The sequence below is a fragment of the Malaclemys terrapin genome, chromosome 11, assembly GCF_027887155.1.
Source record: "Malaclemys terrapin pileata isolate rMalTer1 chromosome 11, rMalTer1.hap1, whole genome shotgun sequence".
Lineage (NCBI taxonomy): Eukaryota > Metazoa > Chordata > Testudines > Emydidae > Malaclemys > Malaclemys terrapin.
This window is the reverse complement of record NC_071515.1, coordinates 644,116-714,317: the sequence shown is the minus strand read 5'-3', so window position 1 is coordinate 714,317 and position 70,202 is coordinate 644,116. Positions and strand designations below refer to the sequence as shown.

Sequence of the window (70,202 nt, the reverse complement as noted above, 5' to 3'; positions counted from 1 at the left end):
AGTGACAGCGATGGACGGACGCTGCTCTCTTGACATTGGACGTTAGGGATGGACTTCTATGCTGGACACAGGAACGGGCGAGTATAGACCTAACTAAAACCCCTCCCTATCCCTCTTTGCGTCGTCTCTGCCTGGATGTTAGACCCTATCTACGCAGATTCAATCCGTGCGTGGGAGTGTGCTTCCCAACCCAAAATAATATAGCAAATGGCAAAAGGTCACAACATTTTTTCCGAAGTCCAAGATGGCCACCTTATAGATAACCCAAAAGGTTCATGCCTTTCGTCCCTTCTTTTACTAAAATTTGGCAAAGGCAACCAGCATTTTACACACCCGGAGACTGGATTTGACCAATCGGGGGATGTTCCGGGACAGGGTGAGCCATCCAGAAGGGGGTTGTATATCTCCTCTGATAACTCCTCCCTCTACCAGTTGAAGTGGGCGTCAGCCCTGTAGGACCACCCCGAGAGGGGATTTGACCAAACAAGGAAGTGCTGTAGTGGAGTGACCTGCCCGCAAAAGGATCCCGTGATCCCTCTAAGAAGTCCCCTCACCACCCTCTACCAATTGGTGAGGGTTTCACTCCCACCTTAGGCCATCTCAGAAGGGAAACATGTACCAATCAGAACAGGTATAGCCCAAAGGTCTAGGCCGTGATTTCTGCTAAAGACACCCTTGGAACGAGACGGCCTCTTCCACGCAGCGTTGTGTTGCGACTTCCAGGGTGATGCTGCCAGCCATGCAAACATGGAGCTCCAGAGATCGGCGGCTTCTTGCCTAGATCTTCGGGCACTACCTATTCTGATCGATACATTTCCCTTCTGGGATGGCCTAAAGGGTGTGTGTGAAACCCTGACCGATTAGTAGAGAACAGTGGGGGGATTTCATGGAGGGGTGATGGGCCCCTCTCGCGGGCAGGTCTCCCCACCACGGCACTAACCCTATTGGGGGAAATCCCCTCTCTGGTTGGTCCTAAGGGGATGAGGCCCACCCCAACTGGGAAGAGTTCTCGGAGGGGTCACATGACCCACTTCTGGATGAGTCACTCTGCCCCAGAACTTTCCCCCATTGTTCAAATCCATTCCTGAGGCAGAGCGATGGAGATAAAACACCCCCAGATTGGTAGAGGAGTGGGAGGAGCTCTTAGAGGGCTCTGGGACTGTTCTTACTGTGGTCTGTGAATGCTGACAGGGGAGTGTGGCTAGGATAGTCTGCATTGGGGGATGGTAGACTGCCCGAAGGAGAATACCTGAGCGTGTAACATGAGAACCCAGGAAGGGGTTGGAGGCCAGGTGACACCTTGGCCCGGGAAACTGAACAAAGGCTGTGGGAGGGGTCGCTGAAGGCAGAGTGTTGGAAGCGGGCTGGACAGATGGCTGGGAGGCAGAGATGGCTCTGACCTCCCAAGGGGGGGCTGGGATGCCCTGGGACCCCAAGCTGGACCTAACTGAGGGGGGGGGCCTGTTGTCTGTGCCTGCAAGACCTGTCTTGGACTGTATTCCTGTCATCCAAATAAACCTTCTGCTTTACTGGCTGGCTGAGAGTCATGGTGAATCGCAGGAAACCGGGGGTGCAGGGCCCTGAGTCCCCCAATACTCCGTGACAACTGGTGGCAGCAGCGGGATCTACTGCACCCCGTGGACTGCGCTTCCTGCAGTAAGTGACTGGGGAGCAGTAAAACGAAGGGGGATTGACGGGGACCAGGCATGCTGAAGAGTGAGAGAGAGACGCTTATTACCCCTGGGAGTGTGTGACCAGCGAGAAGGACTTTTGCGGTAACAGGGTCCCCCGGGGGGATCGCAGCGAGTGGTCCCAGGGGCGGAGGAGTCTGCAGCTCGACCCTGGCAAAGAGGTGGTGACCTCGAGAAGGGCTGGCACTCTAGGGGTCCCCCTGGGAACTGTGGGGAGCTGTGAGCACACAGGCCGGTGAGTGGCCAGCAGGAAGATGTATGCCAAGCGGCTTAAGAGCGACCTGGTGGAGCTGTGCAAGCAGAGGGGGCTGCGCAGTGGGAGGCTCACCAAAGAACAGCTCATTGCCCAGCTGGAGGCGGGAGATCGCGCGAATGAACTGATCCCTGTGTCTCAGGGAAGCAGCCTGGCAAATGCAGCGCAGGCACCAGTGTCTGTCCCAGCTGGGAGTGGTCAGCCGGCTGCTGAGGGCTTCCCGAGACCCCTCCTTCCTATGCCTAGGGGAAGGGTGGGGAGGAGCCCAGCAAATACCGAGGGCGCCGTGACCCCCCCGGCCAGCAGGGGATCCTCCCAGCGAAGCTCGCCGGCCAGCAGAGGATCCTCCCGGCGACATTCGGCATCCGTGGAGCGGAATTGGCTGGAATATGAGAAAGAGCTAAAACTGAGAGAGCTGGAGGATCGTGAACAACAGAGACAGCATGAACGGGAGGAGAAAGAGAAACGGAGGCAGCATGAACGGGAGGAGAATGAGAGACAGAGACAGCATGAAGAGAGACAGCGTCAGCATGAACTGGAACTGGCGAGACTGAAGGGCAGCGAACCCCCGGCTGCGGTGAGTGAGGGGGGACCCAGGACTGCACAGAGCTTTGATAAGTGCATCCTGGCCCCATGCAAGGAGGGGGAGGACATGGATGACTTCCTGGATGCCTTTGAGACGGCCTGTGAGCTGCACCGGGTTGATCCCGCGGACAGACTCCGGGTCCTTACCCCCTTACTGGACCCCAAAGTCGTGGCATTGTACCGCCAACTGGAAGAGGCAGAGAAAGGGGACTATGAACTATTCAAAAAGGCCCTGCTACGTGAGTTTGGGCTGACTCCTGAGATGTACTGGGAAAGGTTCCAGAGTCAGGATAAAACCCCTGAGATCTCATATCTGCAACTAGCCATCCGCATGGAAGGATACGCCAGCAAGTGGGCTGATGGGGCCCAGACGAAGGAGGACCTGGTCAAACTGCTGGTACTGGAGCAACTGTATGAGCGGTGCCCATCCGACCTGAGGCTGTGGTTGGTGGACAGAAAGCCAGAGAACCCGCGACATGCAGGCCGGCTGGCTGATGAGTTTGTAAAGAGCCGGTCAGGAGATAACAGGGAGGAGTCCCAAAGGAACAGTCCCACCACAACGCAGAGAGAGAGTCACCATGGGACCTCCCCGTGGGAAAATACAGAAAAACCCCATCAAAGGGGAACATCCGGCGTCAGGACCATCCGACCCACTCAAGGGGACCCATGGGACATGGGCTGCTACCACTGTGGCCAGAAAGGCCACATACGGGCCCAGTGCCCCAGGCTCAGGGACAGACTGAGCAGACCGAACCCACAGAGGGTTGACTGGGTAGAGACCCAGCCCGGCGAGAGGCAGCATTCCCAGGGAAGGGGGGCTGGCAGAGTACCACCTGCTAAGGAGGGAGGAGAGCTCCAGGCCAGCTCCTCTGGGGGGCTGGATGCTCCAGACTCAGGGTTTTTGGTTTATACGGTAGGCGCGGGGCTGTCCCTCCAGAGAGAGTACCTTGTTCCCCTGGAGATGGATGGGAGGAAGGTCAATGGATACTGGGATACGGGCGCAGAGGTGACGCTGGCCCGGCCCGAGGTGGTGGCCCCAGATCAGGTGGTGCCCAAGACCTATCTGACCCTGACGGGGGTGGGCGGGACACCAGTCAAAGTGCCCGTGGCAAGGGTACACCTGAAGTGGGGGGCCAAGGAGGGCCCCAAGGATGTGGGGGTACACCTGTATTTGCCCACTGAGGTGTTGATGGGGGGGGACCTGGAGAACTGGCCAAGCAACCCCCAAAGGGCACTGGTTGTGACCCGCAGTCAGAGCCGGCGAGGGGCACTGCGCCCTGGCCTTGGGGAGGGTGCCTTGCTCGAGGCACAGGACCCTAACCTGGTGGGGAGGGAACGCCCAGGGACACGGCTCAGGGAGGCTGCAGCTTCAGACCCAGCCGGCGAGAAAGAGCAGGTGGCCATCCCTGTCCCAGCTGCTGAGTTCCAGGCCGAGTTGCAGAGAGATCCCTCCTTGCGGAAGATAAGGGACCTGGCCGACCTCGATGCGGTACAGACCATGGGACGAGGTGGCCGGAAAAGGTTCCTGTGGGAGAAGGGGTTCCTGTACCGAGAATGGGCTCCCCCAGGGAAAATGGAGTCAGGGGGGATCAGGAGGCAGCTGGTGGTACCCCAGAAGTATCGCCGCCAGCTGCTGTGCCGGGCCCATGACATTCCCCTCTCAGGGCACCAGGGAACCTGGCGTATCCAGCAGAGGCTGCTACGGAGCTTTTACTGGCCTGGGGTCTTTGTTACTGTCCGACAGTACTGCCGATCCTGTGACCCCTGTCAGAGGGGGAGGAAGGCCCGGGACAAGGGGAAAACAGCTTTAGGACCCTTGCCCAGCATAAAGGATCCTTTCCGGAGGGTGGCCAAGGTTAAAAGGGCGGCTCTAAACCAAGAGAGCCCAAAGCACAGACCTCCAGACTGGAGCGCTGGGAGAAGACCACAGCCCAGTTGGAACCCCAGGGGTATTGGGGTGGGAAAAGGGCACAGGCCGCATAAACCTTCCCACATGCGAACTGCGAGTGCCATCAAGCACCCCCGACCTAAGGGGGGGCGTGAAACTGGAGGGGCCTGGTGTAATTCTCACCAAGGAATGGGAGGGATGCGGGGGCATCCATGGGAACGGGGGTAGGTTCGAACTTCCCCGGGTCACTGGCTAAAGTGACCCTGCTCAGTTCGGTCTCGAAGGGGGGAGAGATGTGACGAACTGGGACTGTTCTTACTGTGGTCTGTGAATGCTGACAGGGGAGTGTGGCTAGGATAGTCTGCATTGGGGGATGGGAGATTGCCCGAAGGAGAATACCTCAGCGTGTAACATGAGAACCCAGGAAGGGGTTGGAGGCCAGGTGACACCTTGGCCCGGGAAACTGAACAAAGGCTGTGGGGGGGTCGCTGAAGGCAGAGTGTTGGAAGCGGGCTGGACAGATGGCTGGGAGGCAGAGATGGCTCTGACCTCCCAAGGGGGGGCTGGGATGCCCTGGGACCCCAAGCTGGACCTAACTGAGGGGGGGGGCCCTGTTGTCTGTGCCTGCAAGACCTGTCTTGGACTGTATTCCTGTCATCCAAATAAACCTTCTGCTTTACTGGCTGGCTGAGAGTCATGGTGAATCGCAGGAAACCGGGGGTGCAGGGCCCTGAGTCCCCCAATACTCCATGACAGATGGCCTAAAGGGTGTGTGTGAAACCCTGACCGATTAGTAGAGAACAGTGGGGGGATTTCATGGAGGGGTGATGGGCCCCTCTCGCGGGCAGGTCTCCCCACCACGGCACTAACCCTATTGGGGGAAATCCCCTCTCTGGTTGGTCCTAAGGGGATGAGGCCCACCCCAACTGGGAGGAGTTCTCGGAGGGGTCACATGACCCACTTCCGGATGGGTCACTCTGCCCCAGAACTTCCCCCATTGTTCAAATCCATTCCTGAGGCAGAGCGATGGAGATAAAACACCCCCAGATTGGTAGAGGAGTGGGAGGAGCTCTTAGAGGGCTCACATGCCACTCCTTGCTTCCGCTCATGTTTGCATCTTGACCCCAAAAGTCTTATGTCATGGGGTCAGTCTCATGGTGACAGATGAGCGATGCCTTAGGGGCGACGGAGCGAGGTCCCATGGCTGAAACCAAATAACTGCCATTAGCCTCAGGGTGGTTTGGCCTAATGGCCAGAGTCAAAATGGCTGCCCTGCCACTCAGGGCCGTGCGGCCCAACGACTAGAGTCCGTGCGGCCGCCCTCTCAGTCGGGGCTGTGTGGCCCAATGACCAGAGTCCGTGCGGCCGCCCTCTCCGTCGGGGCTGTGTGGCCCAGAGACCAGAGTCCGTGCGGCCGCCCTCTCTGTTGGGGCTGTGTGGCCCAGAAACCAGAGTCCATGCGTCCGACCTCTCCGTCGGGGCTGTGTGGCCCAGAAACCAGAGTCCGTGCAGCCGCCCTCTCCATCGGGGCTCTGTGGCCCAATGACCAGAGTCCGTGCGGCCGCCCTCTCCGTCGTAGCTGTGTGGCCCAGAGACCAGAGTCCGTGCGGCCGCCCTCTCAGTCGGGGCTGTGTGGCCCAATGACCAGAGTCCGTGCGTCCGCCCTCTCCGTCGGGGCTGTGTGGCCCAGAGACCAGAGTCCGTGCGGCCGCCCTCTCCGTCGGGGCTGTGTGGCCCAATGACCAGAGTCCGTGCGGCCGCCCTCTCCGTCGGGGCTGTGTGGCCCAATGACCAGAGTCCGTGCCGCTATCCTGTCTCTCATGCCTGTGTGGCTCGATGGCTCCAGACAATATGGCTGCTCTCTCCCTCAGTGCTGTGTGGCCCAGAGACCAGAGTCAATATCGCTGCCTTTCAGCGCAGGGCTGTTTGGCTGAGAGTTCAGAGACGAGATGGCTGCCCCTCCTCTTGGGGATGTGCAGTCTAGTGGCACACTGGGGAGGTGGGCTGCCACCCAAGGATGGATGGCGGCCAGGGAAGGGGGACCTGGGCCCTATTACTCCACCGGGTCCTAGCCCGAGGCCTTGTCCATGGCCAATGTGTTTGCCATTGATTCAGTGGGGATCCAACCAGAACATCTGATGTCACCCAGCATGACAATGGCTAGTTCACCCAGGTTACTTCCTACGAGATGTCTCTAGGCCTTGGGCTGGGTGTCTCTGTGTTCCCGGCCTGGGAAACTCCCAGAGACTCTGATCTCCCCTGCACATCTGCAGGCCCCTGGGGATGCGGCTGGGTCTCGGCTCCTCGGGGCGCTGCAGTCAGGGGCTTCAGCTGCTTCTGGACTGGAGCCCACAATGTGCATCCTCCATTTTCGGCGTTCTGTCTAGACTGAGGGTGCTGTGGCACCTTTGAGACTAACAGAAGTATTGGGAGCATAAGCTTTCGTGGGTAAGAACCTCACTTCTTCAGATGCATAGAGTGAAAGTTACAGATGCAGGCATTATATACTGACACATGGAGAGCAGGGAGTTACTTCGCAAGTGGAGAACCAGTGTTGACAGGGCCAATTCAATCAGGGTGGTGTAGTCCACTCCCAATAATAGATGAGGAGGTGTCAATTCCAGGAGAGGAAAAGCTGCTTCTGTAATAGCCAGCCACTCCCAGTCCCTATTCAAGCCCAGATTAGTGGTGTTAAATTTGCAAATGAATTTTAGTTCTGCTATTTCTCTTTGAAGTCTGTTTCTGAAGTTTTTTTGTTCAGTGATAGTGACTTTTAAATCTGTAATAGAAAGACTAGGGAGATTGAAGTGTTCACTTACTGGCTTGTGTATGTTACCATTCCTGATGTCTTCACTTCTCTGCAGAGGAAAAAGGACAGTAAGCTATCTAAGCTCCTACCTGCCACAGGGGGCTACAACAGCGGTAGCATTTTACACACCCGGAGACTGGATTTGACCAATCGGGGGATGTTCCGGGACAGGGTGAGCCATCCAGAAGGGGGTTGTATATCTCCTCTGATAACTGCTCCCTCTGTCCTCTACCAGTTGAAGTGGGCGTCAGCCGTATAGGACCACCCTGAGAGGGGATTTGACCAAACAAGGAAGTGCTGTAGTGGAGTGACCTGCTGACAAAAGGATCCCGTGATCCCTCTAAGAAGTCCCGCACCACCCTCTACCAATTGGTGAGGGTTTCACTCCCACCTTAGGCCATCTCAGAAGGGTAACATGTACCAATCAGAACAGGTATAGCCCGAAGGTCTAGGCCGTGATTTCTGCTAAAGTCACCCTTGGAACGATACGGCCTCTTCCACGCAGCGTTGTGTTGCGACTTCCAGGGTGATGCTGCCAGCCATGCAAACATGGAGCTCCAGAGATCGGCGGCTTCTTGCCTAGATCTTCGGGCACTACCTATTCTGATCGATACATTTCCCTTCTGGGATGGCCTAAAGGGTGTGTGTGAAACCCTGACCGATTAGTAGAGAACAGTGGGGGGATTTCATGGAGGGGTGATGGGCCCCTCTCGTGGGCATGTCTCCCCACCACGGCACTAACCCTATTGGGGGAAATCCCCTCTCTGGTTGGTCCTAAGGGGACGAGGCCCACCCCAACTGGGAGGAGTTCTCGGAGGGGTCACATAACCCACTTCCGGTTGGGTCACTCTGCCCCAGAACTTTCCCCCATTGTTCAAATCCATTCCTGAGGCAGAGCGATGGAGATAAAACACCCCCAGATTGGTAGAGGAGTGGGAGGAGCTCTTAGAGGGCTCACATGCCACTCCTTGCTTCCGCTCATGTTTCCATCTTGACCCCAAAAGTCTTATGTCATGGGGTCAGTCTCATGGTGACAGATGAGCGATGCCTTCGGGGTGACGGGGCGAGGTCCCATGGCTGAAACCAAATAACTGCCATTAGCCTCAGGGTGGTTTGGCCTAATGGCCAGAGTCAAAATGGCTGCCCTGCTACTCAGGGCCGTGCAGCCCAACGACCAGAGTCCATGCGGCCGCCCTCTCCGTCGGGGCTGTGTGGCCCAGAGACCAGAGTCCGTGCATACGCCCTCTCCGTCGGGGCTGTTTGGCCCAATGACCAGAGTCCGTGCGGCCGCCCTCTCCGTCGGGGCTGTGTGGCCCAGAGACCAGAGTCCGTGCGGCCGCCCTCTCCGTCGGGGCTGTGTGGCCCAGAGAACAGAGTCCGTGCGTCCGCCCTCTCCGTCGGGGCTGTGTGGCCCAGAGACCAGAGTCCGTGCAGCCGCCCTCTCCGTCGGGGTTGTGTAGCCCAACGACCAGAGTCCGTGCGGCCGCCCTCTCCATCAGGGCTGTGTGGCCCAGAGACCAGAGTCCGTGCTGCCGCCCTCTCCGTCGGGACTGTGTGGCCCAGAGAACAGAGTCCGTGCGGCCGCCCTCTCCGTCGGGGTTGTGTAGCCCAACGACCAGAGTCTGTGCATCCGCCCTCTCCGTCGGGGCTGTGTGGCCCAATGACCAGAGTCCGTGCGGCCGCCCTCTCCGTCGGGGCTGTGTGGCCCAGAGAACAGAGTCCGTGCGGCCGCCCTCTCCGTCGGGGCTGTGTGGCCCAGAGACCAGAGTCCGTGCGGCCGCCCTCTCCGTCGGGGCTGTGTGGCCCAATGACCAGAGTCCGTGCGGCCGCCCTCTCCGTCGGGGCTGTGTGGCCCAGAGAACAGAGTCCGTGCGTCCGCCCTCTCCGTCGGGGCTGTGTGGCCCAATGACCAGAGTCCATGCATCCGCCCTCTCCGTCGGGGCTGTGTGGCCCAGAGACCAGAGTCCGTGCGGCCGCCCTCTCCGTCGGGGCTGTGTGGCCCAGAGACCAGAGTCCGTGCGGCCGCCCCCTCTGTCGGGGCTTTGTGGCCCAGAAACCAGAGTCCGTGCGTCCGCCCTCTCCGTCGGGACTGTGTGGCCCAGAGACCAGAGTCTGTGCCTCTATCCTGTCTCTCATGCCTGTGTGGCCCAATGGCTCCAGACAATATGGCTGCTCTCTCCCTCAGTGTTGTGTGGCCCAGAGACCAGAGTCAATATCACTGCCCTTTAGCGCAGGGCTGTTTGGCTGAGAGTTCAGAGACAAGATGGTTGCCCCTCTTCTTGCGGCTGTGCAGTCTAGTGGCACACTGGGGACGTGGGCTGCCACCCAAGGATGGATGGCGGCCAGGGCAGGGGGACCCGGGCCCTCGTTACTCCACCGGGTCCTAGACCGAGGCCTTGTCCATGGCCAATGTGTTTGCCATTGATTCAGTGGGGATCCAACCAGGACATCTGACGTCACTCAGCATGAGAATGGCTCGTTCACCCAGGTTACTTCCTACGAGATGTCTCTAGGCCTTGGGCTGGGGGTCTTTGTGTTCCCGGCCTGGGAAACTCCCAGAGACTCCGATCTCCCCTGCACATCTGCAGGCCCCTGGGGATGCGGCTGGGTCTCGGCTCCTCGCGGCTCTGCAGTCAGGGGCTTCAGCTGCTTCTGGACTGGAGCCCACAATGTGCATCCTCCATTTTCGGCGCTCTGTCTAGACAGAGCTGAGCTGCTCCCTTTCACACGGTGCTCCAGCTGTAGCATGTCCGGCAGGGCTGGGGAGGGGCTTGGCTTCCTCCGCCTAGACTATGGGGTTCTGTGTGGCTGGTGCACCCGGCACATCCTGCTCTGCCTCTTCTGTCTCCTCCTTCCCAGGCAACAGCTGCTTTGGCGTCTCACAAGAGATGTGATCAGCGGTGGGCTCGGTTGGCTCCTGTTAGCCTGTAGATGTCTGTAGGAGGGAGAAAGGGCAGGAACACAAATCAGAAGAACAAAACCTTCGAGCAGGGGAGTTTTCCATGGCACAAACCCCCCCCACTTTGCTAAAGCTCATTTGCAACTTCCCTGAGAGCTGGCATTTTTGCTTAAACACAGCCCCCCGCCCCCGCAAGCTCCGCTGCCCTGTGGGCTGGCAATGGTTGAAGGGAGTCTGGGAGAATGTCTCCTCTCCCCGCCTGGCTCCGATGACTGAGGGAATCACATGCGAGAAGCTCTGGGAATGTCGGGCTCGGTGCAGTGGGGTGAGATGTCAGACATGGAGCCCAAAGGTGGGGTTGTCCTGACTCTGCAGTAACTTCATTCCAGTCAGAGAGATTTCAGAGCTCAGCTACGGGGCTCTGCCTGCGTGCTGCGTTCCGGCCGGGCCGGCTCTGCCTGGCTGGCGTGGGGGCGAGGCGGCTCCGTGCGCTGCCGTTCCTCTCCCCCCAGCCGCATCGCCGCGACGACCACCGCACCAGGAACCTCTGTCCCGGGTGCTGGTCTGGTCTGTAGGCTCCGCCCCCCGCAGCTCCCATTGGCCAGGAATCCTTAATCCTGCCTTGGCCATACTCCCCAGCCCGGTCCAATCCTACTCTTGATTCCTGACTCCGGCTCCAACCCTTGGCTCCCCTCGGCTCGACCTCCACCACTCTGACCACTAGGCCCCACTGCCACTGCTCAACCACTGGGCCCAACCAACCGTGCTTTGGTGTCCGACACCAGCGATATGTAGGAGTCGTTCACCGCACTGCTTTCCATGAGTATGGCTTTGTCAGCACTGGTTTTCATCTGCCATTGTGCTGCCCAGTCACATGGCTTCATTAGATCCTTTTCAACTGCTTCAAAGTCTTCTCTACGCCTGACTAACCTACATAATTTTGTGTCATCTGCCAATATCCACCTTGTTCAGTCCCGGTTCCAAATATAAGAACATAAGAAAGGCCATAGTGGGTCAGACCAAAGGTCCATCTAGCCCAATATCCTGTCTTCTGACAGTGGCCAATGCCAGGTGCCCCAGAGGGAATGAACAGACAGGTAATCATGTAGTGATCAATCCCCTGTCACCCATTCCCAGCTTCTGGCAAACAGAGACTCGGGACACCAAAAAGTTGATAAGCGTCTGTTGTACGTACCATAGCACGACAAATGGATCTTCTGTGTCGGTCCCGGTTCCCTAGTCGAATGCAGAACCCGACACAAGATTTCCAAGCTTCTGCAGCCATTTGTAATGTCTCTTGAGGATGCACCCTGTGGTCCTGTCAGATGTCAAAGGCTCTTCCTGAAAAGCTGAAAAAAAGAGGAAACGGGTTGAAAGCCCCATGGTGCTGATGTGACTGGTGCCTAGGAAACCTCCCCTTCAGATGGCCATAGCCAAAGGCTACTAGCTACCCAAGAGTCTGGGGGCACAGAAACAATAACTCTGCTACTCCCAAAATAGCCCTGGACAGAGAGGAGACCCCATTCTGTGTGTAACTTCCCCTTCCCCCAGGATACACCCGGTCGCACACACGTCCACACACACGTCCACACACTAAAACACAGGCAGGTGGGAGCAATTGTTCTTGGCATGTAACAAAAAAGTGACAACAGCAGAGGTGTTAAATCATCAAACATTTATGCACAGATCCGCAAAGGATTTAGACTGAAATTCTTTGTGGCCCTGTGCCTTCATTCCTTAAGAGATCACAGGGAAAAGTGTTTTCCATCTGCACTGATGGGATTTCCTATGAGCTGATAACCAGTCTCTGAGTGGTTCCCTGGCCTGCAATCACTCCATTACAGGGAGGGCAGGTGATGAATCTTTCCCTGCAGAGGGTAATTGTCATCATCATCATCATGCTTAATAACAACAGCCCTTTTCAATTCTGTCCGGCCTTCCTTTAGAGACTTTCTGATCTTTCTGAAGACAGTCTCCCCACACAGCTCTAAGGCTACCTCTATCCTAGGAGCTAGGGATGGTTATCCCCTGCTCCCGTACACATATTGTGGGACCTCGATGAAAGCTCGCGTCACCATCCTTCTTCCTTAAACGCTGTCCTTAGCCAGAGAGGGACACATTCAAACCTGTGTTCAGGCCTTGTGCTGCACCCCTGTACTTCCCACAGAGGCACAAACACACAGAGCTATTTCCTTACCTTCATACAGGCGGGAGATGCCATCTTCAGTCACGGTTTCAGACAACAGGTCGCAGTAATGGCGGATAGTATTTCCTAGACATACAATGGATCTCATTACTTTTCAAATCCTTCGCTGAAAACTGCGAAAGGTGCAGCCATTCCCCCAAGACAGCCCTTGGGAAATTCAATACATTCCTTACATCTGCTCACAAAGCACATCAAAGCATCTGATGCACAGAAGTTACTGAGAGGCTGATTTCCAAAGGAGATTGAATTCACATCATGCGGGTTTCCACTAGGTGCAGCCAAAGAGTTGTTGTGGGCAGGGGAAGTTGGTGCAATCAATAGAGCTAAATTGCTCCCTTAATCTTGGATACATGTTAATTCTGTCTCTCTCTCTCTCACACACACACCAGAAGTCTAGAAAAGGGCTTTGAAGGAAGCAGTTCAAAAAAGATCAAGTGAATTTCTCTGCTTACCGATGAACAGGGCTGCAGAATGTCTGATTGTTGTCTGTGAGCTTTCCAGGTACTCTAAGGCCTGGAACAGGAATTTGGGGATGTGGCTCTCGTTGTTCTGCATCTAGGAGGGAAGAAGGAAGAAATGCACAATATACAAATGACATGTTCTTCCCACAGCGAAGGGGCCAGGAAAGCCAAAGCACACAGCCAGGGCAAAGCAACAGCCAGTATGAGCCCATACACCATAGCAGCACCTCTCTGGAGTTACTAGTGTGTTCTCCAGAACCTCAGCTTTCATTTTAAAAGACACAAGTTTGGGGGTCTGACAGTTGTAGAGAAAATTTTCAAAAATGTGAAGGGATTGTAACTCATGCAGAATTGAACCAGCAGAGAGCCTGGACTAGAGTCCTGCCGCCCGACCGAAGCGGATGGGTACTCAGGGTGTGAGGTTAGAAAGGTCTCCCTCAAGTCACCATTCACCACTCTCAAGGCACAAGGAATCCACCTACCAAGCACTTCCAGACACACTTCAGGAGCTGTGAGGAGCCATCCCAGGCCATGCTGCGGAACAGCCTCTTCAAATGAGCCCACCTGAGAAACACTGCGCAGCGGAAGAGCGTCAGTTTACATCTCTGCAAGAGAAGGTGAGACCAAGAGGGTTCTCACTGAGAGAGGGATTGTCTGGGGGACATCGAACCTTCCCCTGTCCCTTTTCTCTCGCTTTTCCTGCTAGTGGAGATTCCTGTCATTTGTTCTACACAGGACTGTGCTCAGGAGAGGGAACTGAGACTTGGCTGGAGAGAGCCAGAGCCGTCCTGTCTTTGGATGGTTTGGGATGGTTGCCCAGAGCCCTGTGCTTTGGGGGGCCCTGCACTTCAGGGGGACGCAGGACCTGGGCTGTGCCGGGGCCAGCAGCAGTACTCCCGACCCCGCTAAGCTATACCCCACCTCGCCGGCTTCCAGCGTCGCTCGGGAGAGGAGGGGCGGGGGCGTGGGAGGAGGGGAGGAATGGGGTGGGGTGAGGGAGGAGCAGGGGTGGGAAAAGGTGGGGTGGGGACTTGGGGGAAGGGGTGGAGTGGGGGTGGGAGGTGGACGGGGGGGAGGGTTTGTCCCAGGCCCAGTGCCCCCCTATGGATGGCCCTGGAAAGAGTTATAAGAGATCTCCACAACTCAGTCCTTCTATGCAAAGAACCTGTATGAGAGCGTGAGTCAGCTTTGGGATCCCAAAAAGTCGGACCAAAGAGGCACAGGGATCAGGCTTCCCTCCACATCCCAGTTGGCCCAACGAAAGAAGGCAACGTCCGGTGAATGTTGGGAAGCGAGGACCTGCTGGAGAAGGTCTCTCAGGAGCTCCAGGGAAGAAGGCAGGGCAGCTGCACCCACTTTCCAGAAGGCTGTGGGCAGATATCAGCTCCCTGAACCAAAGGGCACTTACAGATCTATGCTCCCTTTTCTTTTGCTGCCTCTTGTTGGGAACCTTTGGATGCAGCAGCCCAAAGGCCTGAGGCCTGTCTTTGCAGTAGAGGGTCAGGACTCTTTCCCAGAAGAAGGCTTTTCTTCCAAATTGTGCTATGTGCTGTGAGGATGGATGAGGCACTAGGCTCCAGCATGGAGTGAAGCAGGGAGGAGAAGACTCTGCTTGGGCAAGGGGCTCTGGCCATTAATGGAGTGGGGGCCCCAGGGGATTCTGGCTCTTTGCTCTTAAGGAAATAACGACCGTGGCACTTACCAGGAGCAAGCAGTTGATCATTTCCTGCTGCACCATGCCTTTGTCCGGGTCCTTCACCCTGCTCACCACGTTGCCAATCAGTAAAAAGGCAGCGGAGCGCACACTGCCCCTCTCCTGGCAATGACACACAGGGAGTGGGGAAGCCCGGTCAAAGCCAGGCAGTATCAGAGCATAACGCGACAGAGTCATAATCCGCCCACTGCTCCGGTTCCCTCTGCGTTAACTGACTTGGCTCATGGGAGCAGTGAGGCCACCAGGCCAGCGCCATAGACATCTTGTGCAGAGCAGGGCCTGAGATACTGTGCAGGGCAGTGCAGCCCCATGGTGTCCCAGACGCAATTTCTGTCTGGAGAGCACCGAACCCTGGAAGATTAGGGGACAGGGAGGGAAGGCTGCTGGAGACTGGTCTGGGGAAGGGGAGAAGCAGCTGCTGGAGCCTTGCAGGGACGTGCTTCTACAAAACACAGCAGTTCTTTTGCTCTTCAGTTCCCCTGAGAGCCGGGCCATTCCCGACCCACCTCTTTCCTGCTGGGAATCTCCACCTCTTTGGGGGCTGGTGTTCTCCAGACAGCTGGTCATCTGCCCAGTGCCAGCCCCTCTCCCCCAGGCCAGGCTGCAGCAGGGGCTGGGAGCAGGGCGCTGAGGCTGAGGTTTGCTGAGAAGAGCTCTGACAGGGAGGTGGCGGAGCAGGAGATTCCCCACCCATGGTGGGGGCACTCCTAGGAGGCTCCATGGCAGGGCTGAGGAGCGGGAGGCAAGGGGATGGGGAGAGAGAGACAAGGGCATCAGAGGCAGGCGGAGGGGGGGGAATGGGCTTCTCCTGCGGTTCCAAGCCTTACGTCATCAATGAAGGGGCGAAGGCTGACTGCAATGTCCTGGGAGATGGAGCCAAGCCCCTCCCCGTCGAGGAGGTAGATGATGTCTGCAGCTTTATGCATGGCCCCCATGACACACCCTCCATCCCTGTCACCGAACGTGTCCATGATCGCTGGCAGCTGGGCCCGTAACAATTGCACCTGCAGGAATGAAGAAGGCAGCTCATTACTATCCTGGATGACAGCCTGGAGCACATGCTGGACGATCCCACTCCCACCTATGAGAAACCACGGCTGGCACAGCCCCCCAACGGGGCAGAAAGTCATTCTCCTCTCACTCTGTGCCAGCTGCTCACTGTAACCTTTGTCTTTGCTCACCCCGCCTCCCCCATTGCATCACATCTGCAATCAGGGGTCAGCTCACGGGAGCAGGGACCACGTCATGCCTTGATTCGCTCAGTAAAGCACCTCCAACATTTGAGTGCCGTGCGTTAAACAACAAGGCTTGTGTGGGGATCTCGCTCTCATTTCTGAGCTATTCGATAGACATCGGCTTCCTCAGTCCCCCGGGCAATCCACGCCTCTCACCTTTGCTGGCTGGAGCAGAACACTGCCAAGGCCTCGCAGACTGAGCCTACGTATGATGGGATTTTTGTCCTGGGTCCATTCCATGAGCTGCGCCTCGAGCTCTGATTTTGTCAGTATCGTCTCAATGGAAGGACTCTGGAGAAACTGGAAAGAGCCAAATCAACATCCGGTTGAGGAGCAGAGGTCTTCCTGTGGGGTCTGTTCCCTGGACAGTCATCTTTACCAAATGGCCACTTACTCCCATACAAAGTCTCTGGTGTGTAGGGAGCCAGTTGCTGCTCTTTCAGTTGGTTCATTCCCAGAAGTTAGACTAATGTACAAGTCACAAATAAACCCCCAGGGAAAGGGGAATCTCCAGGCCCCATTGAGTGCCATGGAACAACCCCTGGGGCAGAAGAAAAGCAGAGCCCCAAGAAAAGGTGAGGAGAGAAACATGGCCTTGGGGCAGTGGTGAAACATCTCCTCGTGTCACATGATCCCATCTAGGCACATCCAGCCAGGGGCGATCTCACCCTGTCTCTCCCTCCCTCTCTCTGCCGTGCCCCACAGCCATCCATGTGTGGAGAGGAGCTAGCTGGCTGTAGGCTGCTGAGCTCCTGACAATGTGCCCCAGAGCTTACTGGCCTGAGCTGCTCTGCAGAAAGCCCACTTGTGCCTGTCAATTAATGCATCTCACCTCAGTGCAGAAAGTCATGGCGATATTTCTCTGCTCATCCTCCTTCTGACTCTGGACAATGGTGACGGCCTCTCTGAAAACTGCAGGGAGCTGAGGGTTCTCAAACTCGATCATGGCTCTGGAACATGGAACAGAAAGTCCCTTGTGGTTATCAAGGAGGAGAGAGAGTTCCTCTCTAGTTGCTGGGCTGAGATGGCAGCTGGAACAGAGGAATATTTCACACGGAAATCCCATTCCCAAGAGAGACCCAATGAAGAGGAAACTTTGGGCTCCTACCTTGCAATCAGGCCAACACCCTGCGAGTGGTAATATCGGGAGGATATCATGTCCCAACCCTGCTGTAACTGGATGCCGGCAAATTCCTTCCAGTATCCGGGCATGGAGAAAAGAGTCTTCACAGCCTCCACTGACGTGCTAAAGACAAAAAAATCCCAGTGCCAGGCAACGAGATCAGCTCCAAGCATGGCAAATCGGCACAAGCCCTGGGACACACAGCATGGTCAGCAGTAGCTAGCGTCCCCGAGGATAGATCCAGTGTGATATCATGGTGCTTCCCTGCCCAATGGGCCCTGTCTACACTGCAGATTCATTGAGTTTGTAACCAGTTAGTGCCACTGTAGCTTCTTAAGCTGGTTGGTGTCATCACTCAATACGGTTGAATACTTGATTCTTTACTGTGGCAGGTAACAGGACTCAAGTGGGCATGTGGGGCCAGTTCCTTAGCTGGTGTAAGTGAGCAAAGCTGTGTCAGTTTACACCATCTGAGGTGGTGTCTGGTGCTCTGGTTTTCCCTGCAGATGGAGGCCCCTAACTGTGCCCACAGAACCAGTTGAACTGGTCCCTCTTCCTCCTGTCTGCCTGTGACGCTGACATCCTGCGGTGCCTGGCCCCATGTGCTGCTGGTGTGGCTCTGTCTGCGTTCTGGGACGGAGGTCCACAGATTTGCTCAGCAGGCCCTGATAAAAGCACTGATGCTTTGGCAGGTGGCACATGGGGATGGATGCACAAACATGACTGCTGCCTGACTGAGTAGTGAAAGCAGCTGGCCTGGGGACGGAGTCAGATGAGCGAGTGTGACTCACAAGAACACATGGCTCTCAACCCTTTCCCCTCAAGAGAGACCTGCACCGAACTGAGCCTGGGCGAACTACAGCACCCGAACAAATGATGGCCATGAACAGACCATGTGTTTAGCAGAACAAATCTGTTCCTCCTTTTCCTTTCAGTCATTACCTCAGGGGGCTGAGGCAGCTGGATCCCTCCTCGGGGCTGGATGTCTCGCTGGCCCTGTAGGTCCCTGGCAAGCGCAGATCCATCACATACTGCACTTGCCTGACACAGAGGATGAGCATCTGGGGATACATTTCCAGGATGGCTTCTCGGTATCCCCACAGGAAAAGGACCTCATAAATGGTCCTCATTGCCTGGAGGGGGGAAAGAATTTCAGTCAACTATCCCAATCTACCACCTGCCCCCATTGCCATTCGCTATTGTCCTTTTGTCGTGTCTCAGTTCCTCCCCAGGGTATTAGAAAAGAGGAGGGGAGGAGACATTTGGAGGATCCTGAACCTTCACCCATTCCTGGAACGGAAGCAGGATGGAGCCCTATGGAAAGATCAGAAGAGTCTGGATGACGTTATTCCCCATTATTTCTCTTACTGGTGCTGACCCTGTGCTTTGGCTTTCCAGCCGTGACTGGACGGGCTGAAACCATCCTGAGGAGATCCGTTCGCATAGCCCAGTGTTTCTGGCCCAGTCAAAAGTACTGGACATCTCATGATCCCATGCTGGGATGCTCTCTAGTCAAGGTTTACAGAGCCAGAAACCTGGATACTTCCAAGAGACACCGGAACTGCACCTGCTCACTAAAGGGCCACCTAGAGCAGAAGACAACTGAGACAGGGTACCAGCAGATAAACCACTTCAGATCTGTAACTTTTACCTGGAGGAAACTTTATTTACACCTCTTTGGTTTGCTAGGAGGTGTCCAGGACACACTAAGGCCTGGTCTGCACTACAGAGTTAGGTCAACGCAAGGCCGCTCACCCAGCATCACCCTAACTATGGAATTTCCTTCCCGTTGGCAGAACTGCCCCTTGGTGCCAAATTAATAACTCCACCTCCACGAGTGGCAGAGAGTCCAGGTCGATGCAGTTAGGTGTAGACACCACGTTGCTTACGTCAACTGGCTTTCAGGAGCCTTCCCACAATGCCCCACCCTGACCGTATGATCGAGACGAGCGCTTCTGGTGAGGACGTGCACTGCCGACACAAGCAGCAAAGTGCAGACACACACAAGGGATGGAATTGCTGTGGCGGCTGTATGCCGAGGTAAGTTAGGTCGGCTTCATTGTGTATTGGAGCCGGGGCCTGAAGCTAAGAAGGGGTGAAGCTCCCGCACACACAGATGCACCATTCTCCCTGCGGTGGCGGGTTGGCAAAGTGACATCTCAAATCTCACTTACAGCCAGAGACACATTGCCGCTCTTCTCCTCCCGGCGTCTCTGCTGGAGCTTGTCCAGCAGCTGCTGCAGCACCTCCCTGGTGAGCTGTGGTTCTTCATCCAAGGCCTTCCACAGCTCAATGGCACATCTGCAAATTCAGAAACAGAAGTCAGACCTTCCCTGCTTGGCCACCTCTTGCCCTCCCCAGGGCTTGGAGCGTAGGCAGGAAAAGCGTCTCTCAGAGGACACACCGGCTGGTGCAGAGAGGCTGAGGCAGGGCAAGTCTCTTCAGAGAATGTTCTATTTATTCCTTTCCCCTAATGGGCTATTGTTCCTGAAGCTAGCACCGCTGTTTCCAAGACAGTGACCATGTACTGACCACAGAGTGACCACCAAACTGTGACCCCCAGACTGTGCAAAATTCTGCTCTGTTCAGTCCCGAGGAACTTGCCTGACCTCACTGGAGTTACTCTGGCTATTTGGGGGTGTAACTGAGACCCAGCGTTTGGCCAAGTGTCTCTTAGCAGCTCAATCCTACTGCAGTGTGGTGGGCGGGGTCAGACACTGAATCAGAACATGCCCTGATAGGAGAGGATTCAGGAGTTTGGAAGGGGAGATTGTACTGCCCAGTGGGACAGAGATGGAAGGAAACGAGTACTGAAATCCCCCTCCTCTCTTCTCTCCATTCTTGCTGATCTAAGCACTGCTGGTCCTCACAGGCATCTGCAGAGGAAGACTGCAGATGGATCCAAAGGACTCCAGTCATTGGATTTCCAAGTTTGGTGAGGAAGGTCGGATATGGTGGTCAAGCCCTGGGGACATTGAGAATTAGGTTGGACAAATCAAGAGTAAATGGCCTGGATTTAAGGTCTTCAGGAAGCTTGGCTGAAATTCTGTGCCAACGCTGCCGAGTTTCTATAGCTTCTGAGCACAGACCCTGGAAAGCCCTGTGGCTGTTTCAAGGAATTAAAACCTGAAAGGTTTACAAATCAAACACTCAAATCAATATGAAAAGCAGCACTGTATCCCTCTGGTAACTGCATTGAGTAAGAAAGTCAATTTCTTTCATGCTGCTCTTCAATTTGCTCTCCCATGTGACACAGATTTGTCTGTGGTCAGTGCAGAACTGCATTGCAGAGGATGCTGAGGAAAGCCGGAGTTTTGACCTCTGGCGAGGGACCAGTTGGGTTTCACGGCCCCTAGGCACATGGGGATTGTGTTATAAACACCTCAGCTGGATGTCGCTGCAAAGTGATCGGCAATAACCAGCAGGACTCAGAGTTCACAACATATTGAGATGAAAAGAGGCACTCGCCCCTCTCAGAGCCGTTATTCCCGGCTGTCTGCAGACTCAGGCAGGCTGCACTGCATTTACGCTCAGGTCATGTGTGGATGATTTTTTTTTTTTTTTTTTTTTTTTGCAACAATAAAGGCTGGAAATTTCTGTCTTAAGAGATTTTTCACTAGGAGGGCGGTGAAGTACTGGAATGAGTTACCTAGGGAGGTGGTGAAATCTCCTTCCTTAGAGGTTTTTAAGGTCAGGCTTGACAAAGCCCTGGCTGGGATGATTTAGTTGGGAATTGGTCCTGGTTTGAGCAGGGGGTTGGAGTCGATGACCTCCTGAGGTCCCTTCCAACCCTGATATTCTATGATTCTATGATTTATCTCTGCTGCACAGCTCCAGAAGGATGAGTGCATTTTTTCAGCACTTCCTCAGCCACGGAATAACAAGGGATCTGACTACAGGTAACAATCCTGCACTGGTCCCCAGGGGATAGATAGATGGGCCTTTTCCATCTCCGCCTTCTCTCACGCAATAGGGAGCAGCCAGCCCTCATGACCCAGGGATGTGGAGTGAGCCCCAAAGTCATTTATTGGCCCTGTACTGGATCAGAGAGGAAGTGGGGTGACCCATAGAAATCAGCACAATGCTGGAATTCTCCAGAAAACTGGCACGTCTCCATCCCGGGGAGTGCAGGAGGAGGGGTTGGCTCCTCAGTGGCTGGGCCTGGGCATCCCCTCTTAGTGAGCATGGTCAGCTCTCTGCATCGCAGGAAACTCCCTGTCAGTGACGGGCAACAGGCCTCATTGGCACTTAACCCCCCAAAAAGTAATGGCTCAGCTCTGGTACTGTTCCCAGCTGTGACCTGCTGAGACCTCTGGAGCATTTTACTGATGAAACGAACCCGATCCAGGAGACAAGAAATGATTTCCTACAATGTCCAGCCTCTCTGTTCTCCTTACAGCCTGGAGCAATGTTAGTACTCCCCACCCCACAGTGCCAGACCCCCAGAGGGGGGTGACCTGACACTGGCAGCTCTCCCCACCTCAGCGATGGACCTCGGCCACCCTCTCCAAGAGGATCCGACACTAAATGGATTCCAAAGTCTGAGGTTCCCATCACTGTCCCATGAGAAGCCCTGATGTGTAAGGCTTGTAGAGTGACTGGTGTGAGTAGTCCTCACATGCTCCTCGCTAACCATGTGGATTGAATCCTCACCTGTAAGATCCAGTTCGACTTTTTCTGTGTTCTCCTGCAGCTTCACCTCCTCTGACTCCACGTGGGTCTCAGCTGCTCTCTTCTTCAGGGACAAGTGCGTCCACCTTCGTGGTGAGGAAACTGTTCTCTCCTCATCGCTATCTGCCATCGAGGTGTCAGATTGGCTGCAGACACAGAGTGTTTTCATGCCTGATAGGATGGTCCATGAGCATTTGCTTCTCTGGGGCTTCTCTGGCAAGGCCTGTTCTTGCTGGCTGAGGACAGAGCATGCCTCGATTGCTGCAGGTTGGACGAACACTTTGTGCACGTGGATCTCTCTGTGCTCCCTAGAGGCGAGTCTTTGGAAAAAGGAACGAAGCCTGGAGTAGAAAGAAGGAGGAAATGGGGTTTTCTGTCATTCTCTAAAGGAAGGGAATTAGTTTGCCCAGGATTCACAGATCCAAGAGACTGGTCTTTTGAACCCATCTGCTCCTCTAATAGCCAGGACTTGATCATACAACTGAGAACATAAGCAACACAAGACCGCCCAGACTGGGTCAAACCAAAGGTCCATCTAGCCCAGTATCCTGTCTTCCGACAGTAGCCAGTGCCCCAGAGGGAATGAACAGGGACTGATCAAGTGATCCATTCCTGTCGCTCATTTCCGGCTCCTGGCAAACAGAGGTTAGGGACACCATCCCTGTGCATCCTGGCTAATAGCCATTAATGGACCTCACCTGCCTGAATTTAGCTAGTTCATTTTTGAACTCTGTTATAGTTTTGGCCTTCACAACATCCTCCGGCAAAGAGTTCCACAGGTTAACTGTGCGTTGTGTGAAAAATACTTCCTTTTGTTTGTGTGAAACCTGCTGCTTTATTAACAAAGTCTTCAAAGGGGGCACTAGGGTGTGAACCAAGGACCATTTGATCTGCAGTCAAACACTCTACTCCTGAACTCTACCCCCATGATTAAACCCAGCTGAAGGTGAAGACACATGGGACCATGGTGAAACAGGAATTCTTCTGGGGAAGTTCTAGGGCCTGTGTTATGCAGGAGGTCAGACTAGATGATCAGGGCTGGCCTTAGAGCCTTTGAAACTATGAATTTCTGAACATCACAGGTTCTCCCCTTTTGTTCTCTAACAGGAAACCTCCATCCACCAGATCTGTAATTCCTCCCATCCTAGCACAGTCGCTGGCTACATTTCCTAGCCTGACTCTCACCCCATGGATCTCACGCTTCCTCTGCCATTGGGCAGACATGGAAACCGCAAAGGTCAATTTCTATTTTCCTTGGTCACTGCCTGGGCCTAGTTGCAAAACTGCTTCATTATTAACCCCACTCCTTTGTGCACAGAATGTTGGGACTCTGGGAACAGATGGGGCCAAGCTGAAAACCAATAAACCTCTGTTCCAAGAGAACCCAGGAAAAGGAACAAAAGATTGTCATCGAGAAGGATTAAGGGTCTGGAAGGATGGATTAGCAGCTGCAAATATGTTGACTTATTCTCAACTATTTGAAAATCTGGAATTTATTAGCATGGGGAAAATAATCAGGAAACTTTCAATGAAGAATTTCCCACACTATTTATAACATCCAGTCAGAAGTTGGGCCACCAGCACAATAACAAAGAAATCACACCGAGACCCATGACAAATGTAGGCTACAGTTTATTTAAACCCCGTTCCTGGAAAGGAACTGCAGGGGGGAATTTACACATCTATTGTATATAGCCCAATGGGGGCATAGGAGAATTTGTAGAGAGTTTTGAAGTCTATCTCCATGAGATTATTTCTGAGAGAACTGCCAAGATGACAGCCAGGGGATGGGAGTGGAGCTGTATCACTTTCAATAGCTTAAGATTTATTTCTTCTGCATTATTTGAGCTCATTTATGTGTGTTTCAATCATGTAAAGTCTGAGATAGATATTGTCTCAAGACACATACAAAAGACAATCATTACATGAGACAAGAAGTTTAGATTCACAACTTGAAGGCAAGGAGTGCATTGGGGCAACTCCAAGGGAAATACTGTTTATGGATATCAATCTAAATTCTACACGAGTTTTGTTATCTTCCCTTTAGGTTATACCCATGGAAATTGACCCATACTCGTCTGCTGAAAGATCAAATCATGGAAATCTGCCTCCAGAGAGCGTGGAAGGCTGACGCAGACGGGGAACTGAAAGATGCCCACATTCAACTCAAAACGGGATGTTGAGAACTGACTGTTGCAACGCTGGCCCCACCAGTCCCTGCGACAGGGGTGGCCAACCTGAGCCTGGGAAGGAGCCAGAATTTACCAATGAACATTGCCAAAGAGCCACAGGAATATGCCAGCAGCCCCCATTCGCTCTCCCCCTCCAGCCCCCAGCACCTCCCGCCCACGGCCAGCCCCACCAATCACCGCCTCCCCCTCCCTCCCCACTCCTCCCGCCCGCCGCAATCAGCTGTTTTGCAGTGCGCTGGAGGCTCTGGTGGGGAGGGGGGAGGAGCGAGGGCATGGCAGGCTCGGGGGAAGGGGCAGGGGCCTTGGGGGAAGGGGTGGGGTGGTGGCAGGACCTGGGGCAGAGCAGGGGGTTGAGCAGTGAGCACCCCACAGCATATTGGCAAGTTAGCATCCGTAGCTCCAGCCTCGGAGTCAGTGCCTATGAAAGGAGCTGAATATTAACCTCTGAAGAGCCAAATGCGGCTCCGGAGCCACAGGTTGGCCACCCCTGCCCTAGGAGAAGGAGGCACCAAGCTGTCATGTGCGATCTAAGGAGCAGGAAAAGAATCTGGGAATTACCTTCTGTAACAACTCATCTTCTTTCAAACACCTGTGGAAATAGCTGATTCAAGAAGTTGTTGACAGATGGATAGTACGCGTCTATCAGCAGCTCCTTGGGTCACCAGCCGTTGTCAACCAAGCCAGTTGGCAGACTGAAGGCAGGGCAAGAATGCTGAAGCAGAACATTCTTTGCTGTTGGGATACGTGACATCACAATAAACTGATACATCAACACACCTGGACCCCACCCAGAGAGACACACAGAAAAGTTAGTAACTTTAACAACACTGAGAGACTCACCCAAAATCTCTAGGAATTTTGATTTTGGGGAAGGGGATTATAGACGCCGATTGCATGGGTGCTCTGGGCCTGGAGCACCCACAAGGAAAAATTAGTGGGTGTTTAGCACCCACTGGCAGCCAAGCTGTGCTCTCCCCGCAGTGCGTCTTGCCCGCCGGCGGCCTCATCTACACCTCACCCACTGCAACTTGAGACCATTGCTTCTTGTTCTCTCTTCTGCCACCACTGAGAACAGCCGAGCTCCATCCTCTTTGGACCCCCCTTCAGGTAGTTGAAGGCTGCTATCAAATCCCCCCTCACTCTTCTCTTCTGTAGACTAAATAAGCCCAGTTCCCTCAGCCAATCCTCATACGTCATGTGCCCCAGCCTCCTAACCTCCTGCAGGGTGGGTGCACAGCACAGCTGTGAGGCTGTCTGCTGCAATCAATCCCCCGGGGGCCAATTTAGTGGGGGTCTAGTGAAGACCCACTAAATCGACAGCGAAGGGATGGGACAAGGGTGTTCAGTTTTATTGGGTTAGAAAGTTGGCAACCCTAGATCCAGGGGAAACAACTCAAACACCCAACGAGGCTGGCCAGGGGCAGGACATCAGCTTTGAGGGGAGGGGTGGCAGTGACATCATAAAAGCCTTTTGCAGGAACTCGGCCTATTGGGCAAAGGTGGTGGGGAGACCCTGACATCAGCCGGGCAGGACAGCGGTGCAGGGCCAGGCCAGTCTCTGAGACCCCCCGCCTTTGCTGCCGCAAGTCTCCTTCGCGAGGTCTCTCCTCGAGGACTGAGAGAGAATTAGGATTCATGGATGTGAGCATGAGGAGGAACCTCTGTGGAGTTTTCTCCTTTCCTACCACTGATTATGCCAGAAAACAAACTTCTCTTTTCCAAGGTAAGAGGCTCAGAGAGGTTTGGAACCTGTTCAGTCTGATCCCCCTGGTGCAGGCAGCATTCTAGGCCCAGAAAACACTGGCTTAAAGTGGCCGAATATGTCAGCAGCCCCCCATCCACTACCCCCTCCAGCCCCCAGCAACTCCCGCCCACCGGCAGCCCTGCCAATCAACGCCAATCAACGCATCTGTAGCTCCAGCCTCGGAGTCAGTGCCTATGAAAGGAGCCGAATATTAACCTCTGAAGAGCCAGATGCGGCTCCGGAGCCACAGGTTGGCCACCCCTGCCCTAGGAGAAGGAGGCACCAAGCTGTCATGTGCGATGTAATGAGCAGGAAAAGAATCTGGGAATTACCTTCTGTAACAACTCATCTTCTTTCAAACACCTGTGGAAATAGCTGATTCAAGAAGTTGTTGACAGATGGATAGTACGCGTCTATCAGCAGCTCCTTGGGTCACAGCCGTTGTCAACCAAGCCAGTTGGCAGACTGAAGGCAGGGCAAGAATGCTGAAGCAGAACATTCTTTGCTGTTGGGATACGTGACATCACAATAAACTTATACATCAATACACCTGGACACCCACCCAGAGAGAGACACACAGAAAAGTTAGTAACTTTAACAACACTGAGAGACTCACCCAAAATCTCTAGGAATTTTGATTTTGGGGAGAGGGATTATAGAAGCCGATTGCATGGGTGCTCTGGGCCTGGAGCACCCACAAGGAAAAATTAGTGGGTGTTTAACACCCACTGGCAGCCAAGCTGTGCTCTCCCCTCAGTGCGTCTTGCCCGCCGGCGGCCCCACTGAGCAACTCCTCCCGCTCCCTCCCAGCACTTCCTGCCCACCGCAAAACAGCTCTTTCATGGAATTCAGGATGCTCCGGGAGGGTAGGGGACATGGCATACTTGGGAGAGGAGACGGGGAAGAGGCGGGGTGGGGGTTGGGGGAAGGGGTGGGATAGAAGCGGGATGGGGGTGGAGCAGGGTTAGGAAGAGAGGGGGAAGGGGTTTAGAGGAAGGGTTGATTTGGGGGTGCGGCCGGGGCAGAGCAGGGGCGGGAAAAGGTGGAACGGAGCTTTGGGGAAGGGGTGGAGTGGGGGCAGAGCCTGGGGCAGAGCGGGAGTTGAGCACCCACTGGCCAGAGGGGAAGTCGGTGCCTACTGAGGGGGTGGACAAAGGACAAACCTACACCTTCCCCACTGCAATTTGAGACCGTTTCTTCTTGTTCTATCTTCTACCACCACTGAGAACAGCTGAGCTCCATCCTCTTTGGACCCCCCCTTCAGGTAGTTGAAGGCTGCTATCAAATCCCGCCTCACTCTTCCCTTCTGTAGACTAAATAAGCCCAGTTCCCTCAGCCAATCCTCATACGTCATGTGCCCCAGCCTCCTAATCATTTTTGTTGCCGTCCGCTGGACTATGCATTTGTCCTTGTTGAACCTCATCAGATTTGTTTTGGCCCAATCCTCTAATTTGCCTAGGTCACTCTGGACCCTATCCCTACCCTCCAGCATATCTACCTCTCCCCCCAGCTTAGTGTCCTCTGCGAACTTGCTGAGGGTGCAATCCATCCCATCATCCAGATCATTAATGAAGATGTTGAATAAAACCAGCCCCAGGTTGGCCCATGGGCAAGCGGGGGAGGGGGTGGAGGAGAGCAGGCACACGGTGAGCGGCAGGGACCCCACAGGTGGGGGGTGCAGTGCAGGAGAGGGGGAACTCAGCCAGGCAGCGGTGGGCGATGGGGGCTGGGAGAAGGGGCGAAGCAGATACAGGAAGAGATGGAGCACACGAGGGGCCACCGGGGCCCAGGCATCCGGGGCCTGGTCGGCGGCTGTGCCAGGCCAGGCTTAGCCTCCCTGTCTATTATACCCATGGCCTGTGCTTCCTCTGAGGGATCTCCAGTGTCAATGTTCCCCGGAGCTCGCCTTCCCTGACAGGCCTGAGCAACCAGAGCTTGTAACTAGACCACTCGCAGCCTCCCGCAGGGAGCCTATGGACACAAACAGGCTGGAGACAAGTGATGGCAGAAATCACTGGGGACTCAGGGAGCTGAGGAGGGTGACACACCCCACGGGAGCTGAATTTCTGACTCGGGGCTGAGTAGTGCAGGGTGGATGCGCAGCACAGCTGTGAGGGGGTCTAGTGAAGACCCATTAAATCGACAGTGGAGCGCTCTCCGGGCGACTCGGGGACTACACCGGGAACGCCAGGAGTAAGGTAAATCTCCCGTCGGCCCAGCACAGAGTAGACACAGCAGTAAGTCGACCTAAGCTACGTCGAATCCAGCTGTGTTATTCACGTAGCTGGAGCAGCGTCACTTAGGACGACTTACTGCGGTAGGATAGACACTGCCTGAGGCCTGAGTTTCCACTGCAGTCTGGCTGCTCAAACACCGGCTTGGCAACACAAGTCACCAAGCCCAGGCCACACAGAGACAGGCCCAGTGTGCAGTGTGGACACGCCCCCAGACAAGCCCAGGATTGTCACATGAGGAAATCATTCCTTTCGTTTCACTTGCTGGCAGAGGAGCCCAGTGATATTGGAGCTCCCCAAGCGTCAGTGACAAACGCAGCGCTCCAGCCACTGAGCTCTAGGGCTCCCTGCTGAAAGAAACGCTTCCTGAGGGACAGGTCAAAGAGAGGTGCTGGTCTTTGGCCAAGGGCAGGGAGTCCCACCCTCACATATAGACCATTTCCCTCGTTGTCTGTCTGGGCTGGGGCAGGAGCAATAACACGGCCTCCTGCATTTGCTATTGCAGAGAGTGGTTTCTGACGGGCTCCTCAAACACAGGGTGCGAAACTGGCCTCAGACCTGACTGGGTGTAAACAAGAACTACGCAGCTAGACTGAGCCAGCTGAGAATTCAGATGTGCCCCTTGCCTAGAGCGATGGACTGACCTGTGAGGGGACTGGAACCGGAGCTCCCAATGTTTAACTGGCACTCGTTCAGCATCTCTCCTCCGAGTGCTGTCCCTGTAGGTTAAATACTCCAGCACCGGCCTCCCTGCCAGCTCTGGGCCCCACAAGCTTTCCTTGGGACTGGATTCTGTACAGCAGGGGTGCAGGGAACCAGCAGGTGCATGTGACTCCTTGGTGAGGTTTTGCGTGCGAGGTGTGTGTGTGAGCCTGTGTGTGTCGGAAACAATGAGTGTGGCCCTCTCATTGAACTGACAGAGGGCGACGGTGGTCGGAGCGAGACAGCAGAAGAATAAAGGGGCAACGATGGGCATAACGATGATGATTGTGTTGTGTTTCATTTCTTAGATCTGGTGCCACCGCCTGTCCCTTTAGCCTTGTAGTTTACCAAGGGTAAAACTAACCATGTGTTCAGATACAAGGGAGTGTTTGTGCTCGTTTCCGCTAGCTACACAGGGGTTTGATGTTGCTACTTTCAATCCTCCAGCTCTGCCGGGATAAGGAACAATTCAGGCCGTCACTGAACTGAAGGAGGGAGATGATTTTCTGACAGGGAGGGATGCCTCCTCTTCAAGGTGTTTGGCAGGCAGCCTCCTTCCCAGCTCTGTCCCGACAACACCCAGTTGAAAAGGGACCCTCCCCAGCCCTCCTCAGCCCGGTGAAAATGAGGAGTGAGAGAGCGTGGGGTGGGACAAGGGTGTTCAGTTTTGTTGGGTCAGCAAGTTGGCAACCCTAGATCCAGGGGAAACAACTCAAACACCCAACGAGGCTGGACAGGGGCAGGACATCAGCTTTGAGGGGAGGGGTGGGGGTGGCACTGACAGCACAAAGGCCTGTTGCAGGAGCTCGGCCTATTGGGCAAAGGTGGTGGGGAGGGGGTGACCTCACAGAGAGACCCTGACATCAGCCGGGCAGGACAGCGGTGCAGGGCCAGGCCAGTCTCTGAGACCCCCCGGCTTTGCTGCCGCAAGTCTCCTTCGCCAGGTCTCTCCTCGAGGACTGAGAGCAGAGGTGAAAGTAAGCTGGTACGGGCTGGTACGGAGGACCGGTAAGAAAAGGTGCAGTCTGACTCCTCCAGCCAGGCTGACAATGCTAGGCTCCGTGCTTTCCCCTGCCTGGCACTCAGCAGGGCTGCAGGGGCTCCCCTCTAGCTTGCAGCAGGGAGCAGGGAGCCTGGCTGAGAGGGAGAAGCGAGCCTACCCCCTGCATAAGAACAGTTTAACCCCAGCTGTTCCCTGCGCTGTTCAGCCCCTGGGGTTAGGAGCCGTTTCTGGCATCCTTGTTAATCTCACTCACAGTTGTTGCGGTGGGGAAGGGTGTGTGTGACCATGGCAGGGGCAGTTCTTTTCTGCCGCCGGGATGAGGGGATCTCTCCAATAAATATACACAACAAATACAAGCATTTTGCTGCACAGCTTAAATCCTCCCCTCCCCCCACTCAGCCGGGGCTCTCCCCTCTAGCTGCCTGCATAAGAACCTAGGGCACAATCTCAGATCTCTTTGTGTTTTGTCCTGCCTGCAGAGTGCAGAGGCTGAAATTGACAACACTTTCTCTAAGTATCTTGTATATTTCATGAAGGCTATTCCAGTTGTCCTTCATTCACCCCTGCCCTGCCTTCCCCTACTACTAGCCACCCACTGGTGTGCCCCCTGCACTCTTTTATGTGCCTGGAAGGGAGATTAAAAAATCCTTGATATCTGACTTGCTAGGAAATAGGATCTAGGGAAAGCGGGGCACTGGTGGGCATGGTGCAACGCAGTCCCTTGCCCCCCGGCTCCCACCATGTGGGGGTATGGCAGGCACTCAAAAGCTAACTTTGGAACATCCACATGAATGTCTTCCTGGGAAAACAAAATCTTCTTGTCTTGCTTCACCGATCTAAACCTACTCTGATCCAGGTATGTTCTAAATGTATAGGTTCAGTATGGATGGATCTCTCAAAAAAGAGAGCTCTTCAGGGTAGGAGTTGGACCAACAGCCCCCTGGGGAAGGACGGACTCCATTAAGCAGCACACATTAAGCAGAAGTTCCTGAGGTGTTAGCCCAGAAACACTTGTCTCCCCCCCTTAAAAGGGCACTGGCACCTTCCCCACAGGACAGTAATACATACAGTGTGTGTGTATGAATGTGTGTGTCACAAACAATACAGCTGCAGCCTGCTGCCGACTGGCCCGACCCCAGCAACCGGCCCCTGCTATTGTATTATAGGAGTATTGGAGATCCCCTCATCCCGGGGGCAGAAAAGAACTGCCCCTGCCATGGTCACACACACCCTTCCCCCCGCAGCCCCTGCAGCCTGCTGCCGACTGCCCCGACCCCAGCAACCGGCCCCTGCTATTGTATTATAGGAGTATTGGAGATCCCCTCATCCCGGGGGCAGAAAAGAACTGCCCCTGCCGTGGTCACACACACCCTTCCCCCCGCAGCCCCTGCAGCCGCTGCTGAGTGCCAGGCAGGGGGGGAGCACGGAGCCTAGCGTTGTCAGCCTGGCTGGAGGAGGAGTCAGACTGCTCTGCCCCATTGCTCCAGAACGAGCAAATAGGGATGTAAAACCCCTGTCGCTTTCCCGTCTTCTCTCTCCCATGATTGAGTTCCTCTGTTCTCTGCCACAGCTTTTGCCCCATTCTCTTTGTAGAGAGGCAAAGTTTGTCTTGTAAATGGCTTGTCTAGTTTTTGTAAAGTCTATCCATGAGGAAGTTTGTGTGGAAGGAACTTTGCCTCTCTACAAAGGAAAAAGGACACTAAACTATCTAAACTGCTACATGCCACAAGGAGCCACAACAGTAGTTCCCTTAACCCACCCAGCAATATTGTTAATCTTTCCAGCTATACTCTTAGCCCAGCAGAAGAGTCTGTCCTATCTCGGGGCCTCTCCTTTTGTCCGTCCAGACCCACGAACATGATACAGTTCTGCGGTGACCTAGAATCCTACTTTTGACGTCTCCGACTCAAAGAATATTTCCAACATACCTCTGAACAGCATACTAACCCACAGAATCCCCCCTACCAGCACTACAATAAAAAGGATTCTGCGTGGACTCCTCCGGACAGTTGAAACAACAGACTGGATTTCTACATAGATTGCTTCTGTCAACGTGCAAAGGCTGAAATTGTGGAAAAGCAACATCACTTGCCCCATAACCTCAGCCATGCTGAACACAACGCCATCTACAGCCTCAGAAACAACCCTGACATCATAATCAAAAAGGCTGACAAAGGAGGTGCTGTCGTCATCATGAATAAATTGGAATATGACCAAGAGGCTGCTAGACAGCTCTCTAACACCACATTCTACAGGCCATTATCCTCTGATCCCACTGAGGATTACCTAAAGAAACTACACCATCTGCTAAAAAAACTCCCTGACAAAGCACAGGAACAAATCTGTACAGACACATGCCTAGAACCCCGACCAGGGGTATTCTATTTGCTACCCAAGATCCATAAACCTGGAAATCCTGGACGCCCCATCATCTCAGGCATTGGCACCCTAACATCAGGCTTGTCTGGTTATGTGGACTCTCTCCTCAGACCCTACGCTACCAGCACTCCTAGCTATCTTCGAGACACCACTGACTTCCTGAGGAAACTACAATCCATCGGTGATCTTCCAGAAAACACCATCCTGGCCACTATGGACGTAGAAGCCCTCTACACCAATATTCCACCCAAAGATGGACTACAAGCTATCAGGAACAGTATCCCCGATAATGTCACAGCCAACCTGGTGGCTGAACTCTGTGACTTTGTCCTCACCCACAACTATTTCACATTTGGGGACAATATATACCTTCAAGTCAGCGGCACTGCTATGGGTACCCGCATGGCCCCACAGTATGCCAACATTTTTATGGCTGACTTAGAACAACGCTTCCTTAGCTCTCGTCCCCTAACGCCCCTACTCTACTTGCGCTACATTGATGACATCTTCATCATCTGGACCCATGGAAAAGAAGCCCTTGAGGAATTCCACCATGATTTCAATAATTTCCATCCCACCATCAACCTCAGCCTAGCTCAATCCACACAAGCGGTCCATTTCCTGGACACTACTGTGCTAATAAGCGATGGTCACATAAATACCACCCTATACCGGAAACCTACTGACCGCTACACTTACCTACATGCCTCCAGCTTCCATCCAGGACACACCACACGGTCCATTGTCTACAGCCAAGCTCTAAGATATAACCGCATTTGCTCTAATCCCTCAGATAGAGACAAGCACCTACAAGATCTCTATCAAGCATTCTTAAAACTACAATACCCACCTGCTGAAGTGAAAAAACAGATTGACAGAGCCAGACGAGTACCCAGAAGTCACCTCCTACAAGACAGGCCCAACAAAGAAAATAACAGAACACCACTAGCTGTCACCTTCAGCCCCCAACTAAAACCTCTCCAGCGCATCATCAGAGATCTACAACCTATCCTGAAAGATGATCCTTTACTCTTACAGATCTTGGGAGACAGACCTGTCCTCGCTTACAGACAACCCCCCAACCTAAAGCAAATACTCACCAGCAACCACACATCACTGAACAAAACCACTAACCCAGGAACCTATCCTTGTAACAAACCCCGATGCCAACTCTGTCCACATATCTATTCAAGTGACATCATCATAGGACCTAATCACATCAGCCATACCATCAGGGGCTCGTTCACCTGCACATCTACCAATGCGATATATGCCATCATGTGCCAGCAATGCCCCTCTGCCATGTACATTGGCCAAACCGGACAGTCTCTCAGCAAAAGAATTAATGGACACAAATCTGACATCAGGAATCATAATACTCAAAAACCAGTGGGAGAACACTTTAACCTGTCTGGTCATTCTATGACAGACCTGCGGGTGGCTATATTACAACAGAAAAACTTCAAAAACAGACTCCAACGAGAGACTGCTGAGCTGGAATTGATATGCAAACTAGACACAATCAACTCAGGATTAAATAAGGACTGGGAATGGCTGAGCCATTACAAACATTGAATCTATCTCCCCTTGTAAGTATTCTCACACTTGCTTCTTATCAAACTGTCTGTACTGAGCTATCTTGATTATCACTTCAAACGTTTTTTTTCCTCTTACTTAATTGGCCTCTCAGAGTTGGTAAGACAACTCCCACCTGTTCATGCTCTCTGTATGTGTGTATATATATCTCCTCAATATATGTTTCACTCTATATATGCATCCGAAGAAGTGGGTTGTAGCCCACGAAAGCTTATGCTCTAATAAATGTGTTAGTCTCTAAGGTGCCACAAGTACTCCTGTTCTTTTTGAGCTCAAACTTCATCACACATCAGAGAGTCCACACGGGAGAGCGACACTTCACATGCTCTGAGTGTGGGAAAAGCTTCAGCCAGAGCTCACACCTTATCACACATCAGAGAATCCATAAAGGAGAGCGACCCTACACATGCTCTGAGTGCGGGAAGAGCTTCAGTAGTAGCTCAGACCTGAGCTCACATGGGAGAGCAACCCTACACATGCCCTGAGTGCGGGAAAAGCTTCAAACACAGGTCAAACCTGATGGCACATTGGAGAGTCCACACTGGGGAGACACCCTACACCTGCTCTGAGTGTGGGAAAAGATTTAGTGACACCTCAACCCTCATCACACATCAGAGAATCCACATGGGAGAGAGACCCTACATGTTCTCTGAATGTGGGAAAAGCTCAGCTTTCAGCAAACATAAGAGAATCCACATCAGTGAGTAATGCCATAAATATCTTGACTAGGGCTGGCTAAAGATTTTTTGTAAAATACATTAGCTAATTCCCACACAGTTTGCACCATTTTCTTCAGTGTGGTGTCTCAGCTCCATGTGCGTTGCCTGCCTCTGTCTTTTGCCCCTCACCCTTCTTTGGGGTGATTCCCATCCTCCTTTATCAACTTCTTTGTCTGATATCACCTGGGAGTGTGTCCCCCTCCTGCCAGAAATATCCATCAGTACCATGTGCAGGAGATAGTGTTCACCTTGATTACCTACACTGAGGTAAAAACTACCTGTGCCTTGTCTCCACTGGGAGGTACATGGAAGTAGCGGCTCAGCTTAGTGAACTTTTGCAGTGCAGACGTAACCCGGGTACAGTGCAGATATAATCCGGGTACAGTGGCTGGGGTTAGCTTTCCCCTTGACCTGAGCTCACCTCCATCATTCTTCCCAGTCTAGACAAATCCCGAGCATCACGTTGATACCATTCCCCCATTACAAAGTGATTGTTAGTCACCGTGTTCCCCCTTGGGCCAGATTGTCTCAATCCCAGTTGTTCTCACCTTGCTCAGGGTTATGCTGGACAGAAGTATTTTTCTACCATTTTCCTCAATTAAAATAGATTGAAATAGAACAAAGAGCAGGAGCGGGATAGGGATAGGGAAAATGTGTCATTTCAGCCTCTGTGACACCTGAAGGAGATGGGGTGAATCAAAGGGATTCCCTCCTTCCCCATCCCTGTCACAATCCCCCCTCGCCCCAGCAGCACTAGCTTCTGTGTAAGCCACAATAGCATTTATCCTCCCCACGTTCTACCCCTGCACCTCTCGAAGTGTCACGTGATGCCGTGTTCTGAGCGCTCTCTGTGCTTAGGTGTCACACGTTGAACCTAAATCCGACTCACTGGGGCTAGATGTGAAAGTGTCACCGACCTGGAGGGGGGATTTGAATGGATCCCAAACACAGAGTTGTCATTCTGTACTTTCATCTCTGCTTCCATCTCTTGGCAAAGCTACTTCTGGGCTTTTTCCTGCTGAGCTGGGATTGTTGCAGATGGGAAGGTTGGTTGCTTTTCCCCCGGTGATGGAGCTAAATCTTTTGTAAATAACATGCCTCAATCATGAGGTGGTGTTGGCCAAATAGGGCCCGTTTCCCCCCAGACCTTACCTAATTACACCAAGGAGGCACGGAGAGACAAGAAGACGGGTACCAGGTCCTTTATTTGTCAGTCAGCTGAGAGGGTGCTCCTCGACTCATGCCAGAAGAGACAAACCTTACATGGCCGAACAGGCCCTTTTTATAACCAGTAACAAACAACTCAGTTCTCATCCTTTTTACGTCATTATGCTGACCTATAGATAACAGGTTACACAGAATACATGTATTATTTTGGGGAAGGGGATACAAGAGACATCTGTTGCGGATACATTCGTCATTTTGAAGGGAGAACAAGGTACATCCCTTGACCCTTTGCACTAAATACCTTGGGGATATATGGGAAAGCGGCTGCAAACTAACTATTTCTCTCTGTTCCCTCCTTATCTCTATTATTTCTGCTAATATGAGTGAAACTACAGCCATCTGCCAGAAACGCTGACCAATACATTTCTGCTTCAGCCTACTTCAGAGCATGTAAGCAGTTAGCATAGAAGTAGGTGAGAGTTCCCAAGATGGAGTCACTGTGGTTCACAGACCCAGAGCAAAAGAGCTTCATCGGCACTTTTGGCCTTCCACATTCCCGAGTTACCTGGTAGCTATGCCTAGTGGATCCCAACAGTGGCACAGAGTGAAGCGAGTCTGAATGGGTCAGAGGAGAACACAAAGGGAGAAGCTGTTTTCATTTTGAGTTATCAGATATAAGCTGCTCTGGAATTTCATTTGATATGAAGCTGAAAGTGCCTTCCACCCCTCTGTGTTGTGGGGTTTTCTCTTTCCTGAAAGCGGTTTGGTCTCACAATTGGATATTACCTTTGTCTGACAGAATGTACCTCAGATTTATTGGGGACTTGGAGACAAGTGACCATTTGCTCAAACGATAATATCTGATTTTATTTGTGTCTTTTCCCCACCCCTCTATGGTGACATGGAGGAAGTTCAAGTGCAGTTCAGCCAGCGGGAAACAATACTCCAAGCTGTCCAGCATGCTCCCACGAAACAAACCCATTTTAAAATTTTTACTCGGAAATGGTGAACAATGGTATGCCACAAATTGTGCAGCTAACAGAAGTAACTGCACACGATCACACTTGTGGGTGCATTATAAATTAAAAACAAGAGATGCCCAATAACTAGGTGTGACCAGAGTTCCGGGGGGCACACTGAGATTGCTCAATTAGGGCAAACTGCAGAGAATGGTATCAGAGGGGTAGCTGTGTTAGTCTGGATCTGTAAGAAGCAACAGAGCGTCCTGGGGCACCTTTAAGACTAACAGATGTATTGGATGCCCACGTCGTTGGATGCATTCACCCACAAAAGCTTATGCTCCAATACATCTGTTAGGCTTAAAGGTGCCCCAGGACTCTCTGTTGCTTCTTGCAAAGAATGGGGCAGTCAAAACTGGTGGTTATTCCAATAGTTAGATTCACCAAGCCAGCAACAAAACAGCTTCCACAATACCTTACTGCTTACACAGAAGCCAAAACTCAGTTTCCTCCAAGCAACCCAGCCTGGGGCTCCCTCTCAGACAGCCGAGTCAAATCTGAGGAGGATTATTGAAAATCTTGTTCGTCATATAAAATGTTCTACCAGCCCCAAAAGATCGGACACATTACCCACCAGGTTAATGAATCTTTCAGATCTTACCCAAATACACACTTACCGCCAATTCTTTTTAACGAAACTAACGTTTATTAAAACAGAAAAGGGAGAGAGTTATTGGTTAAAAGATCATTATACATACAGGTACTAACATAGTTCTTCGATCAGTTTCATAGTAGAGATGGTGAGCTTTAGTGTTGCAAGGAGTCCTTTTAGAATTAGTCCATAGGTTCAGTCCAATATGCAAATACTCAATATCAGGGTGGTCCAGATGGGACTGGAGATCTCAGTCTTACAAATCGAACTGCCCCTGATTGAAGCTTAAACAGATCTGAGATGAAAGGATCAGGGCCCAAGAGTTTTTAATAGAGATTTTTTGCAGCCTCTTGACAGCACCCATCCTTGGGTGAATAGGCTTTTGAAGTAACCTTTATTTCCTAAGTATCACCGGTAATTAGTGACATGGATTAACATAAGACAGTTACCCATCTCCCACCATTTGCGGGTGATTTGCTATATACTTCAAAGAGAAATTGAGACAGTGATATTGCTATATTTACATGTTCATTTACATGTTCGTATCTTCTTTTGATCGCTGCATTAACAGAATCCAGGATAGACAGGAACTGTTTGATTAAATATTGTTAGAATAGATGTAAACACACAAAAGCACAAACATTATCTATCAATATGTCTCTAAAAGTTGAATCTGGGTCAATTAGCCTGCAAGTTGCTTAACCCTTTCTAGCCCTGTGTCTCACTAGGCTTAATCAATGTAGTAATCAATGATTATGAATCAAAGACGAATACAGCTGAATACAGCAAGGAAGGGTCCCGACATGACCGGTGGCTCTGGAAGACAGGCTTGTGGAGCTCTGTAGCGGGGTGGTTACCCCGCTCCTGCCCTTCAGGGCTTAAAACAGCCCTGGGGGAAGGAAAAGCTACTAGGCTGATTGGGGAAGCCGCTGCAGCTGGGCCACGCCCCAATCAGGCCCCAGCTGGCCTGTATAAAAAGGCTGGGAGCCAGCGGCGCAGGGCAGTTTCTCTCTGCGTTCAGAGAGAGAAGGGCCTGGCTGCCGGGAGTGAGAGACAGAGTACCTGAGTGGAGCAGGGCTGGGGAGCTCCAGCCTGGAAAGCCCTAGGCTGCGACCTAGGAGAAGGCCAAGGGGTACTGGGGGTTGCAGAGGGCAGCCCAGGGCTAGGCCAAGGCAGCAGGTCCAAACCCAACCTTGCTGATGATGAGTGGCCTATACTGCAGTCTGCCCCAGGGAGCGGGGGCTAGTTGGTGACTGGCAGTGGCCTTATCCTGAGGTGATGTGGGAATAGTGGGTGGGGGTTCCCTGGGGATGGGGGAAGACCCTAAGACTGAGGGGTTACGGCCGGGGGGCAGCACCCCAGGTAAAAGAGCACCGGGGTCCAGGGAGGGACAGGCGGATCACCGACCTGCAGAGGGCGCTCCGGAGCTGGAACAAACTAATTCCCAGAAGTCACCAGCAGGAGGCGCTGCAGGGGTAAGTCCGCTCCTCTACAAGCTCACGCTGTCTTAAAGATTCTGTGCTTATCCCGCCTGTATTTGTACCAAACTGGGGGAGTTTCACAATTTTCCCCAGATCACTTGATTTAATAGATCTTTCTTCTCAGTTTTCTGTGACATGTTTTTTACCGACCGTAATTGCTACACCTTCCTTGGAGGGGATACGCTGTAAGTTTCAACATGGCATATATTTTATGATTTGAGAGTTATGCAGTCTCCACACATTAAACAAAAGCAGAGAGGCATGGACAAAAGACAAGAATTTAGTTTTGAACATTCCAGGCCTAATATCTGTTTTTCTGCTAGCCCTGAAATGACAATACTCCAGCTCTCTCTTTCTGTAACCGAAATAAAAAAGCATTTTAGAAGATCTTAACATGAGGACAAATCAAGAAACATGTGTGATGTTCTAGACAGTATAATGTTAATATTGGCCAACACTGTAGAAGTTAACAGACTTTCTCTCCCCTAACTTCATCTCTAGTGTAGTAGCCAGGGATAGCACAACACCTAGAAGCTGTTGTATTTACGTGTATGTTACAAGCTTCTTGTATCTTAATTTTTGCTAAGCTTGTATTCTCCAGCACAGATGCAAAGGAGAAGTTCGTACAAAGGTCACAGCATCTACCTACCATAGAGTTTCAGAGGATGCAACATGAATATAAAGGACTTCAAATCTAATCTACTTTACATATGCACTATTGACTACTTTCTTATTTTGATTATATAACACTGCTTTTCCACCTATGTTTGCTACTATAATCAATTACATTTGATCAGTTAGCACACTTTTAACCTTTTGTTTATAAAAACTGATTTCCCAGTATAGCTTATCCAGACAAACTGGTACTTTGTAATTAAAGAATTACATCCTTGAATAATCGTTCTGATTGTGAGAGCTTCGGTAAGCAAATTACATTCCAGAATAATAACTCCGTGTTAGAACTCAGGTTTCAGTCAAATTCTGTTCTCACAGGGTAGCTGTCATTGCACCAGCACTGCCGGGATTTCCCAGCCTGTGTTTAGTTTAGCTAAGGCCTACACTGACTCAGTCTGCACAATAGTCGGATCGCAGAGCACTCTGGTCCCGTTCTGTCAGCTAGTGTTGTGAAGCATTGTGGGTTTTACTGCAGTTTGGTCATCACGCTGTTGTTCACTTGGCAATATAGTTTCAGATGATCTGGGAAGTGTATTCCCCAGTCAGTGACTTGGAACTTGGCGAAAGGCCCATGGATTCGGATCCCAAAGCAATGGTGGTCCAGGCCCTACAGGAGGTTACCGTTGAAGACGTGTCCTTCCAAATCAGGGGCACACTGTCGCTTGTGGAAGTTGGGGGGGAAAGCGCAGACCTCTTAGTCTGCCAGGAAGAGCAAGAGTCAGGCTAACTCTTCTAGTTAATAACGCGAGACTTTAATGCAGGGCCTGGGCGAGTGGGAAGAACTGAGAGGTTATTGACCTTGTTAGATAAGAACGGAACACAGACTGGAGCAGAAAATTGCTGAGGAAAGTAAGATATCAGGAAGGAATATGTATAAACAAAATGCAGCTGTTGCTCATTACTGTCTGTAACAAAAGGTATTGGGGTGTGTGACGGGTCCCCTGGGTGCCACCTGGAACTGGCGTACCAGTGAGTCCCCCTGACGCACCAGCCCAGGCTCCCTTTACACTGTACTGCTGTGACAAGCTCCTAACCCCTCCCGCACAGACAGGTAGAGACACACCCAGCTGCAGCTACACACACAAGCTGAGATCCGCTCAGCTAAGAAGCTGCCCAGTTACTCAAGTGCACCCCCCCCCCCCCCCGAGGGTAAACCCAAAGTTATACCGTCGTGCACTGCACAGGGAACTGTACAGTGCAAGCTCGTGAAATTTGCCCCCTCCCTCAACGTGGAGAGGAATATATACAGCTTTCTGCCCCAGGTAATGACTCCCCCACACACTGGTTTTAGACAAAACCAAAATGAGTTTATTAACCACAAAAGGTAGATTTTAGTGATAATAAGGGATAGCAAATGGATCAAATAAAAACACAATCTAAGCTTAATATACTAAAAAAATTGGATGAGTAGCAAATTCTCCCCCAACAGTTGATCAGCCTGGGTTCTGCCCTTCGCCCCCAGTTCAGTCCTCGCTTCTCAGGTGTTTCCACCAATCTTCTTGCTGAAGATCCATGATGACAGTCACTCCCCTGCCTTAAATAGCTTTTGCATAGGGCGGGAACCCTTTGACTCCAACTTTAGTTCCCACACCTTTCAGTGGAAAAACATTAGTATTCCACCATGGAGTCCAGTAGCAGGTGACTCGGTCACATGTTCTGGTAGGCAGGGCCATCCCTAGCTATTCTGGGGCCCTATGCAGCCCCCCCTGTGGGTGGGGGGTTGTGGGGCCCCAGGCCTCTGCATGGGGGGGCACAGCTGGCTTGGGGGGACAGGGGGGAACCACCACCCCCCCCAGCACTCACCAGCAGCATGGCTGGGACCGGGTCGCTGCACTTCCCGCCGCTGGTGAGTGCATGCCCTCAGGGGCAGGAAGAGGCGGGGCAGGGGCTTTGAGGAAGGGGTGGAGTGGGGGCAGGAAGCGGTGGGGCTGGGGCGGAGGAGAGGCGGGGGCCCTGGGGAAGAGGGGGGCAGGGGCTGGAGTAGCACACAGCTGCGCAGGGCACCAGGCAATCTGCTGGTGCCCAACGCAGCTGCGTACTTTGCGTATGGGTAAGGATGGCCCTGCCGGTAGGGCTACAGCAGCCATGTAGCGTCCTCAGGAAGGTTCCCTGTTGGGAGATTAGCATCTTCTAAGACCTATTGTTCTCCCTAATGGCCCTTCCCAGCCAGGCATCTAGTCTGAGTGCATTCTACCTACTGGGCGTTCCCAGGTGTAAACACATTTGTAAGCGATGTATAGACGATATGCCTAACTTCAGATACCAAAATGAGACATGCATGAAATTGGATAATCATATTCAGTAAATCATAACCTTTTCACTGATGCCTTATATGACCCATCTTGCCTAAAATACATCATAGTTATGCCATAATCTTATCACAATAATATTTACGATGATGAATACGGGGCATAAAGCCCCAGGATGTACTGGCTTCACACCCCCAAACTTTTCTCTATTGAATGAAATCTAAGAATCTCTTGTATTAGAATTCTAGCAGCCGGGGCTTTAACGAATACACCACGAATAAAATCATGAGCGTTTGCAACACTGGAGGATCAGAGACAGTCGCTGAGTACCTTAAATATATACTGGGAATGATCTCGTTTTGTAGTACCCATAACGTAGCTCAATGTGAAATCCATTTCAGACTCTACGGTGGGACACACCATGTGGACAGTATCCTGTGCTTTGAGGCTCTAGTTAAATAAGGATCCGAGCATGGTGATTACACAGCACCACCCCAGGGGGACAGCTCCTCACCCAACAGGCCGTGTCAGGGCCCTGGGGCAGCTGGGTCTAACAGGGAAGAAAGCACCTCCACCAGCTAACTGCTTAAGCGGGGTTGGGCACTCCCAGCACAGCCAGCTGCCCAGCACAGGCGGAAAGCTCCCCCTTAGATCACTATGGCCTTGTCTACACTGGAACTTTGTCAGAAAAACGTTTGTCGTTTGGGGTGTTAAAAAAAGCCACACCTAAGTGACAAGAGTTTTACCGAGGAAAAGCGCAGGTGTGAACAGCACGACATTGGCAGAAGAGCTCTCCGGCCACCAACCCTAACGCCACTCGTTGGGGGTGGAAGTTTTCTGTCGGCAGGAGAGGGCTCTCTTGCTGACAAACAGCAGCTACAGCACAGTGTAGACAAAGCCCCATTCAGCAGATCAGAGAGACCCCAGGCTGGAGTCAAGTGGAGTTGGAAGCATTCTGCCCTCCTGGGGGTCACTGGCCGAGGGGGTTTGCTGTAATCTGACCCTCCACGGCAGCCTCCCCGACCCCTACAGCAACTCCAGGCCAGGCAGATGCGGCAGGTTAAGAGGCCAAGGAAGGCTAAGCCTCCCCTCGCACAGCTACCACCGACCCGCTGCCGGACACCTGGGCTGTGGGGGCCCCACCTCTTCGCACCACTGCTCCGCCTCTTCGCACCACTGCTCCGCCTCTTCGCACCACTGCTCCGCCTCTTCCCCCCACTACTCCGCCTCTTCGCACCACTGCTCTGCCTCTTCCCTGAGGCCCCACGGCCTGGTCAGTCCCTGCGTGCACCCACCCACCTACCCACCTGCTGCCCGCCGAGACCCTCCCCACCTGCCGTGTCTCTCCTCGCCCCCTCTCCCCGGTGGGGCTCAGCTCCGGCTAGCGGCCTGGGGCTCGGGGCTCGGGCTGGCCAATAGCCGGGGGTGCTCGGGCCGGTGCTGGGCCAAGGCCGGGATCGGGGGGTTTCGCCAGGGCTCCTGCGGGCGCGGTTGTGGGGCTCCAGCAGGCCGGGGGGGGAGGGGCGGCCTAGGGGAGGGGCCTTGGGCAGCAGGGCGGGGTCAGGGGTCAGGGTCCCCGAGGCGGGTTTCACCCTCTCCTAACCCGCCTCCAGCTGCTTGACCCCTCGGCCCAGTCAATGTCCCCCCCCCTTTGCCCCCAGACCACGTGGGGCTAGTACGGGCAGGGGCCTCAGCAGCGCTTACTGCGCATGCTCAGTGCACCCCACGTGGCCCAGCCCCAGGCTGCAGCACTAAAACTAACCCGAGAGCCCCGCACGGAGGCCCGGGACACGTGACTCTCGCCAGCAAATCAGCGCAGGCGCCACCGTCTCCTGCAACCTCCGCCCCACCCGCTCGGGGCAGAGTCTGAGCCGGCCACGCCCCCGCTGTCCGGCGGCATAGCACCCGGAAGTTAAGTTGCCTGGTGAAGCGCTAATTGTGTTCGACTAAACCCAGTGACCGGAAGTTATTTGCCCGAGTGGTCACTCTCGTAGTGTCTGACCGGGTACAGTACCAGTGCCCCGGTACGCTGCTTAGTGTCCCCCCGGGAACAGTGACCGGAACTTATTTAACCTGGTGTGCTGTTTAATACTGTCCCCCCGGGAACAGTGACCGGAACTCAATTAACCTGGTGCGGTCTTCAATACTGTCCCCGCGGGAACAGTGACCGGAACTCATTTAGCTTGGTGTGCTGTTTAATACTGTCCCTCCGGGAACAGTGACCGGAACTCATTTAACCTGGTGCGGTCTTCAATACTGTCCTCCCGGGAACAGTGAGCGGAAATCATTCGACCTGGTGCGTCTCTAATACTGCTCCCCCCCCCCCGGAACAGTGACCGGAACTCATTTAACTTGGTGTGCTGTTTCATACTGTCCCCCCGGGAACAGTGAGCGGAACTCATTCGACATGGTGCGGTCTTTAATACTGTCCCCCCGGGAACAGTAACCGGAAGTTATTCCCCCATAATACTCTCATTACGCAGGTGCCATCAAGACCAGTGGAGTACGCGGACTGGCCGTTGTCCCGGTTTCACGGCCCGGGGCACCCGGCGCACGCAGTGGGGAGGGCTGGGGGGGATGCGCTGAGGACTAGAGCGGGCGAACTCCATCTCCCATGGAAGCCACCGAGAGGTCACGTGTCCCTGCGGCGACAGCCTCGCTCTGAGAGCGGGAAATCCTGGTCGGGCCACACCCACAGCGCGTGCCCCGCACTGCCTGATGGGAAATGGAGGGTCACCCGCACTGGCCGGCTTCACCCGGTTGTTCTCGCTAGGGCGCGCGTGGCCCTCTCCGAAGGGGGGGGCGCTGTGACGTCATCTCGGTGCGACAGAGACGGGGCGGAAACGCAGTGGCTGACGGGACTAGTCCCCAGACAGCGGCCTAGCTTGGGGCCGAAGCCCTCGCGGGGGCCGATGGGAAATGCAGGCGCTTGACGCAGGCGCACTAGGGTTCCGTTCCCACAATGCCGCGTTGCCGCTGGACCCCGCTGCCGCGCTACGGCGGCCCGCGAGGTTCGGACCCGGCGGGGGCGGGGCTCAGCGCGTGCGCGGGGAGAGGCGCCCACCCGGCCCGAGCAGGTAACGCGGGGGGGGGGGGGCGGGAGCAGCGCGGCCGGGGCGGGTCCGAGCCGCGAGCGGGGAGCGCCGGGAGCCTCCCTCGGCCCGGCACAGCGGGACTGCCCGGGACTAGCGCCGGAGCCGGGGAGTCGCGTTCCGGCCCCGATCCCTCCCCCCCCCACACACAGACACCCCGACACCGCCCCCCCCAGACAGACACTGCCCCCCACCCCCCCAGACAGACACCGACACCACCCACACAGACCCCCCCCACACACAGACACCCCGACACCGCCCCCCCCAGACAGACACCGACACCACCCACACAGACCCCCCACACACACACACCCCACAGACACACACACAACCCCCCCCCACACACACACACAGACATACCGACTCTCACACACACACAGACCCCCCCAGACACAGACACTCCCCAACACAGACCCCCCACACAGACACACACACACACACCCCGACTCTCACACAGACACAGACCCCCCCACCCCCCCACACACAGCTGCCCACCCCCACAGACCCCCCCCCACCACACACACACACACACACACAGACACTTCCTGTGAACTGGGAGTCATTGGCAATGCTCGTTCTTACACCGCTTGCAATGAGCAGCAAGATTTGAGGATTCCCTGAACAAGTTAATACCCAAGAATAACAATTACTACAACCCAATCAAGTAATTTTCATTGTGTTTGTGTGTGGGGGGGGGGTGTATATATATATATTAGGGCTGTCAAGCGATTAATTGTGCTGTTAAACAACAATAGAATACCATTTATTTTTAATATTTTGGATGTTTACATTTTCAACTATATTAATTTAAATTACAATACATGATGGGGCATACGAATGTTAGCATATCTGGCATATCTGGCAACGCTGGCTACAAAAGTGCCATGCGAACGTCTGTTCTCACTTTCAGGTGACCTTGTAAATAAGCAGGCAGCAGTAGCTCCCATCAATGTAAACAAACTTGTTTCTCTTAGTAATTGGCAGAATAAGAAGTAGGACTGAGTGGACTTGTAGGCTCTCAGGTTTTACACTGTTTTGTTTTTGAGTGCAGTTATGCAACCAAACTCCCCCCACTGCATTTGTTACACTTTCTCAATAAAGAGTTTGCACTTCAGTACTTATCGTGGAAGATCAGAGTTGGAAGAGACCTCAGGAGGTATCTAGTCCAACCCCCTGCTCAAAGCAGAACCAATCCCCAATTAAATCATCCCAGCCAGGGCTTTGTCAAGCCGGGCCTTAAAAACCTCCAAGGAAGGAGACTCCACCACCTCCCTAGGGAACCCATTCCACTGCTTCACCACCCTCCTAGTATGTCTGAGGTGAATTGAAAAATACTATTTCTTTTGTTGTATCATTTTTACAGTGCATATGTTTGTAATAAAAAATAATAATATAAAGTGAGCACTGTGTACTTTGTATTCTGTGTTGTAATTGAAATCAGTATTGAAAATGTGTCCAAAAATATTTAATACATTTCAATTGGTATTCTGTTGTTATAAGTGCAATTAATCACAATTGATTTGAGTTAATCGTGTGAGTTAACTGCAATTAATTGACAGCCCTAATATATAAAAACGCCAGATCCTCAGGACACCAATTTAATGTGGAAGCTAATTCTTACCTTAAAATGACAAGTGATTTTATGTACTCATGTGGCACTTGTTGGCATTCCCCTAGCAACAAAGCTATTGAAACAGAAAGGCAAGCAGGGTGAGGCAGTGAAGCTGCTGCCTATCAGGGCTACCAGGAAAAAAAATGCTTTTAATTTTGCCTGTGCTCCTAAGAGGTTGAAAGTTACCTAAACCCCGAACCACAAAAGTGGGAGCGGGGGCAGGTGCTTTGAAACTTCCATTCCCAGGATCGCCATGGCCAGTGGGTCATGAGAGACAGACTCTATAAGGGTCAGGGCAGGGCTTGCAACTCAGGGATAGCTCACGGGGGAAGGGATAGCTCAGTGATTTGAGCATTGGCCTGCTAAACCCAGGCTTGTGAGTTCAGTCCTTGAGGGGGCCACTTAGGGATCTGGGGCAAAATCAGTACTTGGTGCTGCTAGTGAAGGCAGGGGGCTGGACTCGATGACCTTTCAAGGTCCCTTCCAGTTCTAGGAGATAGGATATCTCCATTTAAAACAAAGAAACAAACAAAAAAAAACCCACTCCCATGTTTCCCTCAGGATTTTCAAACTATAACTTTCAGTTATAACTCATCTCGGTCAACTAAGGCTATGTCTACCCTATAGCATTCACAGCTGCAGTGGGCTGGCCCCGTGTTTGGGAGTGGCAGGGGATTCATTCATGGTCTTTTTCCTCTTTCAGGTGCTGGCAAGAGTCATCATGGTGCACCTTGGTAAGTGCAGACAGGGCTTGTTACCGGTAAGTGTTGCACGCACAGACTCCTAGTTTCTGCATCCCTCTAAATCAATCACAGTTAGTGGAGAATGTGCAGCCTTCTCCGCGGAACTCTCTTAAGGGTTGGTAAAGCAAATCTGTCTTATTTATTGTAAATAAATTGAGGTCTTAAAGCAATCTCATGGCAGGTACAGACGTCAGTTCCATCATAAAGAATAATCTATTGTTGGTGTGTAAGGGACGGTTACAGCAGTTTTATTGATTTTAAGTGAAACCAAACTTTTCTCTAAGGCCTTTTGGAATTTTTTGGCTAGACGTCTATACACATCTGTTATAATCAAATCTCTTGTGATACCTGTTGATCTTTCCTTCAGCTCACCTCCTTATGAAAAATTATCATGGAGGACACGTAGCTATCCGATTGGCTCTTGGTGGCTGTGCCAACAGACCCTTCTTCCGTATAGTGGTCGCATATAACAAGCGAGCTCGGGACAGCAAGTATTTGGAGCAAGTGGGCTGTTATGACCCGCTTCCAAATGGCCACAACGAAAAGCTGGTTGGCTTGAACATCGAGAGACTCAAACACTGGATTGGTTGTGGAGCACACATCACAAAACCAGTTGAAAAACTTCTAGGTAACTCAACGTGTTTTTTCATCTGAACTATTTGCTTATTTCGCTTAAACGACAATAGATTTTCCTAGGTGATCCTCTGCGAACTTGGAGTACCAAAGACCCTTTCTTCATTTCTTTGCATGAATTCTTGAAAATATGTATATATGCAATCACCCTTCTTTTGGCCACAGGAAATGGGATGGGTCTCATTTATGGAGACACTGAGCTGGCCGAGACAGCAGTAAAAGGCACTTCAAGTCACTAGAGGGAGGGTGAGAGAGACAATTACTCTCACTTCTTAAAAGTCTCATTAACTATTGGAACACTTTACCCAGGCTTGTGGTGGATTCTCCATCACTGACAATTTAACTCAAAGATTGGGTGTTTTTCTAAAATATATACTCCTAAGAATTATTTTGGGGTAGTTGTATAGCAGGGGTCTCAAACACGTGGCCTGCGGGGTTATTTTCTGTGGCCTGCGAGCTCCTCACGCCCCCCCCTCCCCCCGCCCGCCCTCCCTCCCCCAGCGTTTACCTAGAGCGGCTCCAGCCTGACGCGCACCGGGGGCAGGGCAGGCTCCCTGCCTGCCTGTCTGGCCTGCCCTGCCCCCGCGCCACTCCGGGAAGCGGCCGGAACGTAGGGAAGGGGGGGGCACATGGGTCTGTGTGTTACTCTTGCTTCAGGCAGCGCCCCCAGCAACTCCCATTGGCCATAGTTCCCCATTCCCAGCCAATGGGAGCTGCAGGGGGCGGTGCCTGAAGCAACAGCAACACCTAGACCCTTGTGTCCCTCTTCCCCAGGTTCCGACCGCTTCCCAGAGCGGCACGGGTGCAGGGCAGGCCAGACAGGCAGGCAGGGAGCCTGCTGTGCCCCCGGTGCACACTGGGCCAGAGCCTGCCCCCCGAACCCTTGCTGCAGCCGAACCCCTTGCCGCACCCCTTGCTGCACCCCAACCCCTTGCTGCACCCCAACTCCCTGCCCTGAGCCCCCGCCACACCCCACACCCCTCCTGTACCCCCTGGGGGCAGGGAGGGGGCGGAGTTGGGGTGGGGAATTTGGGGAAGGGGTTGGAATGGGGGCAGGGCAGGGCCTCATAGAAGGGGTGGAGTGGGGGCAGGGCTGAGGGCAGTGTGGGGGGAGGTGTCAGTAATGCGGCCAATGTACTAGTCCTCATGTGGCCCTCGTGGTCATTTGAGTTTGAGATCCCTGTTCTATAGCATGTGTTATATAGGAGGTCAGATGAGATCATCACAATGCTCCCTTCTAGCCTTTGAATCTCTGAGACTAGAACAGTAATATTGCAACTCCAGCTATAAACATAAATAATCTTTCTTTCAGGTCTTTCTGGATTTTTCCCATTGCATCCTATGACAATCACAAATGCAGAAAGATTAAGGAAGAGAAGAGCCTTGAAGGCCATAACAGCTTCTGAGGAAGAAACTCCAGGTGATTGATAACATCTGTCTGAACTGAATTACTCAAAAGATTACTGTACAGACGAGGATCAGGACAGTGTGCCAGCTAAAAAGACAATATATTTACTACAGGCAAAACCGATAGTGGATGTGAATTATTTCATAAGAACATTAAAGTATTTTGAGGCTTTAGGAGGCCTCAGACAAGGATTCTGATTGTCCTCATTTGTTAATTAATAACTTGTGTCAAAATAAGAAGTAATCGTTCATGTTTATGTCAAACTGCGATTACTTAGGCCCAGATCCACAAAGGTAAAATTTAGGCTCCGAAATTCCACTGAAATCCAATGGAAGTCAAGAACCAAAATAGCTTTGTGGATCTGGGCCTTCCAGATTACAGCATTTATACAAATTGAACACAAACTCCTGTTTTGTAAATAGCTCTAGTGTGGAGGTGGAGAGAGTGTTACTGACTGTCATCAGTCTAATGTATAGGAAGTTGTGCTGGACGCCCCTGTAGGCGTCCTTCTAAAGTAATCTTACCATGACTTAAGCCATAGTTGGTTTTCAATTTTACAGTTAACTATTTCAAGAGTTTGGGCAGAGGAGGGGCACTCAGAATTGGCCACTGTTGCGTCTTTATCTTCACCCAATTAAGCCGCAAATAGCGTAAGCAGCAGAAAATCTTTTTTTCGATTCGGGGTGCAGCACTGAATGTGACCAGAATTATTTACCCACACTACTGTTCTTCCAGAAGGTATCCCACAGAACATCACCGCTCTAAGCACAGCAAATACTTGGGTGTTTTTATACCTTTCTCCCTGAACAGTATTTGTTCAAACGTTATACATGAGTCCAGCTAAAACAATCATGTAAAAATCCAGGAATTACTACACGATGTTCATAGGTTATCAGCCACCACTAGCAGCCATTCGTATTCCAGTGTGATAAGCACAATAAGAATCGAGCTGTGGTCAGAGGCAGACAGTTATCACTGTTACTTGGAGGAACTCGCACATCATTCATTCTATCGTCTTCAATCCACATTCTAACTCGCTTAAATGTCTTAGGTAAGGCTTGTACCATCCCCAAAGATCACCAACCTCAGACTCTGGTAGCCAAACAAAGCCACTGAGTTTGAGTCATGGAACAGTCATCCCAAAAGCCTTAACGCCACAGTGCAAATCTCAGAATTAATTATGGGGAGCACATAAGATCTTTCTCAGCCCACACAGTGCAGTGCAGCACATCACACCTTTTAAAGCACTTGACATAACAAAACTGAGACACACTCACTTGAAAAACACAGGTTTCCGAGTGGTAGCTGTGTTAGTCTGTATCAGCAAAAAGAACAGGAGTACTTGTGGCACCTTACAGACAAACAAATTTATTTGAGCATAAGCTTTCGTGGGTTAAAACCAACTTCATCAGATGCATGGAGTGGAAAATACAGTAGGAAGATGCATATACACAGAGAACATGAAAAGATGGGGGTTGCTGTACCAACTCTAACGAGACAAACCAATTAAAGTCTGCTATTAGCAGCAGGAGGAAAAATTGCTTTTGTAGTGGTAATCAAGGATGGCCCATTTCAAACAGTTGACAAGGTGTGAGTAACGGGGGGGGGGGGATTAGCATGGGGAAATAGTTTTTAGTTTGTGTAGTGACCCATCCACTCCCAGTCTTTATTCAAGCCTGATTTAATGGTGTCCAGTTTGCAAATTAATTCCAGTTCTGCAGTTTCTCATTGGAGTCTGTTTTTGAAGGGTTTTTTTTGTTGAAGAAAGGCCACTTTTAGGGTGGGTTCTAGCCCATGAAAGCTTATGCCCAAATAAATTTGTTAGTCTCTAAGGTGCCACAAATACTCCGTGTTCTTTTTGAAGATCACAGTCTCCTGCTTATTTAAGAAGCCCACAATGCAATAGTCCACTGTAGTGCTGAGAGAAAAGTCGCCGTCCTCAGCTATTGCTCCAAGATGAATCTGCTGCTGTTCCTGCACCTGAGGAAGTTGGTGGGGGCCCAAAAGAGGGCAGCTCAGAGCAAGAGAAAGGGCTGAGAAGAGCCAGGCAAGATGGAGGCACTTGAGATTCATTGCAGGCCTATGTGTTGCTCCCTTGGCACCACACCCCTACGGCAAACCATGGCAACTCAACCAGCTCTCAGCTGACAGGCAGCTGGGAATTGGTTACTTTTTTAATGGAGAAGTAAAATCTGAGCAAATGTACACATGGAACCACAGACAAATAAGATCTTTTGGGTGATACCTGAAGTCCTGCCTGCAAAGGTTCAGGCAGACATGGCAGGTTTGGATTTCGCCTGGGAGTACATTTAAACCAGGGGTTCTCACAACAAAGTCTTGTGTGGCCTCAGCGTGTGACCACCCATTCTTGCTGGTGGCTGCTCCGACACTTTTCCCTAAAATACTTAAACTTTAGGAAAAATAAATATGCACATACACATGTCCAAATCATTTATTTATGTTGGGTTTTTTCAGACAATAATGAAAATAATGTGAAAAATGATATTTGTGTGTTTAATAGTGCTTTTCACAGCACATTCAGTAGCTCGCTGGGAGTCTGGGAAAAGTGATTTTAACAAACAGACAAGTGTCACTTTTCCCAGCCTCCCAGGGAGCTAGAAAGTGTGCTGGGAAAAGTGATATTTGCATGGTTGTGAGGCATCGGGGGAAGGGTGAGCCCTGCTGCCGTATGGCTGGAGCTGGGGGTCAGCTCCCACGGGGTCCAGAGTGAGTGGCCGGAGCCCAGGGTCGCTGGCTGCTGCTGCGCGGCTGGAGCTGTCAATCAACACCCACCACCACGGGGCTGGGGCTGGGGCTGGGGCTGGGGGTTGGTGCCCGAGGCCAGCAACTGCCACTACACAGCCAGAGCCTGGAGCCAGCGCTTGTTGCTGCACGGCCGGGGTTAGCGCCCAGGGCCAAGGACACATGGCCGAAGCCAGAGGTCAGTGCCCCCCCGATGCACAGTCAGAGCCCGGGGCTCAAACCGTGCAGCTGAAACCCTGCGGCCAGGTTCTCCCCTAGGGCTGAAGCCCAACCCCAACGTGCCCTGCCCACCCCACAGGTGGGTCAAGGACTCGCCTTGCTCCTGCAGCATTGTGCCCCATCTGTCTCCAGAGGCAGTGCAGGAGCAACAGGGAGGGAGGGGGCGAGGCTGATGCTTTGGCCTCTCCATCACTGCCCAGGAGGCTGTTCTGACTGCACAAAAAGCCCCTGGTGGCTGCATGCGAGAAATGCTGATTTAAACTGACTTCCAGCCACCCTTTGCCCTTGTACCTCGAGCTGCTGGTTTCTCAGGGCAGAGTACTGAAGGGTTAAGTGAAGTGCTGCTGAAGAATAAGCTTCGTGTCCTTTAAAGGAAACCAGGATAGACACAAATACTGAAGATTTTTAATATTTTCTTTATCCAAAACAAATAATGAAACGATATAGAAAATTCTATAAACCAACCTTTTGCATTTTACAGATTTGTAGTAGGCAAAATTTGATTTTAGATAGTGCCCATCCCCAGATATATTCCAGATTAGTAGAAACAAGACATGATTTCCCTGGGAACTAGGACCAGTTTTTATTCTGTCCCCTTAAATATGAAAGGAGCAAATTAAAAGTTCATTTGTATGTGGGCTTCGGGAAGAGTTCCTTTCTAGTTTCTAAAAACACAACACGGTTTTCTTTTCTGGATTTCTCAGCCTCAAATACAAGGAGGTGGGTCTGCAGGGTTGCTTCTGGACCAGTCTGAATGCGGGATGGTTTATTCTCCTGTTTAAAAAACAAAATTATTTCTAGTGTTACAGGAATTAAAGCCAGAAGTCTGGTTTATAAACCTGGATCCTTGCATCCCTCTCACAAGGGGACTGTCTGATCAGGCTCAAGGCAGTATTCAGAAATAAATTGTTTACTTTGTCCCTTTACTATTCGAGTTATACCAAAGCAAGAGTTAGATAGTGGTTGGGCAATCATCATACAGTTAAATGGGGTAGATATTAATTAGAATGTTATTGCCAATAAAGACAGTCGACTCAGTAGTAAAGCTTTTGATAATTAGGGGAGGCAACATTGTCTAGTAATAACTGGCTGAAGGAAGAGAGGTCCTACTCAGTCACTCCAATGCTGGGGGAATCTCCGCTTTGTTCGTCTTCCCAAAGAATTTTAAAATGGTGACGCCCAAATGAGACCTCTCTCAGACAGAAAGAGAAGAAATAATGGTGGGGAGAAGGGGGGGCCCTGGTCTGGGGAGAGGAGGCATACAGAACTTCTGGATGGTATGGGAGGGACAGAGGGCACACAGAGCCCCGGCTGGGCGAGATGAAGAAACGTGGGACAGAGCCTGTGACATGAAGGAGGGGTAGGCAGATGCAGGGAATCCTCTCCATGCACCCCCTGCCCCCCCGCTCCCCATGGCCAGCCTCTGATTGCACCCCCTCGCCCCCCCATGGCCAGCCTCTCCCCGCCCCCCCTGCCCACCATTGCCAGCCTCTCCCTACCCCCCATGGCCAGCCTCTGATTGCACCCCCTCGCCCCCCATGGCCAGCCTCTGATTGCACCCCCTCGCCCCCCCATGGCCAGCCTCTCCCCGCCCGCCCCCCAGTGCCGCCTCTGGCCGCGGACACGTTCGCTGCCCCCCGGCTCCCAGCTGTGCCGGGGCCGCCCCCAGTCCCTGTCCCCGGGTCTCTCGCTCCCTGGGGCCGGGGCGGGGCGGGGCGGGGCCCGGCTGGAGACCCCCCCCCGGCCGGGCACGGGGGTTAGTGCCGGTCTCTCCCCGCACACACCCGGGGGCAGCAGCTCCCAGCCGGGGCCGGGGCCGGCTCACAGCGGCGGCGGCAGCGTCTGGTCCGGGCCGGGCCCGGAGTCACCCGGGCGCAGCTCGGGGGGGCCCATCGCTGGAGCGGAGGCGCTGGGAGCGGGCCTGGGCGCGGGGATCCCCCTGGGCGCTCACACCCCGCGGGGCTCTGGGAGCTGTAGTTCCTTGGCCAGCTCCCTGCCCCGAGCGAGCGCCGGACGGAACTCCATTTCCCAGCATGCCCTTGGCCGCCAGCCCCAGGAAGGGAGGGGGAAGGAGCGGGGATCCCCCTGGGCGCTCACACCCCGCGGGGCTCTGGGAGCTGTAGTTCCTTGGCCAGCTCCCTGCCCCGAGCGAGCGCCGGACGGAACTCCATTTCCCAGCATGCCCTTGGCCGCCAGCCCCAGGAAGGGAGGGGGAAGGAGCGGGGATCCCCCTGGGCGCTCACACCCCGCGGGGCTCTGGGAGCTGTAGTTCCTTGGCCCGCTCCCTGCCCCGAGCGAGCGCCGGACGGAACTCCATTTCCCAGCATGCCCTTGGCCGCCAGCCCCAGGAAGGGAGGGGGAAGGAGCGGGGGAGCTGGGACCCCATGCGCTGCAGTTTGCTGGGGGGGGGAGCTGGCTGCCCTGATACCTGTGTGTTCCCCCAGCCTCCCTCCAGCGCCCCACAGCCCCCGGCCCCCTCCTGCCCCCCCCACATCCCCCTTCCCCCTCCTCCCCTTTTCCCTCTCCTGCCCCTCCCACATCCCTGGTCACCCCCCAATGCCCGCTGGCTCAGAGCCCCCTGCTCTGCCCCCTTCCGGCTCCCCCCCCCCGGCTCTCCACACTTCGCTGCCCCCCCCCCCATGTGGCTGCCCCACCCCCACCCCTGCAAACCCTGGGTGCTTCAGCAGCCTCCCTCTGCCCGAGGTCGGGACTCGCAGCCCGCTCTGCTGGGAGCAGCCTGGGCCCCCCACCCCGCACAGGCTGCACCGGGAGCAGCTCCCTGGGGGGAGGGGGGCAGGTCTCCCCTTCTCCCCACATGGGGCACTGGCAGGGGCAGGGCTCGAGGTCCCAGTCAGAGGGGGCCAGGCCAGGGTCTCTGCCCAGGGAGAGTCTCTCAGGGGGGCAGCGGGAATGTTCGTCCCCCACTCACAGCCAGGGCTCGGGGGGCCCCAGCAGCAGCAGCCGAGGCCTGTGGGGCTGGCGAGGCAGCGCCCGCAATTCACTCCTGCTGCTGGGCTGGGCCCCGGGCTTGCTCCGCCTGGTGACTCCTGGGCCCTGGGTCTCTTTTCCCCACAGCACGTCACTCTCTGAGCCCCAGGCTTAGCTGCAGGGGTCGCTCCCCTAGTTTGGGCCATGGAGCTACCAGTGCTCTGCCCCCAGCTTCCTCTGGTGTTAGCTGTAGGGTTAAATCAACCCGCCACTGTCTGAAGGAAAAACCCTCCAGTTCTCCCCCTTCCCCGCAGGGCTCCCTGCTGCTCCCCCTGCCCAATTGTTCTGGTAGCTGTTATTAGTCTGTGAATCCCTCCTTTGCAGCCCTGTCACAAGTCGCTGCGTCTGCCTTTCCCCGCCCTACAGCCCCAGGGCAGTAAGCTGTGATGGATGGAGACATTCCCACCACCGTTTGGTACCTCTCTCCTTTCCCCACTTTCTGCTCCCAGGGTAACAGACTGTGATGGATGGGGTTCGTCTAGCATCGTTTTCCCGTCTCGGCCTCTCTCCATCCTTTGGTCCAGGGCTGGTCAATTCTGATGGCTGGGGACATTCCCTACACAATGACCTTTCCCCGTTCTCTACCTTCCCCTATCTCCTAGACCAGGGTAGAGAGTTGTGATAGATTGGAGATATTGAAGCCTATGGCTAGCCTGCTTACTTGCCTATATATCTTTTCTTATGGGTTTGACTATTTGTTTTATTATAACAGGTTATAATATGTTTAGAGATTTATATTAGAGTATTTTTGGCTGCAATGCAAGGGACCTACAGGCCACATCCAATATGTTGTTCTAAGGCAAAGTGCTGCTGATGGGGGAGGGGGGCAAAAGGCTACCCGCCCCTTCTGCCTGTCTCCTGCCCAGCAATTAATCCTGTCGCCCCAACCCCCCATCAGTTCTGTCCCCACCCAACCCCTCAATTCACCCCCCCAGTTCAATCCCCCAGCCGCCATCATCACCACCCCATCACTCCAGTACCCCACCCCACTGACCCCCACCCCACTCAGTGCACCCTCCCAGCACTCACCCCATCTGCTCAGAACCCCCCACCAATGCAGCCCCCCCACCCCACCCCACCAGCCCCCACCTGCCTCAGTTCAGCTCCCTGCAGCCCCCAGCCTCATCTCTGCTCCTTAGGGTTCTTCACCCATCCCAGGAAGGGGGGGTGACGGATTGGATCACAGAACCCCCTAGGGGCTGCCAATTGATGTGCCAAGACTATTTCTGCCCCCGTTTTCCTGCCCTGGCAGCTCAGGACTCCAGTGCCCTGCGTGGTTTGAGTCAGATCCACTAGCCTGCTGCAAACCCAGACCCAGGTCTGAACCATGTCCCACAAACTGCAGGCTTAAACTGAAAACAGCTTAAGAAATGTGCCTGTAACACTCAGATGCCCAATTCCCAATGGGGTCCAAACCCCAAATAAATCCATTTTACCCTCTATAAAGCTTATACAGGATAAGCTCATAGATTGTTCGCCCTCTATCCAGTGATAGAGAGATATGCACGGCTGTTTTCTCCCCGCCCAGGTATTAATACATACTCTGGGTTATAAGAGTAATAAGTAGAAAGTGACAAAGAGTCCTGTGGCGCCTTATAGACTAACAGATGTACTAGAGCATAAGCTTTCGTGGGTGAATACCCACTTCGTCAGACGCATGTAATGGAGTAAAAAGTGATTTTATTAAATACAGAAAGTAGGATTTAAGTGGGTCCAAGTAATAGCAGACAGAACAAAGGGAATTACCAAACAAATAAAATAGAACACACAAGTCTATGTCTAATACAGTGAAAAAACTGAATACAGATAAAAACCTCACACAGTAAGCTTCCTTTTACAGACTAGTCTCCTTCTAGTCTGGGTCCAGCAATCACTCTCAACCCCTGTAGTTACTGTCCTTTGTTCCAGTTTCTTTCAGGTATCCTTGGGGGTGGAGAGGCTATCTCTTGAGCCATCTGAAGACAAAATGGAGGGGTCTCCCAGGGGTTTAATTAGACTTTCTCTTGTGGGTGGAGACCCCTTCCTCTCTCCTATGCAAAGTCCAGCTCCAAGATGGAGTTTTGGAGTCACATGGGCAAGTCACATGTCCATGCATGACTCAGTTTTTACAGGCAGCAGCCATTGCTTACCTGCTACCTTGAATGTCCTCATGTAGACGTCTTGTGTGGATTGGTGCCTCCCAAGATCCATTGTGCGTTAAGTGCTTCTTGATTGGGCACTTAACTTGCACATTCCTTTCTAAAGAAACTGACCAAATGCCTTACTAAGGTTATTTAAATCAAACAAGTAAACAGACAATATTCATAACTTCAAATACAATGACACATGCATACAAATAGGATGAACATATTCAGTAGATTGTAACCTTCACAGAGATATGTTACATGGCATATGTAGCATAAAACATATTCCAGTTATGTCATAGATACATTCATAAGCATATTCCCATAAAGCCTTATGGGGGCACCGTCACAGGGGGGCTGCAGTGGGGGCCCCTCTCCCACGTCCCAGGACAGCAGGGGAACAGCCACCTGGGCCTGGCAGCTGGAGCCCTGCCTCGTCTGGGGCAGCTGACAGGATTTGTAAGTAAAATTGAAGCCTCACTTTTAGAACTCTCAGATGTCAGAATTTTTTCCCCCGTTTGGCTCCTCCCCGCTTCTTTCTATCTTAGCTGAAGTTCTCCCTCCCCCCGCCCCTTGCTAGCTTTGTTTCCCTGCTCTGTAAGAGATCTCTCATTGTCTTTCCAAGTGCTGTGGCAGTAACTGCCTCATGGAGGAAGCACGTTCCTTTGTGTAGGGCAGGTCACTCCTGTTTGGCTGGAAACCCATTTTAAGAATGTGCCTCAGGTGGGAAAAGAATCCTGCCATGTGAGAGTTCTCCCAGGAGATCTCTGAGGGAGGCTTAATTTGACTCAGGAATTGTGACTCGGGATCACTTTGCGAGAGCTGGCATGTCTGCTCTGCCCGGCCTGGACTGCACCCGGGATGTGGCAGAGCCGCAAACTGAAGAAGAGTTTTATCTAAGTGTTGTTATTTCCGAGTCTGCAGGTCACAGCTCAGCCCGGACAAGGCTGCAGGGAAGCCCCAGAACATGGATTTCAGTTTGAAAATTTCCAGCACCACAGAGAAGAAAAAGGAGCAATTTGGGGCATAGACAGAGAAAATGTAACACACCCCACACCCAGGTTGTGGGAGGGAATCAGGTTTTTTTTTGCCCAGAGTAATTAAGACAGAGCAGAGAGGGGAGAGTGTTTGTTTGGGGTGATTTGCCATGTTCACACACAGTCCTGGTGAGGACGTATGGGGTGTGGGTGGGTGTGAGGTGGGGGTGTGTGGAGGGTTGTGTCCTGGTGAGGGCGTATGGGGTCTGGGTGGGTGTGACTTGGGGGTATGGAGGGCCGGGGTCCTGCTGGGGGTGTGCGGGGTGGATGTTTTTGGGTGACGAGATGTGATTCGGTGCCTTGGGGGCATATTTTGGGGTCAGACACCCGGTCCCTAGGCCCAGGCTGGCTTGTCCCCTCTGCCACTGCCCCATCCTCCCTTGGGGGCAGCGTGTGCTTGGCAGCGGGGGCCTCAGCACCCCTCCTCCATGTGGGCTGCAGGCTGGGCCGGGCCCCAGAGGGCCTGGGCTGCCTGGGCTTCCCTCCCTGCACGGAGCCCTGTGCACATGGCACTGGGGGTGGCGGGTCTCTGGTCGCTGCTGGGGACCGAAGGGGGCAGCCACGCCAGGCCTGGCTCGGACAGCCCCATCCCCGCTCTCCCCTAGGCAAGAACCTGTCCAAGCGTGGAGAGGGCAAAGCAAAGGCAGCGGCTCCAGGGAGCACCAAAGGAGGGGCCCCGCCGTTGAATGTTTAAGAAATGACAGTAACGCCTGCCCAGAGCGACCGCTCATGGAAGTTGGCAGAAGTGGTGGCTTGGAGGAGGTGGTGTCTCTGCAAAGGTGGGCCAGTGCCCTCCCTGCTGCACTGCTTGGGGGGGGGGGGGGAGCACGTTGCTCTGGTGTTTGGGGAGGCTGAGCAGAGCGCCGGACGCACCCAGAGGCCTGACCGCGGCTCTGTCCGGGTTCCTGCTCAGCCTCCTCTCCTGAGGCCCCCCACATTCTCTCCCCCCACCATGTCCCTTGGGTCAGCCCAAGGCCCCTCCCTGACTTGCCCCCTTCCCCAAGGCCCACCACCACCACATCCCTCCACCCCCTTTCTTGGCTCGCAGGCAACCAAATCGCAAGACCCCTCTGAGGCCCCCCCCTGCTCCTTGCTGAGTTCCTCCGCCCCCCTCCCCTGCCCACTTTGGCGCTCTGAGTCCTGTCCTTCACACACACACCCCATCTGCTGCTCACTGAGTCCCTCCTCTTCTCTACCCCCAGCCCCCCAAGGTCCCTGCTGCTCGCACTCTTTGCCCGCCAGGGCCGGCTTTAAGCCGCGTCCTACTTCTCCCCCCTCCTTCGAGCACTTGCGCCGCCATACAGCTGATCAGCGCAAGCCTGGGAGGGAGGGGTGAGGAGGAGGAATGTGGTGTGCTTGGGGAACATGCGGGGCTTTGGGGAGGGATCCAATGGGGCAGTGAGGGGGCCAGGGAGGGTGTGAGACAATTCGCGTCCCAGTGTGGCACCCCGCACCTGCTAAAGCCGGCCCTGCTGACCGCCACCCAAGCCAAGCGCTCCCCTGGCCCAGTCTGGAACTTGAGCAAGTACAAACACTTGGGAGGGGCATTCGCTGCCCCTAGGTACCCCTAACTGTCGCTGCTGCTTACCAGGAACACTGCTTTCGAATCACTGCAAACCTGTCTGCAAGGAGAGCAGAAAACTGCACCTGCCTGCTTACTGTACTCTAAAAATGCCTCGTAATATTCCCGTCTAAATGACCGATTTTCTGACCAACAGCAGTTTTTGGCTACTCGGATAAAGGAGAGGCATGAGGAGCCTCGGGAACAGGACAGAGAGGAGCGAGCAGCGGCCAGGGAGGCCTTGGGGGAAGAGGCAAAGGCAGGACAGGGCCACAGAGGAAGAAGCCAAGAGGGAGCAGGGCCTCCAGGTGGAGCACGGCCAGAGCACGGGTGGGGCCACGGTCCAGGTGCTGGTACCGCCCCTTTCGCAGGACCTTCCAAGACCAGCCCAGCGGGTCTCAGAGAGAGAGACGCCCCATCCAGCATTTCCTGCTACCCACACCTGCATCGCCTCATCTTCCCTCCAGTGCACCCACTGCCCCACATCCCCCAGGGGCGGATTACTGCACGGGCCGATGGGATCTGTGCCTCGGGGCCCCAACCCATTGGGGGCCCCACCGGAGCGCTGGCACTCTGACCCCACCCCTTGCTGCTCCTTCACCATCGCCCCTCAGTCCTGTGCCCCCTCTTTCTTCTGAGGTCCCACGCCAGGCCGGGAGACTGACGGAGCCTGTGTAGAGAATGAATGCCCCCCCCCCCCCCGCGCGCGGAGCCAGCTGAGCCCCCGCTCCCTCCCCCCCAGCCCCCTGTGCGGAGCCCCCTCTCCCTTCCCCCTCAGCCCCCTGTGCGGAGCCCCCTCTCCCTTCCCCCTCAGCCCCCTGTGCGGAGCTGGCCGAGCCCCCTCCCCCTCAGCCCCCTGTGCGGAGCCCCCTCTCCCTCTCCCTCAGCCCCCTGTGCGGAGCCCCCTCTCCCTCTCCCTCAGCCCCCTGTGCGGAGCCCCCTCTCCCTTCTTCCCAGCCCCCTGTGCGGAGCCCCCTCTCCCTCCCCCCACAGCCCCCTGTGCGGAGCTGGCCGAGCCCCTTCTCCCTTCCTTCCCTCAGCCCCACCCAGGCCCCCTGCAGACCCCCCAACACCTTTTTTGGCAAAACTGGGCATTCATAAAGTTTTCCCGAGGCCAAGGCAGGATGGATGGCCACCCAAGGCCAGGGGCCCCAGACTTTTTTGGTTGTGCTCTACCTGGTCCGCACCCCACCCTGGGAGCCAGGGCCAGAGCCAGGGGTTCTGGTGGGTCCAGAGGTGGCAGTCAGGGGCCAGGAGTGGGGCCGCATTGGGAGTGGGGCCAGAGGTGCGGCTGGGGCACTACGTAGTTTGGGGATCACTGTCCTAGGCTGTGGGAAAAGCCACCCAGGGAGCCCAGGCAGCTGTGGGGAGCCCATGGGCCTCCACTTGCCCTGGGTGGGGGACTGGGGTGCCTGAGAGCAGCTGCTGCCCCATATCCCTGCCCCCCAGGGTGCCCCACCCAGGGCAGATGAGGGGTCCAGGGCTCAGTCCTGAGCAGCTCTTCCCCTGGTCGGTCAGGCCAGCGGGTGTGGCCTGGGGAAAGGGGAGAAGAAGGGGGAGTGGGGAGGGCAATCTTCTTTGTGCCCAGGGTCCCAATAAATGTTAATCCACCTGGGGGGGGGTTCTTTTACCTTCCCTCCAAGTGGTGCCCTCCCTGGGAGCAGGGGCAGGGAAGGGGGACCCTGGCTGGGGGCTCTGCCCTGGGGGAGGCTCCCAGGGACCAGTGGGAAGGGTCTGGCTGGAGACTCCCCGCTCCCAGCTGCAGCCTGGACTTCGGGGTCCCCAGCAGCAGCCGCCGGGGCCTCAGGGATCTTGCAAAGAACATGGGCTCCCCACAGCGACTGCCCCTGCGTGGGCCCCATGCAGCCCCCCCCACTGCCCCACCCTCGGGCAGGCCCCCATACACGCCCCCACCACCACTGCCTGGGCCACCATGCACCTCCCCCCAGACCCCCCCCCCATGTAGTCTCCCAAGTGCTCTGTACTGTCCAGTCCCCCCCCCCTCACCAGGGCCCCCCACACCCCAGTCTTCATTAGAAGAAGATTCTGCCCCCCCATTTCAGACTCTCCCTTCAAAATAGCATCCTTCCCTCCCCCTCCGCCCAGATTTTCCCCATCACACTTCCCATGGGGCAGGAACCCCTCATTCTGCCTCCATTGCCCCCCCCCTCTGGGGCCGCCCACCCAGCCTGCGTTCCCGCTGCCCCTCGCAGCCCTCCACCCCCGGCCCTGGTGCAGGGGCACCACCACCAGCGATGCACCAGATGCACCACAGCCGCAGGTACTTACGTGCAGGCGCTGAGAACTCAAGTCCAGAAGGGTCTTAGCTAGGCAGGAAGTGTGAGTTACGTGTGGAGGGGGCAGGGCCGGGAGCCAATCTAGGCTGACCAGATGTCCCAATTCTATAGGGCCAATCCCAAAGTTTGGGGCTTTTTCTTATATAGGTGCCAATTACCCGTCCTGATTTTTCACACTTGCTGTCTGGTCACCCTAAGCCAATCACACGCTCCGGTGGGAAATTACAAAAAAAAAACAAAACAAAAAAACAGCAGCTAAAAGAAATAAATAGGCAATTACCTACACAAAGAAACCACTCTCTGCTTCTTACTTCTGCGTTTGTGCTCCTGCCCTAGGGGCTGCAGCCAGGAGAGGGGAATCTCCAGCCGGGCCCTTCCCGCTGCTCCCCGGGAGCCTCCCCCAGGGCAGAGCCCCCGGCCCGGCCCAGCCCCGCTCAGGGGAGAAGGTGAGAGACCCCCCAGGAAGCGGTGCCCCCGGTGCCCCGGGCTGCAGGGGGAGGGTCTGGCCCCAGGCTGCTCCTCGCGGAGCTGGCTGCAATCCCCTGCCCCGGGCCCAGTGTGTGCAGGGGAGGGGGGAGCCTGGCCGGGGGGGGGGGAGGCTGGGACAGCGACACTTGGGGGGGCGGACAGAGGTTACCACCTGCTCCCCACATGATCTGCTGCTTTGTGGCCCCTGTCCCTGTCGGTGCTGGTGTGAACAGAGGCTGCTCAGTGAGATCTGCTGACAAGGAGCTCCCAGCTAGTCCTGGGAGGGAGGGGGGGGGCACAGGGGCAAATCAGGGGAAAGGGGGGGGCAGAATCTAGAAAGGGGCCAAACTGATTACACAGGAGGGTCTAACAGCTGGATGCAGGGGAAGGAGAGAGGTCCAGGGGTAGGAGAGGGAATTAGGAACCGCGTATATGCACTGCCAGACGTGGCAGAGGGGGAAACCCAGGAATAGGAAGGGGCAGAAGGGAGAAAAGTGAACAAGCCGCCTTTGTGCACTGGAGCATAGGAAGCTCCATAAATGGGGAGGGGGCACCGGTGCCCCCTGCTCTGCCCAGAGACCCTGCCCCCAATCCACCTCTTAACCCCCACAGCCAAACCCTCGGTCCACCTCTTCTGATCCCCACTCTGCCCTTCACCCAAGGCCCCACCCACTGCTCATTCATCTCTGCCCCTTCCCTTTTCCCCATTACTCGCTCCTAAACCAGGAAAAATGTGATGGGGCCATGATCATGGAGGGATGAGGTGGAGTGAGGGCGGGGTCTGGGGGAAGAGGCGGAGCGTTTGTGGGATGAGGCGGAGTAAGGGCGGGGCCTGGGGGAAGAGGCGGAGCGTTTGTGGGATGAGGCGGAGTGAGGGCGGGGCCTGGGGGAAGAGGCGGAGCAGTGAAAGGACGAGGTGGAGTGAGGGCGGGGCCTGGGGGAAGAGGCGGAGCGTTTGTGGGACGAGGCGGAGTGAGGGTGGGGTCTGGGGGAAGAGGCGGAGCATTTGTGGGATGAGGTGGAGTGAGGGCGGGGCCTGGGGGAAGAGGCGGAGCAGTGAAAGGACGAGGTGGAGTGAGGGCGGGGCCTGGGGGAAGAGGCGGAGCGTTTGTGGGACGAGGCGGACTGAGGGCGGGGTCTCAGGGGAAAAGGCGGAGCAGTGGAAGGATGAGGCGGAGTGAAGGCGGGGCCTGGGGGAAGAGGCGGAGTGTTTGTGGGATGAGGCGGACTGAGGGCGGGGCCTGTGGGAAGAGGCGGAGCGTTTGTGGGACGAGGCGGACTGAGGGCGGAGTCTCAAGGGAAAAGGCGGAGCGTTTGTGGGACGAGGCGGACTGAGGGCGGAGTCTCAAGGGAAAAGGCGGAGCAGTGGAGGGATGAGGCGGAGTGAGGGCGGGGCCGGGGGGAAGAGTTGGAGCCTGGGCAGTGCCACGGTCTGGCTGGCGGTGCCCCCCCACTCTAGGGAGCGTCTGGTGCTCTTGCCCCCAGGGTGCAAAGTCTGCTGCTCGGCGCCGCTCCGAAGCGAGGAGATCCGCACCACAGCCAGTGCCTGCCCCCTGCCTGGCAGCCTCTTTCATTTCGGGGACCCGAGTCCCCAAGCCTCTTATTCACGCTTTGTCCCCCTCCCCGACAGCTGACTCCACAGCTTCCAGCCAGCTCATTGGCCAGGACTGGGAACCACAGCCAATGGGAGCTACGGGGGCGGTGCCTGCTGATCGGGGCAACCTGCCTGATGCAGAGCCTGGGCCGCATCTCTGCTAGCGACAGCAGGGAGCTGCTTCGGGGAGCCGCTGATGTGACCCCCCCCTCCGAATTCGTTCGTCCCCGGCCCCTGCTCGCCACAGACCCGCCCACAGCCAGAGCCTGGACCGTTGATTGGGTGACCAGATAGAAAGTGTGAAAAATCGGGACGGGGGTGGGGGGTAGTAGGAGCCTATATAAGAAACCCCCCCCCAAATATCGGGACTGTCTCTATAAAACCGGGACATCTGGTCACCCTACGCATGGGGGTGATGCCTTGGCCAGGAGGCAGAGGAGAGTCCCACCCACCCTGGGATAACCGTGGCGCCGAGGGGGGGGGGGTGTCCTGGTCACAGTGAGGGGAGGGAAACCCTGCTCTACTGAGAGACCCCCCCCTCTGCTTCCCACACCCTGTGACATGATGGGGGATCTCCCATGTAAGGGACACAAACAGGGGATGGGGACCTCTTGGTCCCTCCCAGACATGGGGTAAGCGGTGTGCTCTGGTCAGTGAGAGGTGCTTGTCTTCCTCCTCTTGCCTACACACACACTCCTCCTCCTCCCTGTGTACGCACACACACACTCCTCCTCCTCCCCCTGCTACACACAAACACACACCCTCCTCCTCCCCCTGCTACACACAAACACACACCCTCCTCCTCCCCCTGCTACACACAAACACACACCCTCCTCCTCCCCCTACACAAACACACACACACTCCTCCTCCTCCCCCTACACAAACACACACACACTCCTCCTCCTCCCCCTGCTACACACAAACACACACACACCCTCCTCCTCCCTGTGTACGCACACACACACTCCTCCTCCTCCCCCTGCTACACACAAACACACACACACCCTCCTCCTTCCTGTGTACGCACACACACACACATCCTCCTCCCCCTGCTACACACAAACACACACACACCCTCCTCCTTCCTGTGTACGCACACACACACTCCTCCTCCTCCCCCTGCTACACACAAACACACACACACCCTCCTCCTTCCTGTGTACGCACACACACACTCCTCCTCCTCCCCCTGCTACACACAAACACACACACACCCTCCTCCTTCCTGTGTACGCACACACACACACATCCTCCTCCCCCTGCTACACACAAACACACACACTCCTCCTCCCCCTACACAAACACACACACACCCTCCTCCTTCCTGTGTACGCACACACACACTCCTCCTCCTCCCCCTGCTACACACAAACACACACACACCCTCCTCCTTCCTGTGTACGCACACACACACACATCCTCCTCCCCCTGCTACACACAAACACACACACTCCTCCTCCCCCTACACAAACACACACACACCCTCCTCCTTCCTGTGTACGCACACACACACTCCTCCTCCTCCCCCTGCTACACACAAACACACACACACCCTCCTCCTCCTCCCCCTGCTACACACAAACACACACACACTCCTCCTCCTCCCCCTGCTACACACAAACACACACACCCTCCTCCTTCCTGTGTACGCACACACACACTCCTCCTCCTCCCCCTGCTACACACAAACACACACACACTCCTCCTCCTCCCCCTGCTACACACACACACACACACCCTCCTCCTTCCTGTGTACGCACACACACACTCCTCCTCCTCCCCCTGCTACACACAAACACACACACACCCTCCTCCTTCCTGTGTACGCACACACACACACATCCTCCTCCCCCTGCACACACACACACACACACACTCCTCCTCCCCCTACACACACACACACACACACACACCTTCTCCCCCTGCCTGCACACACACTCACCTATACACTCTCACACACCCATCCTCCCCCGCCTACACCTACACACACACGCACATCCTCCTCTTGCCTACACACACACACCCTCCTTCTCCCCCTGCACACACACAGACACTCCTTTTCCCCCTGCCCACACACACACACACACACACACACACACACATCCTCCTCCTGCCCCCGCCCACCCCCAACCTGAGGAATTCCCCCATCTCAGAGAGGTTTCCCTCTGCCTCCCAAGCAGACACACTCTGAAAAGGGCCCAATCAAGCAAAACTCTCAAAGGAGTTTAAGAACAGGGACTAATTATTATGAAACCCCCAGTAACATACAGTATGTGGCATTTGCTATGTTCATCTGAAAATAGCCCATGAAAAGCTGTTGAAATGAATTTTCAAGCCATATTTTCAGGATGCTGTTTTTCCTGTAGCTCCTACTATTTTTTCCACCATTGTTCAAATTTCTGCTATTCGTTTTCTAGTTACTGAATGTCAGAGTAAGGAAGTAGTTTTGTGAAACCGGTAAATGGTTTAAAATTAATCAGTATGCACATTATTCCTGTGTGTGTGTGTGTGTGTGTGTGTATTTGCTATATTCATTACAAGAAGAAAATCAACTTTTTATCCTAGTCAAAAGCAGGAAATGTATTCAAATTTTTTCTCCCTTTTAAATGTGTAACTAGGCTGCTATAGTTTTTCCCCCCACACACAAATCAACCCTTAGCACTTCTGAACTGAAATAATATGAAATGATTATTGCGGGAAATTTTATTGTTACTGAAATTTAAAACTTTCTGTAGCCAATTCTACATTTTCTGTAAATCAAAACCCTGTTTCACCTAGGGCTACAATTAAACAGAAGAAATCAAAGACTAAGTTCCAAGCAAGTCTTGCTGTTAATCATTGGAAGAACTCACCATCCAAGTACTTTTACTGCAGTTTCTTTCTGCCTGAAAACTACATTTTAGTCTAAAACTTCAACTCTTTAATACAGATGGAATTGCAGATTAGGCAAATTAAATTACAACAGGCTAGTATTGCGTACAATTTAGTATAACAATAGCATTGCACTACAGTAGTCTGTACATGACTCCAAAAATAAAATTCTAAGTGTGTAATCCAAGTTAGTTATGGATTTATTTCCCCCTCTAAACTCAACAGTCACTTGATAAACAGTACAGATGTGACAATGTTTGAGCTGACACAGTACCACTGGGCAGTGATTTAGGGCCATTGAATTCAGTGAGTTGTGCCCTTAACTCCAATGGATGCAGGATCAGGCCTTTCACTGAATGGATCCAAACTGAGTTTCTGTGGGTTTTTTAAAAGCATAACTTAAAAATAACACTTGCTATGAACATGAAAATTAATGTCCAATGGGTTTCTTATTTAAAGAAAATCACAAGAAGACATTATTTGAACAAGAACAATAAAAAAGTAGTGAAAACAATGCACCGGATATATTGTTTTAGGATAAATATTTATTTCAATGTCCCATCCCACAAAAAATATTGACTGCGGTGGTGAGGTACATTCAAAAACACTGAAGTGAGTTGAATGTATTATTATTATTATTAGCTAGATAGATAGGTTACGGGGTGGGGGGGTTCAGTGTGGAAAATGGTGTGTTATTTTATGGGTTGAATGATGACCGAATGACATAAGTGATGGACATGGTCGAGGGGTTAAGTCCAGTAATTTTGTCAAGTGTCTGTTGCACAACATGGTGGTGCCTACCCCTGCCTGCATGGAGGCAAACCCATCTGGCTCGTCCTTACCCTACAGACTTCAAACTCTCTTTCTGAACAAGCCCTTTCTTCTCCGGTGAGATATTACCCCAGGAGCTTCCTGGAATCTTCACTCCCTTTGATTAGAAACCTTCTCAGTCAAGGCAACTGGGCGAGTGCATTGCTGCCTGTGCCTGTCTGCTGAGATCTGGACTGTAATGGTCAGAGATCTCACCAGCACAGAAGTATATTGAAGGCAAATCCTAAGGAAATAAGAGTTTAAATGATCCTCCACATATCCCGCCTCTCACTAAAATGAATCCAACCCACAGGTCACTTGGGCAGAATATCCATCTCAGGACGCTACACTGTTAGCAGCGTAAATGAAGCTGCCAAACAAATGATGTTCAAATGACCTCACTCTAGTTTGCACACTCCTCTGTTAAGAGGTCATTGATGCATATGGACACCAGGCAGGGTCGTTTGGAAGCCGAAGACTCTTATGTGTCCGTCCCACACCACTGACGAGTTTCAGCACGTTAGGACAAGTCAGCAAATAAGAACAACCTTACCCAGGGCCGCCCCTAATGGGGTGCAGGGCCCAGGACAACTTACCCTGCCTCACCCCTTCCCCCATTCTCCTCCTTCCCCGCCCCTATTCCACCTCTTCACCCAAGCCCTGCCCATGCTCCGCCCCTTCCCCCAAACCCCACCCTCTCCGCTCCTGAGCAGAGTTCAGCAACAGTTGAGTGTGTGTGTGTGTGTGTGTTAGGATAGTTGGCGTCTAAGAGTCGGATTCAGGTACTTTGAATGAAAGTAGCAGCTGGGCATCTAAATCTTTTTGTGCATCGAGCCCCTGGTGCCTAACCTGCTTTGACAACTGCACGAGGCCCCTCTCTGCATCCTCAGGTGCCTGATACCATCAAAAACCCAACCCCAAGGCATTTTTTAAATGATACTTTTGAAAAACTTACAGAAAATCTAATGGGATTTAAAATTCAGATTAATATAATCTGGGCCCACAAGCCCTAAAATACCTTCATCAGAACAGCACGGGGCTTTGAATGGTATCACTCCATGGCAGGGGCTGACAGCCGGGGCAGGGTCTGAACAGCCCCATTGGCAGTGATTATTGCTAAAGCCAGTAAGAGATTGACTGTTCTCAGATAATGTGTCTGCGCTCTGGGGTAAGGGCTGTAATTCTGGGGAAGAACAATCTGAGTTTGTCACACGGAACAGAAGTTGAACAGCTGCTTCAACGGCAGAGCCTTGTTCTCTCAGCCATCGGGAGATGCTGCCCCCTCCCCTCATCATTCCCCTTGGGGCGTCACTCGTAGCCGGTTAGATTTCAGGGTCGCTACTGACACTTGCAAAATCATTACACTGGCTGTTCTGCATATTTAGGCTGGACACTCTTTCCCTTAGGGGCTGTCTCTCATGAGGTGTATGTACAGCACCTAGCACAGTACGGCCTTGGGCTTCTGGGGAGCCTCTGGCTGCTGCTGTATAACAATAATCATGGTACCAACTGAGACACAATTATTTTGTAGCCAGACAAGAATGAATTAGGGGAAAGTTGTGGTGTGAGGAACAGGCCGACTATTAACCTCACTGCATTTCCGAACCATGTGAGCGCTGCTTCACCTCCACTCTGAAGCCGGGGGGTATTTAATGGAAAACAAGGACACAGTGCGAGAAACTCAATTCTACTTTATTATTCCAAAGGAGAAAGCCAGACTCCTGTCCCCACCCCCAGCCCAGCTCAGCATGGGCCTTTCCATCCCCAGCCCAGCACACTGCTGCCCCCAAAGCCCCCGTGCACCAGCAACATGTACAAACTGGTAGAAAAGTGCAGAGCACCCAGGAGAGATGCTGGGGCCGAGGGCAGGAATCCAAGGAGCGGAGATTACAGGGACGCAGTGTGGGGGGAGTGGGGCAGAGAGTCTCTGTCGTCCCCAGGCAGGACACGGGGTTAGAGGGGGACGGGTGACCAGCTGGGCTCTCAGGCTCCTCATCTCCCTCTGGCCTCTATGGTGGGGTCAGCCTGGCTTCAAGGCTGGCCCAGGCCTGTTGGCTTCCCCAGCTTCCTTCTCGTCTCTGCCCAGGCTCATCCTCTGAGCAATGGGGAGACGCTGCCCCCTCCCCTCCTCATTCCTCTTGGGGCATCGTTTGTAGCCCTTCCGACTTCAGGGATGGCTTCACCCAGCACTCACAGGGCAATTCCTGCCTCTCTCTGGCACTGGTGCAGCAAGTTCACCGTTCTCAGCGTCAGCTGTCTGGCACCCAAGAGACGAGCCTGCAGGTTCCCAGCTCTGGTTCCACACTCTCCCTCCCTCCTGTCTGCATCTCACATCTCTGCAGGGGTCAGGCAGTAACTCCACACCCCGTCCTGTCTGCATCTCACTTCTCTGCAGGGGTCAGGCAGTAACTCCACACCCCGTCCTGTCTGCATCTCACTTCTCTGCAGGGGTCAGGCAGTAACTCCACACCCCGTCCTGTCTGCATCTCACATCTCTGCAGGGGTCAGGCAGTAACTCCACACCCCGTCCTGTCTGCATCTCACTTCTCTGCAGGGGTCAGGCAGTAACTCCACACCCCGTCCTGTCTGCATCTCACTTCTCTGCAGGGGTCAGGCAGTAACTCCACACCCCGTCCTGTCTGCATCTCACATCTCTGCAGGGGTCAGGCAGTAACTCCACACCCCGTCCTGTCTG

At 53.8% G+C, this 70,202-nt stretch overlaps 2 protein-coding genes, 2 long non-coding RNA genes and 1 pseudogene across 9 annotated transcripts in view; 2 read left to right on the top strand and 3 right to left on the bottom strand.

Annotated features, from left to right (window-relative positions):
• Positions 1-30,292: 30,292 nt before the first annotated feature.
• LOC128845202 (zinc finger protein 3-like) lies at positions 30,293-34,093 on the top strand (annotated as a pseudogene).
• Positions 34,094-44,161: 10,068 nt separating this feature from the next.
• LOC128845168 (28S ribosomal protein S16, mitochondrial-like) lies at positions 44,162-48,966 on the top strand. 4 transcript variants are annotated; one of them, XM_054043549.1, is made up of 4 exons: positions 44,162-44,364; positions 46,695-46,725; positions 47,102-47,362; positions 48,680-48,966. In XM_054043549.1, exons 2-4 carry the CDS (start codon positions 46,713-46,715, stop codon positions 48,793-48,795), a joined length of 390 nt encoding a protein of 129 aa, XP_053899524.1. In that variant the 5' UTR covers positions 44,162-44,364; positions 46,695-46,712; the 3' UTR covers positions 48,796-48,966. The 4 variants fall into 4 exon arrangements, with proteins under 4 accessions (XP_053899524.1, XP_053899525.1, XP_053899526.1 ...); XM_054043550.1 differs by lacking the exon at positions 44,162-44,364 and adding an exon at positions 44,969-45,043; XM_054043551.1 differs by lacking the exon at positions 44,162-44,364 and adding an exon at positions 44,971-45,004.
• Positions 48,967-52,150: 3,184 nt separating this feature from the next.
• LOC128845173 (uncharacterized) lies at positions 52,151-53,708 on the bottom strand. Its single transcript, XR_008446624.1, has 2 exons — positions 53,542-53,708; positions 52,151-52,531 (listed from the first exon to the last, which is right to left on the bottom strand). It is a non-coding gene; the product is annotated as an uncharacterized LOC128845173 (long non-coding RNA).
• Positions 53,709-56,408: 2,700 nt separating this feature from the next.
• LOC128845175 (uncharacterized) lies at positions 56,409-62,083 on the bottom strand. Its single transcript, XR_008446626.1, has 2 exons — positions 61,756-62,083; positions 56,409-56,992 (listed from the first exon to the last, which is right to left on the bottom strand). It is a non-coding gene; the product is annotated as an uncharacterized LOC128845175 (long non-coding RNA).
• Positions 62,084-68,217: 6,134 nt separating this feature from the next.
• Positions 68,218-70,202, bottom strand: part of LOC128845145 (zinc finger protein 160-like) — a 22,216-nt gene continuing 20,231 nt past the window's right edge. For all 3 annotated transcript variants that reach the window (XM_054043503.1, XM_054043505.1, XM_054043504.1), the window contains exon 5: positions 68,218-70,202. This exon is cut by the window's right edge. The gene's annotated coding sequence lies outside the window, so the exon portion shown is untranslated.

Bases quoted from the DNA above. Each gene is read 5' to 3' on its own strand.
- LOC128845168 (XM_054043548.1), top strand. From the start codon at position 46,674: ATGGTCTTTTTCCTCTTTCAGGTGCTGGCAAGAGTCATCATGGTGCAC. The intron at 46,726-47,101 runs GTAAGTGCAGAC...TCTTTCCTTCAG, and splicing joins AGTCATCATGGTGCACCTTG to CTCACCTCCTTATGAAAAAT. The intron at 47,363-48,679 runs GTAACTCAACGT...TCTTTCTTTCAG, and splicing joins ACCAGTTGAAAAACTTCTAG to GTCTTTCTGGATTTTTCCCA.